This window comes from Cupressus sempervirens, chromosome 6 (assembly GCF_028749045.1).
Source record: "Cupressus sempervirens isolate cs-2001-9-10 chromosome 6, ASM2874904v1, whole genome shotgun sequence".
In the NCBI taxonomy this organism is placed as follows: Eukaryota; Viridiplantae; Streptophyta; class Pinopsida; order Cupressales; family Cupressaceae; genus Cupressus; species Cupressus sempervirens.
This window is the reverse complement of record NC_143123.1, coordinates 15,398,632-15,465,000: the sequence shown is the minus strand read 5'-3', so window position 1 is coordinate 15,465,000 and position 66,369 is coordinate 15,398,632. Positions and strand designations below refer to the sequence as shown.

Genomic DNA, 66,369 nt, shown 5'->3' with positions numbered 1-66,369 from the left:
TGCAACAATGAACTAATGAGTTTTTTGATTCTATAGTCTAACATTCTCTTATATAGGTGTTGGAAAACACTATTACATTTTACACTAATCAAATATGACTTTGGTATATATTATCTCATATTACACTAGTTATTATTTTTTTTCTATTTTGGTTTCATAGTGAGATTTTCATTTACATGTGAATGGTAGAAATGTTTTTCCATCATGAATTTCTCACTTGAAATTTTTGATGATATGTGTGTAGTTAAAGCATTGTCATGCCTTTGTTTCACTACTCCAGTTGTACAAATAATAGATGTATAGGAAATGGAAGAAAAAGTCCCAAATATGAAAATATTATGACCATTGATATTTTTTAATTAGCTAGATTTTCATACTTCCATTCAATTTGGGCATATTGTATTCTTTTTAATTGATCTCTTAGAAAAGGGTTCTTGTCTTATTTTAAAAAAATTTTATTGATTGATTTTTATAAGAGTCATCATCTGTACAGAATTCCATTATAATATATAGTTCCAATTAATTGTAATGTATTAGTGAAAGGATTTAAAAGTGAAAGAAGAAAAATAGACGCAAAACAAATAGACAAAATACTCAACACCAAATTTATCCTCATTCACCACAATAGTGGCTACATCTAGACTACAAAGAATTAGATTAATGTATAAAAAATATTTACAAATGAGTAGGAGCAACATATAAATAGGCTTCAATTGCATTACATATGAAAGGTCTCATGAAACCAAGAGAAACACTTATTGGAGGGAAATATAATAATGACTGTTGGCCTTCAACATGTCAACAAACTCCCACCTGAAGGACAACCAATGCTACAACTGATCACCCAATATCCTTCTCAAAAGATGATTTATCTTTTCTTCACAAGCCCAAGAGAAGTTCTAGCACATTCAAACTTCTCTTTGGTGACAACCTTCATGAATATATCAGCCAGATTAATCTTGGTGTCAATCTTGACAACTTTTAGCTTGCCCTCTTCAACTACATGATGAAAAAAGTGAGCACATGCATCAAGATTCTTGGAGCGATGTTGTGATGAGTGATTATGTTCCATGAAAATCACACTGCAACTGTTAAAAAATAGATTATATTCACTTTGATGAAATTTCAAGTCACATACAAATGTTGAAGCCAAATCATTTCCCTTGCACCTTTCTAAAGAGCTAAGTATTCAACCTCAGCTGAAGAAAGAGTAATGTAATGTTGCAACTGTGAAGCTCAATTGATTGTAGCTCTAGCAAGCATGAAGGTATAACCAATGGTAGACCTTCATTTGTCCAAGTCTCGAGTAAGATCAGAATCAGTGTAACCTTATAGCTGAACCTAATTTCCTCCAAAATACAAGGCATAATATGAAGTGCCTTTTAGAAACCTTAGTATCCATTTGATGGCTTCCCAATGAGCTTTTCTGGGATTACTCATAAACCTTCTCACAACTCCCACCGCATTAGCAATGTTAGGGTGAGTAGAAACCATAGCATACATAATGCTACCAACTGCTGATTTGTATGAAATTTTCTCCATGAATTCTTTTTCTTCTTGTGTTTTTGGGCACAATTTAGAACTTAATTGGAAATGACCAGCAAAAGGAATAGAGCTACTTTTGCATCAACCATGCCAAATCTTTCAACACCTTTGTCAATGTATTATTTTTGAGACAAAGTGATTTCCCTCTTTTTCTTATCCCTTATGATTGTCTGCCAAGAATCTTTTTGGCTGCCCCTAATTCTTTCATTGCGAATTCACTTGCCAATTTCTCCTTCAACTCATTAACTATTCTTTCATTTGTGCCAACTACTAACATGTCATCAACATAAAGAAGAAGAATGGAAAACTCACTACTAGGAAGTTTCTTGAAGTAGACACATGGGTTTGATTCACATCTTGTGAAATTGTGTTTGACCATGAAGCGATCAAATTTTATATACTACTATCTTGGTGCTTTTTTGAGGCCATAAAAGCTTTGATTCAATTCGAAGTAAAGGTGCTTTTGTCCCTTCTTCATGAATCCTTGAGGCTACTCCACATATAACTCTTCATTTACATCACCATGTGAATGCGGTCTTGATATCAAGTTGTTCCAACTCAAGATCCCACATTGCTTCTAATCCCAAAATAGTTCGGATAGTTGTCATCTTGACAACTGGTGAGAAGATTTCATTGAAATCTATCCCCTTTTCTTGATATTTCCCTTTGCCACCAATCTAGCCTTGAAGTATTTTTTTCCTTCCACTTCCTCTTTCATTTGGTATACCCACTTGTTCCTGAGTGGTCTTTGATTTGGTAGAAGAGAAACCAAATCCAAAGTTCTATTCTTGAGTAAAGAATCAATCTCTTCATGCATTGCAGCTTCCCATTTGTCACTGTTTGAATATTTGGTGGCAGCTTTGTATGCAGTTGGTTCTGGGAATTCTGAAACCAAAATTGATGGCTCTACCTCTTCAGCAAAGAGAAGCTCATAATCTAAAAATTTAGCTGGCATTCTCCTTTCTCTATTGGATCTTCTTAATTGAGTTTCAAAATTATCTATTTGAGCTTGAATTAATTTGAATGGAGAACTAGGGATAGTGGTTTCCCATTCAAATTTTTAACTCCCTCTTTACTGATATGACTAGATTTCATAGTTCCCTATCTCTTTGTTTTAGCACACCCATGATTCTGAAGTGATATGCCCAAATTGTTTTGTGAATTTTTCCTGGCATATTTTTCTATTGACATTTTGCCCATTAAAGAATTTATGTGAGTTTACAGTGAAAGACCATGATTTGGTAGTTCTCCATACATTTCCAACTGCCGTGAATGTAATGGAAAGTCATAGTGTGAGGTAAAAGAACCTCTTGTTCTGCTAAGCATATAGCCTTAATGGTCATTGTGCATGGATGGAGGGCCATCCATGTAGAACAATCACATATTCTATATCCTATGTGATCTTACGATGTCATGGAGGCTAGTAGTATTTGGTAGCCACTGGCTCAAAGACTCATCGTTGAGTGTCTGCAGTCCATCGTATTGAATGTACACATTGTCAAAGGAAGTTCACACATTAGGTTTTCAATGCTATTGTGAGGTGTAATTTTCATGTGATTATAATTGCATTGTATTCCATGGTATTGCCACTTATTAGCCATGTGGTCATGGCTCTTTTTTTCCATTAAATTTGTGGTAGCATAGGGCCCACCCATGTAATTTTGGGAATTTGTTGGTCATGGTTTACTAAGTGTAAAGATATTTTCCCCATTGTGAGATGGTGATCCTCATTTGCTCCACCATGGCATTCATTCATTGTAGAATTGGGACTATCAAGACTTCTATAGTCACGAGGAGAGAAACACTTGTGCAGTGGGTAAGAAATTTCATCCACATTGTCAGTTTGTGTCAAATTATTTTGTCTTGGTACCTACCATTGGTTGCTCATATAAGAGTGAGACGAGTTTCAAGAATGTGATGTCTATGTCAAAATAATAGAGTGCCCATGCTGTAACTTTGTACCATTGTTCATCATCTCAAATATAGGGATGTATTCTTTGGTAGGAATCTCACCCTTGGAATGAGGAAATACTTTCTCATTAAAAACAACATCTCTGCTTCTGATAATTTTCTTATCAGCTAAACTCTAAAGTCTGAAGCCAAACTAATCCTCTCCATATCCAAAAATTATGAAAGGCTCATATTTAGGATCCAACTTGCTTCTTTTTTCTTTGGGCACATGTACGAAATCTCGACAACCAAATACTTTAAGATGAATGTTTGAAACTCTTCTACCTTGCAATTCCTCTTATGCAATTCTGAAGTTCAACCTTGAAGAAGGACTCTGATTAATTAGATATATGGCTGTATTACATGCCTTAGCCTAGAATTATATTCCTAAACTTGTATTTAGGTATGTGTAGGATCATAATGTGCCAAAAAGTGGCAATTTGAAAAATCTATTGTTCTGAAATATCTCAAACCTTTCAAAATCTATTCCAACTTTTTTCCCACCCACCCTGATACTAAATGAAAAAAAATTATATCTTTATAAGGTCTACTATATTTTTTGATACCAAACCTATATGATCAACTTTATAAACATCCTAAAAATGTGCATTTGGCCTATTTTATGTGATTTTTACTTCAAACATGTAGCTGACGACTTTTTTATCACCAAAATTTGATGAAATGAAAAGGGCTTCTTAAGAATGTTCTTATCTTTCCACAAATGTAAGGTTTGTCAAATAATGAGTTTAGTAAGTAATTATTACTTATTTTCTAATGGAGTTACATATAAAGTGTTGACTGACACACTACTTGAAAAATAACTATAACTTTCAAATGGTACAACATGTTTTAAATCCAAAAGATGCATCACATTCTATGTTTCTTCTACTATAAGGAAAAGAAATGAAAAATTGAATTTTTCAGAGTTTTGAATTAGTTAAGGTGGTCAGACATGAGATTTTTTTATTCCAAAAATATTAAAGTAAAAAATTAATTATTAATTATTTATTTAGAATACAAATACCCAAAAATATGTGTCACATCCAGGTATAGGTCTACCACTTATATCTAGAATATTATGAAAAAATATTATCATTTGATTTTGATTAAGGTGGTCAGACATACATATACTTCTTATTTTTGTTCTAAATTTTTTGTAATATTGCATTAAAATTCAAAATTTTGACCAATCAATTTTTATTTTTTTGAGATAAGTCCTTGTAGTTTAGAAACTAGATTCAATCTTCTAGAGATTCTTTTCTCTCAACTTTTTGATATAAAGTTAATAACAATTAGAAAATTGCATGTCAAGTTGACATAACCCTGATTTTCTAATTTTTTATTGCCACTTAAGAGCATAGTTTGGTTGACAATGATCCTGCACATACCCATTTGAAAGCATACACCGAGCTTTCTCCAATATAGTCCTGTTGAGTCTTTTTGCTGCCCCATTTTCTTGAGGGGTGTAGGGGAGAAATTTCACCCTATGAATACCACTATCTTCATAATAATTGTCAAACTCCAAAAAATAAAACATACCTCCATTATCCATTTTAAAGCATATAATCTTGTGACCTCTTTGGTTTTGAACAAGAGCTTTGAAAAATTTGAACTTAGAAATTACTTCAGATTTATTGGCAATCATATATATCCATACTTTCCTAGCACAATCATCAAGGAAAGTAACAAAAAACTTTGCACCTCCTAAGGAACTTACCTCAATAGGACCAAAGACATTTGAATGTACAAGTTCCAATGGTTTTTCCTTCAAGTCATATCCATCTTTCAAGAAGTTGACCCACTTTTGTTTTTCAATAAAGGAAATGTTCACAAAATCCTAAGTTTTTTGATTGGAGACCCAGTAGTTGATCCCTTTTGAGCATCAGTTCAAGGCCCTTTTTGCTCATGTGGCCTAGTCTTTGATGCCAAAGTGCCACATTTCTACCCATGACTGCCATAACAACCCCTACTTTGGTAGGCTTTTCTAAAAGATAAATATTACCAACTTTATTGCCCTTGTAAATGATCCTCAAACATTTGGTGACTTTCCAAGTATCTAGATGTAAGGATGGATGATATCCTTTTGCAAAAAGCTAACTAACAAAAAACAGATTTTTCCTTAACTTGGGAACATGGAACACATCTTTTAACAACCATTGTCCTCCATCTTCCAGCTATAACAAAATGTCACCTTTGCCAACAATTTCGTAAGATTTTTTGTCTCCAAGAAATACCTCTCCTAATTGTCCTTCATCGTAACTTGTGAAACAATCCATACATGAAGTGGCTTAGAAGGAGGCTTCGAAATCTATCACCCAAGAATATGATTTTGAGGAGTCACTTGTAGAAAGAATTAAAATAGTTTTGCCTTTCTCATAGGATATATTTGCTTCAATATTTATCTCTTTTTCTTGTGCTTTCTTGTAAGCCCAACAATTTCTCTTTGTGTGGCTAGGCTTACCACAAAATCAACACTCTCCATTCCTATCTCTTGACCTTGATCGATAGGGTGATCTAGATTTCCTTTGATTGTAATGGTTGTTACCTTTATGATGGTTTCTTCCCCTTTGCTCAGTGCTAACCATGGTGAGAGCATCATCGGAGTGTTTGTTACTTCTTCTCATGCCTTCACTTAGTAAGGTGGAAACAATTTCATCAGAGGTCAGCTTTGTCTTTTTAGAGTTTGAAGTGCTTTCTGCTATAACTACGAGATCCCAATTGTCAGGTAAGGAGCATAACAAGATGATGGTTTTGGCTTTGTCATCTTGAGTCATAGCAACCAAGGTTTCTTGACATAGTAAAGTGTTCAAATCATTTATCTAATTTGACATCACAGTCCCTTGCTTCATTTTTAATTTGTAAAGCTTCTTCATGATGAAGATTTTTTTTGCACTTGACGCCATTTGATACATACTTTAAAGTTTGTACCAAAATTCTTTTGTTGTCTTTTTGTTTGAGATATTGAACAAGACATTTTGTGATAGCGAGAGAAAAATTGATACCATCGCCTTCTCATTAGTCTTTTCCCAATCTTAATTTGACATTGTAGCTGGTTTCTTAGACTTTCTTTTGATTGCCACTGATAAGTCTTTCTTAACCAAAAAGAGTGCATCTGCATTTTCTATAGGCTGAAGTTCTTGCTTGTGAATTTCTCCAATTTTGCATCCTCCATCTTTTTAGAAATTCAACACCAATTTCTAGTCTACACACCTTGGGCTTTGATACCAATTGAAATGATTTCAAAGTGAAAGAAAGAACAACAAACACAAAACAAATAGACAAAATACTCAACACCAGATTTATCCTTGTTCAATGCAATAGTGGCTATGTCCAGACTACAGAGTATTAGATTAATGTATAAAAGATATTTACAAATTAGTAGGATCAACATATAAATAGGCTCCAATTACATTACATATGAAAGGTCTCATGAAACCAAGAGACACACGTATTGGAGGGAAAGATAATAATGACTGTTGGCTTCAACATATCAACAGTTAGCAGTTCAAGCTTTTTTTTTTTTGATTATTTACAAATGTGCTATTATTTTATACTTTTTTTTTAATAGCTATACATACCAAAAACAAGCTATGGTGTGCAGTTAATTTTAAAATGTTTAAACAGAATGACAAGTGATATTCTAAAAACCCTACAAAAAATCATTTTAAACGTAAGATTCAAGATTTCAAGCTGGTTGCGAGTAAAAAATATAGCCTTTATAGTTATTAGTGACACACATTTATTAGATTTAAGAAAATGAACACATTTTTCACATTAGGATGAAGCTTTTCTACTAGGGAGGGTTTTAATTTGTTCACAATCTTATAATTTGGAATGAGGTCAATGTCATGCTTTTTGTCTTTTTATTTTTTATTTTGAGTGGAACCATTTTTTTAGCTTGTAGTACTATAGTATTTAGTAGACAACAAACATTTGAAATTGCATTGGTACAACTTTTTTTCGATTGTAACATACATCTTCTTTTTTCTTGCATTGATATGGTCTTTTACATTATTTAACAATAGAAAAAATAATTAATCCTTGTAAAGTAAAAAGACACTAAAATTAATCATAAAGAAATATATTTATAAGTTATTACCTTTTCATAATATCATCTAAACTAATGATTAAAAATATGAATTATGTGATTATTTTTCTAGTTTCATGAATATACATACACTTGGCAGCAATGAATAGTTCCTTAAACTATCCAGAATGGAAGGGATGATTGAAGTTTCACAAATGAATTTTGTAACAATAACCTTCAGGTACCCATTATGTTCATCATAGATGCAATCAAACTCACTACTTTAAAGAGGCTTTTAGTAGGATCATTTTATCACTAGGATAACATATAATGTAGCCAAAAGAGTCGATTCATCTTCACTACTTTTTTTTCGTGATCACACCTTCTAATTTTTGATATATTTATGTGCAACAAAAGAATGAGATACCCTTCAAATTTTGGAAGAGAACCATCCATGTAATTTCATGTCATATTTTTTTTGAGCTAGACAACATTTTTTTCTCTCAAGGGTTAGTCAATTCCAATTCTTATTGATATGAATACCAAGCTCGCACATGAAAGTGACAACATGTATTTCTCTTCATTCATACTAACCCCATTGAATGGTTGAAAATAGGGTCTACATGTCCATGTCTCACCAATTAAATCCAATAAGAGGAAAAACTTTCTTGTATCAAATCAAAAATTCTATTCAGGATGGAATCAACATCAAGTGTGAAAATTAACTATTGCAATCACTGATTATTAATCTCCTATCATAAATGATTATTAAACTTGTTGAAAATAAATTCCCAACTAATATCAAAAAATAACACAAATGCAACTTCACTTATAAAATATGAAAAGAAAAGCGCAACACAATGAACACAATATTTTCAGACAAATTGTCCCTGGAAATACCTCTAAGGGAAAACCAGTTCTATAGATGAGGAATTATATTAAACTTTAGCAAATAAAGAGATACAAAATTCTTTGCCTATCATTGGTAGAACTCCAAATACCTCCTAATTTCTCCTGCTGATATTCCCCACTGCTATTCCCACGCTAACATTGCAAGACTGTTTGCTTACACTGCAAACTTAAAAACTCATTTGCTAGCATTGCAAATGTTTCTCCAAACTTCTTCTTCTCCAAATGTCCCCTAGACCCCCTTTTATACTACTTTAATTGGTAAACCAATGACCAAGATCGATTTATAATTGACGAATGAGATATAAAACAACTTACCAACCCTAACAAAATTGGTTTCTAGTTGCTTCTAAAAGAAGTCAATTATTTAATAAATAATTGTCCTTACTCTAACCAATTTGTTAGAAAAAAAAATTATATACTAAATAATAGCATATGGATGACAACTATCCAAGCTACCAAAACTAACACTCCCTCTTAGTGAGGAAGCTGTTTTGCATGACACCCAACTTACCTCTAAAGAAGATGAATTTTGTCTTCCCCAATGCCTTAGTTAGAATGTCTACTATTTGCTCCTTTGTAGATATGCACTATAGCTGAACAACTCCCCGTTGTACACAATCTCTAATGAAGTGATATTTGATGTCTATATGTTTTGACCTATCATGAAACACTGGATTCTTAGACAACTCGATGCAACTTTGATTATCACAATGTATCACAATAGTCTCAACCTTCTGACCAAACAAAGCTACTAACGACTTCCTAAGCCATATAGCTTTGCATGTTGCCATGCTAGCTGCTATGTATTCTGCTTCTTCTGAACTTAGAGCCACATGCTTTTACTTCCTGCTAAACCAAGAAACAACTCCTAATCCCAAGCTAAAACAACACCCTGAAGTGCTCCTTTTGTTCGTTGTACTTCCTACCCAATCTGCATCTATATAGCTTATCAACCTGATACCTTCACCTTGAACATATCTGACTCCATACTCAACTATACCATGGAAGTAACACAATACATGCTTGGCCACTATCCAATGCATTCTCTTTGGTTCAACCATGAACTGACTAAGAGCGTTAACTGAAAATGCTATATCTAGCCTAGTGTTGACCAAATACATAAGCAAACCAATCAATTGTCTGTATATAGTGGGATCTACATCCTTCTCCTTGGATGTATCTACCTTCCTTCAATTTGTGATCATGGGTGTAGACATGGCTTTGCAATCCTCCATTCCAACTTTCTTCAAGATTTCAATGTAATATTTCCTTTGACTAAGAAAAATCTCTCCATCTATTTGCCACACTTCCATGCCTAGAAAGTAGTGCATAAGTCCCAAATCCTTCATCTCAAACTCTTCTGCAAGGTTCCTCTTGTAGTCCACTATGAGTCCTAGTAAACCTGTAAGAAACAAGTCATCCACATAAAGAAAAAGAATGAGAATCTCACACCCAACCACCAAGTAGTAGAGGTTAGCATCCACTTCACTTTTCAAAAAGCCCATTTTTTGCAAGTAGGTATCAATGCACTCATACCACACTCTAGGAGCCTACTTGAGTCCATACAATGCTTTCTTCAATCTGCACACATGGGTCTCTTTTTTTTGTGTTACAAAGCCTTCTAGTTGTTCTATGTATACCTCCTCTTTCAACACACCATTAAGGAATGTTGTCTTGACATCCATTTGATGGATCTGCCATCCCGTCTATGCTGCAAGTGAGATTATAGCTCATAGAAGTATGCCTGGAAACTAGAGAAAATGTCTCCTCATAGTCTATTCCCTCCTTTTGAGAGGAGCCCTTTTCCATGAACCTAACCTTGTATTTCTTGATGCTACCATCTGCATTGTGCTTTATCTTATAGATCCAACATGATCCAACTACTACCCTATCTATTGGTCTAGGCGCTACCTTCCACACATCATTTTGCATTATTGAGGAATATTCTTCAACCATAACATCTTGCCATACTTCATGTTCTATAGCTTCTTGATAGCTAGAAGGCTCACTATATACCAACTGACTAACTAATGCCACATAGTCATTGAACTTGGCTAGTTGTCTCTGCTGTCTAGTACTCTTCCTAGGAGCTCCCACAAACTCTTGAGTATCCCTTTGTGTATCTGGAACCTCATGGTTCCTGCTGCCAATTGTAGAGGATGAAATGTCAATCTCTAAGTCCTCTAGATGCATTTCATGTTGCACCTATTGCTCCATACTTTTTGAATCTTCACTACCTGAGTCTACACTCATATTGGTAACTGTACTTGATCTTTTTTGCCCTTGACTCGATCTTGGAGCTTTTGTTGGCTGCTCACTCTGATAATCTACTAGAAAATCTCTAGATCTCCTAAGTGCCTTGTCCTCCATGAAATTTACATCACGTCTGACAATAATTCTTTTAGTCCCTAGAATGAAAATCCAAATGCCTTTGAGGTCTCACTGTACCCAACAAAGTAACCCCTCTCCGCAGTCTGATCTAACTTTGTACATGTATCTCTAGGAATATGACAATATGCCAAACTATCAAACATCCTAAAGTGACCAACATCTAGATTCTTCCTTGTGAAAGCCTCCTCTAGTGTCATCTTCCCTAGAACCTTGTGTGGAACTCTATTCTAGATGTAGACTACTCTATTACATGCATCTGCCCATAAGTAACAGGGCATGTCCTGGTCATGTAGCATAACTCTTGGAATCAACTGAAAACTTCATCGTTAGTCTTCAAGAAGTATATCTAGGTCTTTCAAGAGAAATCATCAATAAAAGTAACATAGTACTCATATCCTCTGAGAGATTTCATCAATATCAATCCACAAACATCTAAATGTACTAGATCAAGAACACCCACAGATCTAGTGTCACTTCTTGGAAAGATGCTTTTACAAACTTTCCCAACACACATCCCTTACATACATCATCATGCTCTATGCTCACCTTTGAAACACTTGTCACCATCTCACAAAGAAATCTAAGAGCTTGATGATGAATAGGGACCATCCTCCTATGCCATAGCTCTCCAAGATCTCTAGGATCACTACTACTCATGAGCTCCTTAGGAATATCAAACTGAAATCTATAAAGGCGACCACTTCTAACTCCAATAGTTATGGGTGAATTACAATCCTTCTGCTTAATCAACACATTTTTCCCTCTAAAGAGTACATTATACTCCCTTTCTTGAAGAAAAAATACAGAAATCAAATTCATACCTAAGCCTGGCACATACAACACATCATGAAGTCTAATTATCTTTCCATTCTCCCTCTAAAATTGAACAGTCCCTTTCCCAATTGGGTTGAGTTTGGACAAGTTTCCCATAGAAATCTGGATGTTGGTGTTTTCCTCCTTGTAACTAGAGAAGTACTCTCTAACTTTTGTCATATGAAATGATGCCCCACTATCTATATACCAAACACACTATGAGGTTGAGCTAACCATACAAGCTATGAGTTCAAATTCATCTTCCATTCTACTAGAGAGTTCTTCTGCACTTGCTAAAGTTTCTACCTACTTCTTACCCTTCTTCCTCTCTCAAAAATCACTGACATAGTGGCCAAACTCATGAGATCCAAAGCACTTGACCTTAGAAAGGTTCTTCTTCTTCTTGTCACTTTGTGAATTCGACCCTTTACTAGATCCCTTCTTTGCTTTCCCTTTCCTTGCTAGGGAAATGTTCTCTTGTTCCACCTCATTTTTTTGACTTTTTTTGACCCCACTAACAAGACTTAGTCCAAACTCCTCCTAAGTGAAATCAGTCCATAGTCGATCCCAACTTGGTAAAGTATCTTGTCCACTAAAAAATTGAACAAAGACAATCCATTGTTTAGTAAACCCATTTAGGGCTATCTCCAACAACTGCTAACTCATCCTTGACAAGTTTGAGCCTGGTGAGGTAACTTGTGACATTTTCTCCCTAGTTCATTGGGGTATTCTTTAGCTTCTCTTTGAGAATCAACTTCTTGTTGGTGGTAGCATTCTAGTATAGATTCAGAATGGAGTCCCACATCTTCTTCATCACATTTAGCTCTATGATATGTGGAACGATATGATCGTTGAGACCATCAAGGATAATCCTCCTCACCTTGGCATCATCCTTATTATATGTTGCAAGCTATGTTGCATACATTGGTATAGGTACATCACTAGTAGCATAATTCTTGATACCATTCTCTTCCAATAATAAAGAAACTCTTGCCTTCTAGAAACCAAAATTTGAGGCACCATCCAATCTATCCAGATTCTCAAACTATCTGAAGCCATCTCAAGGGATTAAAGCAATAATAAATCTAAAGAGATCAAAACTTCTTTCCTAGGGAAAAACTCTTCTACCCTTAACAATGCTCTGATACCATGAGAAAATTAACTATTACAGTCAGTGATTATTAATCTCCTATTGTAAATGATTATTAAACTTGTTGAAAACAAATTCCCAACTAATATCAAAACATAACACAACTGAAACTTCACTTATAAAATATAGAAAGAAAAGCACAACACAATGAACACAATATTTTTGGACAAATTGTCCCTAGAAAAACTCCTAAGGGAAAACTAGTTCTATAGATGAATAATTATATTCAACTTTAGCAAATCAAGAGATACAAAATTCCTTGCCTCTCACCGGAAGAACTCCAAAAACCTCCTAATTTCTCCTGCTGATATTCCCCACACTATTCACACGCTAACACTGTGCCATTGCTAATATTACAAGACTGTTTGCTAACATTGCAAACTTACAAACTCATTTGCTAGCACTGCAAATGTTTCTCCAAACTTCTTGGTCTTCAAATTCCCCCTAGACCACCTTTTATACTACTCTCATTGGTAAACCAACAACCAAGATCGATTTACAATCAATGACTGAGATATAAAACAACTTACCAACCCTAACAAAGTTGGTTTCTAGTTGCTTTTAAAAGAAGTCAATTATTTAATAAATAATTCTCCTTACTCTAACCAATTTGTTAGAAAAAATAATTATATACTAAATAATAACATATGGACGAAAAATTGTCCAAGCTACCAAAACTAACATCAAGCCCAACCAATTAGGCATTAATTTTTTTGAAGCCTTACTATTCAAACAAGATTTTTCCAATTGTATTGAACATGTTCATGGGGATCCATGTTTAAAGTCCACCCAAAGATCATGTTACTTATAATTCATGTTGTCAGTTGGCTACCTTCAAAATGCCACCATAGAATGTTCAAAGAATGACCTTGCACCATCACCAACAACTATACAATATGAACCCTATTCTGCAATGCTACCACGCTGTCAAGTCTCCAAATATATTGGAACATTAATTTTCTAAAATAAAATGAAGTTCTATATAATAAGAAATGTCATACCTATGGCCTTTGGTGCTTAAACTTCAATCATGAATTGTTATTGAGTTTTTGTGGCCCTTTCATTTCTCCTTCCATAATGAACTCCACTAGTTATCTCCACATTCCAAAGATGGAGTATCATTGAAGGAGATAGTTGAAAAGAATTACAAGATCTATCTTGATGTAATTGCTCATGCAAGCTTGCTATCATTATGAGGATCGAACTAGGCTTTGATACTACTGATCTGAACTATATTATATTAGTAATTTAAAGGACAATATCGAAAGAAGGAACAATGGTATTATAAACACATAATAAAAAATATGCAAATTTTCTTTTTTATTCATAATATTAAAAATTCCATACAAATTTGGAAAATCTCCTAGATGAGATGTATGCTTGCAAATCAATCAACTTCGGGTTGTATGCTTGAGTTCATAAAATTTGGGCAATCTTGACAATGAGATGTATGCCCATGAACTCCATATGCAAGAGCAAATGATATGTATGTCCATCTCCTTGTACTACTAAGTTTGAATTGAACTTCTATAAAAATCTTCAAGGAAGCTGAAATTTCATTGGGTCTACATCATCATATGATATGTATGTTTATCTCCTTCTACTATTGAGTTTGAATTGAGCTTCTTTATACATCTTCAAGGAATCTGAAATGTCACTGAATCTAGATCTTCATTAGAATTTGAATAGACAATTCATAATTGAAAAGTCATTACAATTGACTAGAGACAAAAATTAATATATAATTTAATATACTCTTTTAATTTTGATCACATTAGGTACTAGAATATATCTGTCAATTCCCTGATATTGTAATTTTTTACTTATAAGTTAAATTCTTTCAAGAGATGTTAGATTTCACTCGTAGATTCTATATATTGTAAATGTGTGTAAAAACTAAATCAAGATTTTGCATTTATCTAGTGTCTAGAAGTGATAGTATTACTTTCAAAGGTAGTGGAATGACAAAGTAGTAGGTAATGGGAGTAGTACATGGATATCACTAATATATAATGTGATAGGTCTAATTTGATAATTTCTATTATTTTAACAATAATGTAATGGTGAAGGTATACAAAAAATTATTCAAAAGCTAACATTGTAATATGGGACATTAGATAACACTTAACAATGTTATAGTGATAATTGAGACATTCAAATAGATAGAATTGTTAAATGAGAAATAATATGCCTATGTAAAAATACCATTTCAACACATGCAGTATGCTTATGTAGAAAATTTTGAGCCTTAATGCAAGCATAATTTTATTTGATTATTTGTATTATTTTAACAATGATGTAATGGTGAAGGTCTATAAGCAATCATTAGAAACTAAAACTGTAATAGGACTCTAAATACTCCAAAAGCTAGCATGCTTGAGTTTCACTCTAAATACTCCAATGCCAACATGATTTAGTTTGAAGCCTTACTCTAGAGAATATTTCTGAACACTCCAATATCTAGCATGCTTTATCTTTCTAAGACTTACTGTAGAGATTATTCTGGTTCTGAGTAGGAGTGGTGAGGTTAATAATTTTGTTGAGAGATATTGGGTGGTTGTGGTTGTACCGAGGATGGCACTGAGCAAGGCAGCATAGTAAATTAATAGACATAAACTGAATTAACTACATTAAAGAACGATTTCTTGCTTGTGTTGTTGGGATGCTTTGACGAGGAGCAGAAGAATCCATTTATATTATTTCAGTTACCAATTTTAATTTGGATAACTAATGCAATACGGTTATTTCATAGGCTTATAATAGCGTTTGAGATTTTTAAGCACAAATCTGATCAGCTTTTTCAAATTTGGATAACTATTGCGGACTATCTATCCAAATACATTAATTGGACTCTGGTCTTTATCCAGCGCAACCAAGTACATTTTGATAAAAGTTCTAACCCCCCTTTCCCGCATTCATTATGTTTAAGATGATTTAATCTGTGCTTTTCTCCTTGGAAACAAAATGTGAGTGAGTTAACCACAATCAGAGTTATCTGTGAGAGGTCAGCCATGAAAACCCTTTGTTATGGGGTGGCCCGACAGGTATCGATACATAAATAATGAAAATGTTGATGTTTATTAAATTTTCATTTTAAAATTATTTCTATCTAGTTACGAATACCATCTTGGCAGAACATATAATTGTTAATTTTTAAAAAAAGAACGAACTTCAATCATGTTCCAGTTTTAAGGAAGAAATAATCAAAATTTAAGCCGGGTACTGGCTAGTCTCTATACAGAATGTACTGAAAGTTTTCAGAAAATTAATTAACAAAGGGTGAAAACGTTGTTTTTTATTTTTATTTGTTGTGAATTTACAGCACAGGGTAACTTTTTGCGAAATTTCATAGTATTTCCTGAATTTTCCAAAATATATAGGAACAAACATTCGGTCAGATGTACAAATACAGAAATAAGCATTCCGTCAGTTCTTTGTCTTTGTGAAAATAAGTTGCAGAACAAATTTCATTGAACAAATATCAATAAATGGAGAATATGATGGCTTACATTCAAAACTCTATTAGATGGAAAGATAAGAATGTACACATAAATTATCTTTATATTTTACTTACTCTGCATTCTTTTTTTTTATGAAACTTATGATTGAAGTGGACATATTTTAGAGTAGGATAAAGTGGAGATGAAGATGGAGCAAGAGGGAAGAAGGAGCAATTTAATAAATAGTGGTTAAGACAGAGGATAAAGATACATACAGTGAAGAAAATGTAGATAGAAAATGAATGGAATACTTGCATAAAATCATTGCATCAACATGATCAGGAAGTTTGTCTGCTAGTTGGTGACCGTAAACCTTTACCAAATGTGTTCTCTATTAAAACAATGGGATATTCATGGAAACAAGAAGTTGTAATTCAGGATCAGGTGATCATTGAGGAGCTTGCTGATAAATTGGGACAGTTCAATCAACAATGTCAATACAATCTCAGTTAGGATAAGAGTATTTGTAAGGATACTGCAGCAAACCCATTTTAATGTGCTGTTTACACTAATCATCTTCAGCCCGTATCGCCTTCAAAGCTACAACACATCAGAGTGACATCACAAAGAGACTTGCATTCGAGTTGTGAACTGGAGGGTTCTCTAAATAATGTGGACCATCAAGAAGATATAATCGGGCTGGAAGATACAAACCAGATTGAGGATTCTCCGAGATGCCAAATAAATGATTTTTTCAATGAAGATATTATGAATCATTATGAGGATACAGAGGGGTTGGAACAACTAAACGAGGTTGAGGTTATATGAGGTTGAGGGAACTGAGGTAAATCTTGGCACAGATAGATGGTTTGACAGCTGTAGTTATTTTGACACCAAAAAAGATGCATTCAATCCACTCTTGAAAGCTAGAGAAGAGGTGGAAGTAGGCATTCAATCCATTCTTGATGGATTGAATACATTTGATAATGATAGAAAAAGGTTCTTTTCTCCTTGTCAGTCGTGAAGGTTATTTTGTGGAATGTTAGAGCAATCAATACCTCTAACAAGATACACATAATCAAGCAACAACTTGATTCTTCGAAGGTAGATATTATTTTGTTACAAGAAACCAAGTTATGTCAAGGAAATTATGAAAATACAATTTTAAAATTGAAGGGTTTGTGCTCTGTTCATGAGCAGGTAATGGGTGCTTTAGGGGGACTAGGCATTTTGTGGAATCCCAATTGATTACACAAAAAGGAAATTTGCATGTTTATGGCTCATCTGCTACAAATAATAAGAAAAGGTTGTGGGAAAATTTAGCGGGAAGAGAATCTAGGACCTCAATGTTATCATGGGTGTTGCTTTTAATTCTATTCTAAATGCGGATGAAAAGATTGGGGCTATTTTTCCTCTCACTTGAACCATGAAAGATATCTCAAGATTTCTCTTCATTCCTAGTGGATAATAATTTACTAGACGTGATTCCTAATCTAGGTGACTATTCCTGGACTAATAAAAGCATGGGTTTCTTTCAAATAGCTGAGAGACTAGATAAAACTTAGATATCCTAGTTATGGAGAATACAAAACTATGTTATTTCATCAGAAATTATGGCCTTCTCGGGCTCTGATAATTTTCCAATTGATTTGATACTAAATTTATCTCCTTCTTTGACTACCCATAAACATAGGTCATCTTTTAAGTTTGAAAAGATGTGGTTTAGACATAAATTTGGTTTCTTTTTTATTGAGGTAGTGGTGGTTTAATGCACCACCTATTAGGGGCACCAAGATGTATTAGTTTTGGTCAAAATTCAAACATATGAAGACTCAAATTAACAATCATGTTATTCATCATGACTTGGATAGTGACACTTTTTTGAAACATAAACAACTATAGGAAGACTGGGAGGAAATGTGTTCATGGGACACATGGTTACATGAGGGGACAAAAATATCAAAAAAATTCATGCTTTTGCAAAATAGAATTGTGTTGACGAGTGCTATTCTTTCTACCAAAGATTCACACTCAAGGACTTCTACTTTTGATTTTGAAGGTATTTAGCGGGAAGGTGTAAACTTCTTTAAGACTTTTATTTTTTATTTTGAAGGTATTTAGGGGGAAGGTGTAAACTTCTTTAAGAAAATTCTATATCCTTAGGAGGTAAATATACCCTCACAACAAAAACAAGATGATATATTAAATAATATTCCAACTTTAGTTTCAGCTTAGGATAATATCGTGTTGATGACACCATTCACTATAGCGGAACTTTATAAAGTTGTGTTTTCTATATCTTGGAATAAATCCCCCAGGCCTAATGGGTTCACAATGCTCTTTTTTAAAAAAATGTTGGAATTTTATTTGTTGGGACCTATTGGAAACATTGGAGGAATTGAGGAAAAGAAAGGTCATATTTCCAAAATTTAATACTACTAATATTGTTCTTTTTCCTAGGTCAAAGACCCTAAGGTGTTTGTAGATTTTAGACCCGTTTCATTGTGCAATATGATTTATAAAATCTTTACTAAAGCAATATACCTCAAAATGAACAGATTAGTACCAAGTATAATTTCATCGGAACAAGGGGATTTTGTGCTAGGAAGGGAAACAATGGAAGATACCTTGGTAGCACATGAAGCTTTACATTCCATTAATTCACATCAAACTTCAATTTTTTTTATTAAGTTAGATATGATGAAAGCTTATGATAGGCTTTACTATGATTTTTTATTCAAAGTGTCAGATAATTTTGGCTTATCTGCTGCACAGTGTAAATATGTAAAAGCATGTATATCTGGTGCATTGTTCTCAATCATTATAAAAGGTACTCCAGCTAGTGTTTTCTCATCTTTAGAAGGGATCAGACGAGGTGATCCACTACCTTGATTCTTTTTATCTTGATGGAAAAAGCATTGAGTAGATCAATAAAGTCCCGATAGGTGCAAGGGTTATGGAAGGGTACGTCAATTATAAGGCAATTCTAGTGCATAGGAGTAGGCCTTGTAGACCTGCATTTTAGTTACTTCTAAGGAACTTGCACTTGAAAAACATGCTTTTTGTGAGAAAATGCTACCACTACTTGATATTTAAGAGGAAGTCTTCTATATGGTGAATGAAAAAGCTCCTGGGTGTGATGGCTTTCCCTCTAAATTCTGTAAGACTTTTTTGGATGCCCTTGGCCCTGACCTCTACAAAGTCTATCTTGAAGCCTTTCAATCACAATCTTTAGGGAGCATAATAAACAAGGGCAATATTGAATTCATATCTAAATCTAGATATCTACAATTAGCAGCCTAACATGAATTAGACTTATGCATTATGGGGGTTTGAGAATTCACATTAATCAAGATTATAAGGATGTATTGTTGGGGTATTGAGAGAGAACATGTTCTATGTAGTAGGAAAAACTTTGACTTAGGGAAATGATCCAAACACTATAGGATCATACATATCCTATTGGAGTACTCAAATAGAAGACGTTATGTGTGAAAGGATGGTCTTTGCCTCAAGGGAAGGATTCCAACACTATAGGAATGTATGATGACACTCACCTAGATGTAGTCGCATGCCTCACTCTACATTTTCCTTTAGTTGTCCATTTACTTTGTGGTTTCACTTTGGGCATTATGCTTTTGTGTGGCCTTATGTTACCTTTTTACTTGATTTTGGATATAAGTGGGTTAGACTACCTAGGTGGATCATATTTTTGTCTTGTAGCTCGAGGGAGTGGTTTCTTATGGTTCCACACATGGTTATGAAGATTCTTATGAAGATGTTTATTTAGATTCTTATGATGATAGTTTGAAGATGTCTCCAAATTGTGATGTATTCAGTGTATTTGAATTAATGTAAAATACAAATCCTAAAAGCGAACTTGTTGTTGTATCTTAAAGAAAGCAACCTGCAAGGGTTGGGTAGATAGGAAAGACAGTTTTAATGAGAACTATTGATTGTAAAGATATGGTTGTTATCTCCCTCTTTTAGAAGCTTATTAATGACAAATATCGCAGTTATTCTTTTGGAAAATTTGGAAAGTGTCCAATATCAAGAATTTATTAAGAAATATGTTCCACTTTTGTTTTATGATCTTTTTGTTAATTCTATAACTTGTAACCATACTGATTTGATAATAGATTGATTTGATTTGATATTTCATGAATAAATATTGATTTAAGTCCTTGCCTTGTTCTCCTTAAGACATTGACATCTATCCTTGTGTAATAGTTTAAAACTCATTTAAACTCCTTAGTTTATGTTTGTGTTAAACTCATTTAATCCTTGGAAAGTCACTAAATCCTAGAGGTTAGGCATAAATGGACTTTGGAAGAGACATTTCATTTCTAAGAACATGTCCCTTGATTTCTTTATTTATAGAGGGTAAGGTTGAAGTCTAAGAGCACACAAGAATAAAGACAAGTCTGCTCCTTAGTCAATACTGCCTACCTTTGAATTGTAAAATTAAAAGACATAATTCTAATTTATATTTTTAATTCAATTGAAGGAAATAATTTGAAGTTATTCTTAGCAAAACAAAGGAAAGGAAGAAGATCAAATCTAGTCTATATTTAGTCATAGAACTCATAGAAATTTTACATGCTATCAGAGCTCTAGTAGTCAAACCTAGGTTCTGCAAAATTTAGTAATCAAAATTTATATATATCTAGCAAGTATCTCCTATCTTCAATGGCATACACAATTAGACCTGAGGACAAGTTTGATGGGAAAGAACACTTTGATGCCTGGAAATTCAGAATCATGATGATTCTTGAAGAAGATGAAGTAAAACAATTTGTTGATAAAGCATCCAAAAAACCTCCAGTTGAACCTCATAAATCCATCTGATGCAAAGGAAATAGGAAAATGATTCAAATCATAGTAGATGGAGTAAAAAAATGATATCGTACCCATGCTTACAAAACATCAAACAACATTTGATATGATGAATGCATTACTAAATGCATATGAGGTCAACAATGCAACTAGAGTTCTCGCACTGAAAAGGTAATTAAATCACATACAAATAAAGAAAGAAGAATCAATAAATTCTTACTTTCTAAGAGTTGCTGGCATTAGAGATGAACTGTCAAGTATAGGACCCATTATTAGTGACACAAAATTAACACTAATGACTATAGATGGATTACCAAATTCATGGGAAACTTTTGCATAAGGAATAAGTGCCAGAGATAAACTTCTTGACTTCAAAAGACTTAAGGGGGATTGTCTTCAATAAGAATCTAGAAGATTAAAGGAGGAAAACTGAAAAATAGAAGATGAAGAACTTCATGTTCTTAATACGAACTCGTATAAAGGCAAGAAGAAGCATTTCAAGAAGAAAAAGGGAAATCAAAAGAATGGAAAACCCAAGAAAGATCTATCTAAAATAAAGTTTCAAATGTGAAAAGTTTGGACACTATAGATCTAATTGTCTTGAGAATTCTAAACAACAAGAAAACTGTACAAATGTTACTGGGGAAGAAGATACCTATGATTTTGAGAATCATGTATTGTATTCATCATTGTCAAATAAAATCTCAAGTAAAGCATGGGTAATTGATAATGGGTCTTCTAGACATATAATAGGTTACAAAGAAACACTAGACTCTATTTTAGAAAAGGTTAATGATGAAGTTATTGGTGATAATTCAACACATTTCGTTGAAGGAATTGGAAATTGCACCTTGAAACTAAAACCAAGAAATTATCTTCTTCTCAAAAGTGTACTCTACTTACCAGGAATAAAAAGATATCTAATCTCAATTACAACTCTTGAAAATGATGGACATAATGTTGCATTCATGAATGGTAAAGTAATAACCTAGGCAAAGAACTCCTCAATCAAGAAAGCGAAGTTGATTGGTTAGAGAAAATGATATTTATATGAATTGAATTTAGAATTAACCTGACGTATTCAAGCCTTAATTCATGAAGTTGCAGACATAAATAAAATATGGCACAAAAGATTAGGGCATCTAAATTTCAAAACCTTATCAACTATGGAGAAGATGGTTATTGGTCTACCTAAACTAAATAAAGACCACTCAAGCATATGGAAAGGGTGTGCACTGGGTAAGAACATTAGAATCCATTTCATCATAGCACTAGAAAAAAAGATAATATTTTGAAATTAATTAATTCAGATTTATGTGGATCTATGTCTATTCCTTCTCTTGGAGGATTCTAGTACTATATTTTGTTCATAGATAACTTCTCTAGGAAAACATGGATTTACTTCTTAAAGTGCAAAGAATTAGAAGAAATCCTAAAGAGATTTAAAGAATTCAAAACATTAACTGAAAACTTATCAGGACATAAAATTAAAACTCCTAGAACTGATAATGGAGGAGAAGACACCTTAGAGTTGTTTAAAAGGTTTTGTAAAGAAATAGGAATTAAGAAGGAGTACACCATTCCTTATAATCTAGAACAAAATTGGGTAGTAGAAAGAAAGAATAGAATAATTATAGAAGCTGCTAGAGCTATGCTATTTGATCAAAACCTAGAATATTATCTTTGGGAAGAAGCCTCTTGTACTATTGTTTATATTCAAAATCAAAGTCCTCATTCTTACCTTAGAGATAAAACTCCTGAAGAAGTCTTTACTAAGTTTAAAACAAATATAAGTCATCTTAGGATTTTTGGGTGCCCTGTATATATCCATATTCCAAAAGAAAAGAGAACCAAGTTAGAACCCTTTGGGAGGAAATGTATTCTTGTAGTGTATAGTGAAACATCTAAGGCATATAGGATTTTCATACCTGGATAGAAAAGTATTGAACTTAGTAGGGATGTAATTTTTGAAGATCTAGCATTAAAAAGAGCCCTAAGTTCTAAAGAACCTTCTTCTTTACCTTGTTCTGAAAGAAATAGTGAGTCTCAGTCCCATAGGGAGAACATAGAAGAAATTAAAGATGAAATTCAAAATCTAAATCTTGGAGAAAATCAAAATTCAATGAAAAGACCACTTTGGGCCATTAAAATAGTTAAGAAAGCACAAGACTTTGTTGCACCTTCTAGAATAGTTAGAGAAAGCAAAATTCCTAAAATATTCTCTAGTTATACAACAAACATGAATGACTTATCCAAAACAAAACCAACCAATCCTTCTGATGCTATTAAACATAAATCTTGGAAAGAAGCTATGAAAAAAGAATACCAATCTATTATGAAAAATGATGTTTGAAATTTTTTTCCAAGACCTAAAGGAAAATTTGTTGTTTTTTTTAAGCGGATATTTAAAATAAAGCTTGCTGCTGATGGTAGCATTGAGAAATATAAAGCTAGATTTGTAGCTAGAAGATTCTCTCAGAAAGAAGGGATTGATTATGAAGAAACTTTTGCTCTTGTCGCCAGATATACCTCTATGAGAGTAGTCTTAGCAATTGCAGCATCAAAGGGATGGAAATTACATCAGATGGATGTAAAAACAACATTCCTAAATGGAAAGATTGCAGAAGAAGTATATTTTGAGCAACTTGAAGAATTTGAAACTCATGATCCTAACATTTTTGTTTACACACTCAAGAAAGCTCTCTACGGGTTTAAAGAGATTCCAAGAGCTTGGTATGAAAGAATTGATAAGTATCTCATTGGCTTAGGATTCTCCAAGAATGAAGCTGATCCAAATTTATATTATAAAAGAGATAAAGATGATATGGTAATTCTGATACTATATGTTGATGATTTACTAATAACAAGTGATGATCATCTTATAGAATAATGCAAGAGAAAGATCTAATTAGAGAATTTGAGATGAAAGACTTGGGACTCCTTCATGACTTCCTAGGACTGGAAGTATGGTAGAATTCTTAAAATATCATACTTAATCAAGGGAAGTATACATCAGATATTTTGAAGAGATTTGGAATGTGGAATTGCAAGTCTACGTCTTCTCCAATGGAGACTAATCTACATAAATTGTAAGAAGCAGTAGCAGAATCACCTTTCATAGATTCTACTCTCTACAGATAGATGATTGGGTCCCTTATGTACTTAGTAAATACAAGACCTGAATTTGCTATGTTGTTAATGCCTTAAACTAGTTTATGTGTGAGCTAAAGGAGATTCACCTAGTAGTAGTTAAACACATTATGAGATACTTACAAGACACTCTTAATTTTGGACTCAAATATGAGAAAGTTGATTTAGATTTGCATGGATTCACTGACTTAGATTGGGGTGGAAGTGTTGAAGAAAAAAAAAGTACTTCAGGATGTTATTTTAGTTTAGGATCAACGATGATATCTTGGATATGTAGAAATTAGTCTCCAATAGCTCAGAGCTCCATAGAAACCAAATACATTGCAACAATGATGGCTTCTCGAGAAGTAGTTTGGCTAAGGAATTTACTTGTGGGATTATTTAGGCAAGCTATGAATCCTACAATTATTCATTTTGATAATCAGAGTTCCATCAAGCTTTTGGTGAATCCAATTTTTCATAACAAGTCTAAGCATATTGAAATTCCTTACCATTATGTAAGAGACATGGTAGATAGGAATTCTATAAAGTTAGAATATATTTGCATTGCAGATCAAACAGTAGACATATTCACCAAACCTCTATCTAGAGTGAAGATAGACCACTTTAGAAGAAGACTTGGCATGGTTGAATTGTAATCCATTTGTATTCTTTAAATTATTAATAAAATAATTTTTTTATCAGGCTATTGACTGTTATGGGCTCCACCATTCATGTTCATTATTTAAGAGGTGACGATCTCTGAGATAATGAACACTTGTATAAAAGACATTATGAGAGATGACGATCTCTTAGATAATGTGCTGAATAGTAGAGTTCTACTGTAAGATCTAGGCAAGTTCAAGATCATATTGTGATGTAGACATTGTTATGTCTATAGGTCACAATTGGATAAAGGAAGAATTTTATTATTCTCTGGGGTTTATCCTCTATTCTAGTAGATCTTAAACTCAGGATCATGTTGTGATATAGGAATACTAGTATCTATGAGTCACAACTTGGATAAATGAAGAAATTAAATAACTCTTTAGATTTATCCTATACATTATATTCTTTGGAATACTGTTATCACTAGTAAGAATGATTTTTCATATTACAGATTTAGTAATATGACATTATATCATGTGTTTTATGATACCTCATGCTAAAAGGATTCAGATAGATATAGAGTATCAATTCTTGCTTGTTCATCTTTATTGATGTTGCTAGATATGATATCTCTCAGTATGATTATCAAGTTGTGTTAATTCTGTAACTTTTAACCATACAAATCTGATAACAGATATGTTTGATATGATATTTCATGAATAAATATTGATTATAGTCCTTGCCTTGTTCTCCTTAAGACATCGGCATCTGTCCTTGTGCAATAATTTAAAACTCATTTAAACTCCTTAGTTTATGTTTGTGTTAAACTCATTTAATCCTTGGAAAGTCGCCAACTCCTAAAGGTTAGGCATAAATGGACTTTGGAAGAGACATGTCCTTTGTAAGAACATGTCCCTTGATTTCTTTATTTATAGAGGGTATGGTTGAAGTCTAAGAGCACACAAGAACAAAGACAAGTCTACTGCTTAGTCAATACTGCACGCATTTGAATTGCAAAATTAAAAGACATAATTCTAAATTATATTTCTGATTCAATTGAAGGCAATACTTTGAAGTTATTCTTAACAAAACAAAGGAGAGGAAGAAGATCAAACTTAGTCTATATTCAGTCATAGAATTTGCAAAAATTTTACACTTTTCTTTTCAAGTTCAATTTGTTATGTCATTATGTCTTAGAGGTAGGACATGCTTAGATTAATCAAACATAAATACTTTAAGGAAATGAATCTAGGAACTTATTTTCTAGGGAACTTGTTAGGACAATTAGAAACAAAATTACCAAAAAAAAGAAGGTAAATTATTCACCAAACTTAGTAACATTTTAGACTTATCATTTTGGGTTCCCTGGTGGAGCATTACACCTTTCCTTGGACACTGCACAACTCTCCAAAATGAAAAATTTGTTAATAAATTTGTAATAGGGTAATTGTACTATTAAGTAACTTTTTAAAATTGTATCTTCTGCCCACCCGAAAGGTTGCCAACCTAATGAGACCGATAAAAAGATGTCAGATATGCATTAGCTATAACATTTCCATGGCATTAAATTTGATATTTATTCAGAAAGGTTTGAATAGAAATCATAGGGCCATCTACATTTTTCAAGTGCTTAAGACCAAAAATATCATTGCCTGTACGTAGCTAGGACATCCACCACCTAATTCCCTTCACACTAAATATGTTGAATGGTAACACTAGTATCCAATTTATCAATCAAAACCTTTGTCATTGATGATTTGGGTGATCTTCCAATTCATCTAACTTCCACCTCTTGTCACCTCAATAATAAGTTGAGAGTCACCTTCCACCACCAAGTGCAACAACCCCATAGATATAGTAGTTATAACCTCCCAAAGTAGACCCATGGCTTTTAACTTCATTATTGGTTCTCCCTCTACAATTCCCCACATAAGCCACCACCAATCTACCTTTCTCATCATAGATAATTGCTCCCACAAAAAAAAAACACTTTCAAGCATAACCATCAATGTTAAGTTTATATAGGTGGTGGGAGGGGGTTTCCATTTGATGTTGTGCCTAGCAATAACTTTAGAATTATCAAATGTAAAGATCAAATGTAGGAGGCCCCATTGTTTTCCACCTCCAATTGGGACTACACTCCTTGAGGAGATTCATTGTGACATGCAAAATTGTCAAAGGGAGAGATCATTTATCTCTAAAGGTATGATTATTATGCTCCTATCATAAGAGAAAACATATATACATGGGTATGGCTTTCCACATGGTCCTTATAAGAGGGTGACTTGTTAGGCAACTCCAATTAAAAATAAATTGTTGGAGGTCATAGTTGAAGACCTAGGTGACTATCAATCTGCTCAAATATTGGACCAAACAACATTTGTGTACCAGCAATGAATGAGAAGGTCACAGATAGTTTTCTCCTCATTATTACATAATCCCCTCCTTTTAAAGTTATTAATTGTGAGTATACTGCTATGGAGAGCCAACCAACAAAAGAAATTAATCTTTGGAAGAATATTGGGATCCCAAACATATTTCCAACAATCAACATTATTCCCTGGACCAATGATGGTATATAATAAGCTAGTTTAACACTAAACTCACTAGAAGAGTTCAAATCCCAGATAGTACCATTCTCTTTAGGGAAGCTAGAATACAAATACCCTTAATAATTCTTTGAACGTCCTACATCAATTTAGTGGCATTCTGGTTTTGACCATCAATAGTTAACATAGGCCATTTTCCATTGTTATTAGTATAGTTGCTCCCTCTCCAACCAAAATGGGTAGTACATATATATTTTACCAAACTAAATCATAGTCAATTGTTCTCCCAAAACCTAGTTGCATTCCCATCTCCCATAATCCATCTCTCCCCCTTCTTTAACAAATTCTGACAGCTGACATTATTGATCCAGATCCTTGAACCAGTGAGAAGGTCATTATTATAAAGTTCATGAAAGAAGGAAACTTCATAATTAACCCTCATGATTTTGCATCATCTAAATTTTGAATCAATATCTAGCCAAACTTAGCATGAGGGCCCTATTAAAGTCTCCCATTTTCTTCAAATTTAATCCCTCTCTAGATTTTGGTCTACAAACCTTATAATTTAATCTTTGAAAAATTAACATAACATTAGAAGAGTACGTACCCAACACTTTTCTCGTGCTCAAATAGTTTACTCACACTTTCCTCTCGCCCGAGGTTGAGTACTTGATGGTTACTTCAGATTTCTTTCCTTTGCTTCTTACTTTGAAAGCAGCAGTTCAGTCCAATATGGTTCTTAAAAAGTCGCTCAAACATATAAATCTTTAGCTTTGTGGTTTTGAAGAAAAGTTTAAAATTCGAGCTAATCATGCTGTCAGCATTTAGTCTTGTGCAATATGGTATGCTTTCAGCTTGGAATATGTACATCTTGGTTGCAACTTCAGTCTTGGTTGCTGATACTTTGACGGAATTGCCGAGTGTGTTGCTAGAGTTTTGGAAACAGTTGCATTATTCATTTTTAATTGTCTCAATACCGATGTTACCTTGGATGATCGTTGTAATGTAACTAATGCTGTTATAGTAGTTAGCATTGTATCTGTTGTTATTTATTTGTAAATGTTTATTTTTATTAATAAAATGCTTATTTCAATAAAAAAAAACAAAAAAAAAAGTTGGACTACTCATTTCCTTGTCATTTTCACGGGTATTTTATTTGATAACTACCATTTAACTTACGTCTCCTCGCTAAGGAAAACGAAAAGCCTATAAAATGACATCATTTATACATTTTATTTTTTTCTCTTCCATGAAATAGAAATTTTATCCATTCCAATAAAATTTAAAATTGGTTTGGGTTTATTGTAGAAGTATTATAAGATAAATAAATAATTTTAAATTGGTATATTCTTTAAAAGAATTTTTTCAATTTACAATCTTTGTTACCTTTTGAAATATGATATTATAGTATTTTTGGGTTGATTGAATTTATTCCTTTTTATCCTTATAATATGTAGAAATATTTTTTAAAAAGTTAAAAAAATGTAAAATAATAGTTTTGCACTACATTCACATAAAGTATATATGAAAAATGGGAAAATGATGTTAATTATGATATAAAATTTCCATTAGATTGTAGTGGCTAAATAGCAAACTAAAACTTAAAATTCATAAAGGACAACTAGGAAAAAAACAAGTCCTATTATTTAAACGTTGCCAAAATTGACTATGTATTCTCTATACATCCTGATTAGTACTTTCGTATTTTGTAACTTGTTATCTAAAAAGAGTTTATTTAAATTTTTAACATGAAGTATTGTTGAGGTCAATATCATTGAATTGAAACATTCTTTTCTTTAATAGCTATCAATTGTAACTTTATAAATGAAAGTATTATTAGTTCCTATCTATGCAGGATACTATAACATTCATGTAATGCAATTTTTTAATTCGACTATCCAATCCAATCAATTTGTTTTACAACATTTGTTAGCAAATATATGGTTTTGATATATATTATTTTTTCATAGTTCAAAATAAATTATTTCTCCTAAATTTTATTGGCTAATGTCTTCTACAGTAGTATGTGGGCTTTAACTTTTAATTCAAAAAAACAAAAGTGACTTTTCAAGCATTCTACTATTTTGCAAATTAATATATACCAACTAATTTGACACTTCATAAATATCTTGTACAAAAATTGATTTTCAATTAAATGTATAGAACTCCCTCGAATTGTTTTGTTTAATTCACTAAGAACTTTGTAGTTCCTCAAACTTAAATGGAGTTTGCTAGAACCATCTAATCACATTAAATGACACTATAATGTTATGTTAAAAACATTGTTCTTCACACATTTATTGGTATACATTTTTGTTCACGCATTTATTGGTATGTTCTTTCACTATCTACTTCTATTATACCTACATTTACTATAGAAAATACAATACACATTCATGTATCACCCTTTTCATTATACCAACAGTAATTATGTAAATTTAAATTAATAAATTTAACATATGATAATTAATTTATTGGCAAAACTTTTAAATATATATAATATACAATGAGAAAATGCATAATAATAATGACTGTGAATGCAAATAAAATTCAAACACTTTTTCAAAAATGAAAAATGCGAAGTGACAATTTTGACTACAAGTTTAACTCAATTTCTACATTGGCAAGATATTAGTCATAATACATTATTAACATGCCAATTACAATTAGAAATGTCAACCAAATAACTAAACTTTAAATTATAAATAATAATAATAATTTTATTTTAAAACTACATAAAAACATTTTCAATATACATTTGATCATGATTATTATTTAAACTCAATACATAACATAAATTTAAACTTTAAATAACTAGTAATAAATACAGTCAGATACAGTAAGCGCTGGATACACAACACTCATAAGAGATATGAACAAATAAATTCAAACCTAATAATACAATTGACTAATTCAGACTACAATGGCATGTTTCATGTGCCCTGTTGAGTATACATGCATGAACTTGTAGGCATTGGTAACTCATTTCTCTTCTTCTTCTAAGGCGTAAGAGAAAATAATGAAAATGGTGGCAAATAATTTGATGGTTTATTTGTTAAAGTCAGTAATGGTTATGAGTCTAACGATGTTTCATGGATTAAGATCTCACTTTGCTAAATTTGTAGAGCCAGTCATATTATTTAATTACTTTATCTAAATTAAGTCCAGCATTTCAGATTATATAATCACAATATCTAATACTGGTCAGTGCAAAATGTACATTAAATTGTGCTTGTGTTTATTTAAAATGAATGTTTTTAAAATGTTGAGGTCGAGGTACTCTAAAATTTTAACAATAAGAACAAATGAAGCCATGATCGTAATAAGAACAAACTTAAAAGAGAGCAACAAAATAAATCAATTTATTCAAACTTTGGGCTGGTGCAACTGTGGGATTGAATCAATTTATTTTTGGTAATAATTGGATTCAAATGCGTCAATATGGTGAGGCTCGGGAGATGTTAATGGAAGGAAAGAGGGGACAAGTGAATCCAGTTGAGCTTGGAATAGAGCAGGGAATACTCGGCTGCTTGAATTCCTCACCATTGCTAACAAGGGAGAATCTGAGGGGCTAAGATCCAGACGAGCCACGTGGCCTGAGCAGGTCACCTGGATCATCCAACTCTTGCTTGAAGTGGAGGAGGGCACTTCTTTCTTTAGTGGCGCATCCTCCCTAATTAGATGAATAAGAGAAGCAACAACAGTAGAAACATGCAGTATTTGCCCATCTTCTATTCGAGACACAAACACTATGAATTGAGGCTTCCTTTTCTGTCAACTCTTGCTTGAAGTGCAGGAGGGCACTTCTTTCTTTAGTGGTGCATCCTCCCCAATTAAATGAATAGGAGAAGCAACAACAGTAGAAACATGCAGTATTTGCCCATCTTCTATTCGAGACACAAACACTATGAATTGAGGCTTCCTTTTCTGTCTATGAAATTGACTGCAAATTAAGATTATACAGCACCATTTTAGCACAATTTCGTAACTGTCAAATGAAGTGATTTCTTTATTCCTGTGAACGAACAATTTTTGTTAAGTCAGATTTGTAACTGTAGAGATATATAATAAGTTTTTTAACAATAATGTTAATTTGAATAGCCAGCTATATGTCAATTTTTTTAAAAAGTTATAAAAATTTACATTGATGAATGCTTCAGTGTAGAATGCCTCTCAGCTTAATAAATTATTTCCTTTTCATAATATCATCTAAATTAATTATTAGAAATATGAATTGTGTGATTATTTTTTTTTGTATCGATTGTATGATAGTTTGGTCAATATACATACCCTTGGCAGCAATGAATAGTTCCTTCAACTGTCCGCAATGGAAGAGATGACTGAAGTTTCACGAATGAATTTTGTAACGATAACCTTCACGTATCCATTATGTTTATCATAGATGCAATCGAACTCACTACTTTAGAAAGGCTTTCAGTAGGTTTCGAAAAGAAAGAGACCATGTGTAGCATATAACATATTGTAGCCAAAAGAGTCGATTCATCTTCACCACTTTTGTTTCGTGATCACACCACCTAATGTTTGATATATTTATGTGCAACAAAAGACAGAGATACCCTTCAAATTTTTGAAGAGAATCATCCATGTAATTTCATAATGTCATATTTTTTTGAGCTAGATAACATTTTTTTCTCTCAAGGGTTAGTCTATTCCGATTCTTATTGATATGAATACCAAGCTTGCACATGAAAGTGACAACATGTATTTCTTTTCATTCTGACAAACCCCATTGAAAGGTTGAAAATAGGGTCTACATGTCCATGTCTCACCAATTAAATCCAATAAGAGGAAAAGCTTACTGGTATCAAATCAAAAATTCTGTTCAGGATGGAATCAACATCAAGCCCAACCAATTGGGCATAAAATTGGTTGAAAGCCTTACCATTCAAACAAGTTTGTACCAATTGTATTGAACATGTTCATGGGGATCCATGTTTAAAGTCCACCCAAAGATCATGTTACTTATAATTCATGTTGGCGGTTGGCTGCCTCAAAACGCCCCCATAGAATGTTCAAAGAATGACCTTGCACCACCACCAAGAACTGCACAATATGAACCCTCTTCTGCAATACTACCACGCTGTTGAGTCTCTAAATATATTGGAACATTCATTTTCTAAAATAGAATGAAGTTCTGTATGGTAAGAAATGTCATACCTATGGCCCTTGGTGCTTAAACTTCAATCATGAACTTGTTATTGAGTTTTTGTGGCCCTTTCGCTTCTCTTTCCATAATGACCTCCACTGGTTATCTCCACATTTAAAAGGAGTATCATTGAAGGAGACAGTTGAAAAGAATTACAAGATCTATCTTTATATAATCACTCGTGCAGGCTTGTTATCATTTTGAGGATCGAACCAGGCTCTGATACTACTGATCTGAATTATATTATATTAGTAATTTAAAGGATAATATCAAAAGAAGGAAGAATGGTATTATAGACACATAATAAAAAATATGAAATTTTTATTTTTTATTCATAATATTGCAAATTTCATATAAATTTGGAAAATTTCATTGGTGAGATGTATGTCTACAAATCAATCAAATTTGGGCAAACTCTTGGAGGAGTTGTATGCCCGAGTTCATAGAATTTGGACAATCTTGACGATGAGATGTATGCTTATGAACTCAATATGCAAGAGAAAATGATATGTATGTCCATCTCCTTCTACTACTGAGTTTGAATTGAGCTTCTTTTCTTCAAGGAAGCTTAAAGGTCACTGGGTCTACATCTTCATTAGAATTTGAATAGACAATTCATAATTGAAAAGTCATTACAATTGACTAGAGAAAAAAATTAATATATAATTTAATATACTCTTTTAATTATGAGCAAGAGGAAAGAATTGGAGCAATTTAATAAATAGTGGTTAAGAGAGAGGATAAAGAATATTGAGATAAAAGATAAATATAGTGAAGAAAATGAATGGAATACTTAACAATCATTGCATCAACTTGATGTTCAGAAAAGTGAAACTCCATGATAGACAAAGAATATTGCAGATCAGGAAGTTAGGGCTTCCTTGCACCCTTTTTTGAGCTCATCATCATACTCTTTCTACTTTGGAATTCTTTGGGATAAAAAATGCAATTCAATAGCAAAGTTAAAAGAAATACCTGTATGTAGATGTTAACTATCTCAAGACTCTTATTTAGACTGTAATAGTAATGTCGAGGAACCATGTCATTAACAATGGACTGTGCAGAGATAGTAAAGGTGATGCTGAGCAACCATGTTGTTAACAATGGTTAACAAGTTGTCAGCCAGCCAACCTCAAAATTGAGATCTTTCCACAGCATTATTGGGAGCATAAACATTAACAACCCTGAAAGAATGATTGTTAATGGAAAGAAAAAGCCAAATGATTCTATGCATGGGGTCATAACTATGTGAAATAATAGTAGAATGAAGACAAGGTGACAAGAGAGTAACTACACCACCCTTGCCACAATCGTGTTGAGAGGAGGACATAATACCATCTGGCCAAATGACGCAACATGCAGAAGAAAGCATAAAACCAAAGATCGTAACTTCTTGCACATAGAGAAAATCTAAATTTCCAAGTCTATGATGGGTATCCCTAGCATAGTACTTTCTAGATAGTTCTGTAAGACCTGACACATTCCATGATAAAGAAATTCATGAAAATTCTTCCATATCTTCCTCCTCCTTGAGAGAGGAGTAACTATTCTACAAGAAAGTTAAGACTGGGTTAAAGCCAAAAGGAAAATCCTTTGGATGAATGGCCCGATGTTTCTCCTCTAGTTTCTTAGCAGTCTGGGAGGATTGTGAGAATGCCACCCATTTTGAGTTGCTATGGAAGAAGTAGCAAGAGGGGTGCGAATCACAACAGAGATGTTAGCCCTAGCGGCCCCCTTAATCCCATGTGAACCAGGGTTTGAAACCTGTGAAACACCAAGGTTTGGTTCCAAAAAAACTGCTTGCATCCCTACACTGGCTAGGGTTTGTGCTCCTATTGAGATAGGACAAACCAAAACTATAGCTGCATATAACTGTTTAGGAGCCAAGGGAGCCTTGCCCTTGCACCCAACAATAATCCATTCTTCTTTTTTCCCTTTTGCTAGTTTTGGAAAGAGCCTCTTTAGGTGGGGGTTTAACCCTAGGCACAACAAAAGGGCAATCCCTAATATTGTGTTCTACTAGTTGGCACTTATAGCAGGGGTTAGGAAGGTTCAAATAAAACACCTTCTAAGAGAAGGTTTGGGAACCAATCTATATTTCCATAGAATCCTTAAGATCCTTGGAAAGATCAACCTCAACACAAACGCTTTTCTAAGGATGAGCATTGAAATTTTTTATCATGTTCTTTTGTAATAACTTTGCTAAGAGTATTGGCAATGGACTCAATAGAAGGCCAACATGGCAAGGATAAGCCTAGGAACTCTACCCACATAGGAACCCTAAGCTTTTTGTCATCAGAGATAGTGAAACCTCTTGACCATCTTTGAAAAACAAGTAGGAAAGAACCCATAGACCACAAGGACCATTATTAAAAATTGTGCTTGCCTGCGATTGGCAAAGTGAAATAAAAAAAACCTTTGGTAAATTTTGCACAGTTCAAGGTAGGCTCCATGAGGAGTCCAACTCTTGTTAACCCATTCTTAGGGCATAGCTTCAGAAGGAGTCCTACCCACAAAATACCCTATTAAGGTATGTTGTTCTAACCATTCACAAGTAGCATCAAATTCTTGCAAAGAAAAGACAATATCATGATTAACTTGTGAAAAACCTTTGAGATGAACTTGTGAGGAGGTTTGTTTAATGGATGCACCATAGCTTTCTGAAGTAGTAGCGTGAACACCAGTATCAACAACTGGGTAACCACTGGCCGAGGCCATTATAAACTAGAGTAAAAACTCCCATAGGAAATGTGGTTTGACAAGTGGAGGACACAAAAGGATAGCTCAGATAGAGAGTTGTACACAAGGATCGCATGAAACCCTAGTAGCGCGAAAAACCCCTAAAAAAATTTACAAGCTTTGTTACTTTTTGAAATATGATATTATAGTATTTTTTGGTTGATTGAATTTATTTCTTTTTAATCTTCATAATATGTAGATATATTTTTTAAAAAGTGGAATATTTTTGTAAAAACAAAATGTAAAATAATAGTTTTGCACTTCATTCACATAAAGTACATATGAAAAATGGGAAAATGATGTCAGTTACAATATAAATTTTCCATTAGATTGTAGTGGCTAAATACTAAACTAAAACTTAAAATACATAAAGAACAACTAGGAAGAAAATAAAATCCTACTATTTAAATGTTGTCGAATTTGACTATGTATTCTCTGTACATCCAGATCAGTACATTTGTATTTTGTAACTTGTTATTTAGAAAGAGTTTATTTAAATTTTTTACATGAAGTATTGTTGAGGTCAATATCATTGAATTGAAACATTGTTTTCTTTAATAGCTAATTAGTCAATTGTTACTTTATAAATGAAAGTATCATTAGTTCCTGCCTATGCAGGATAGGATACTATAGCATTCATGTAATGCAACTTTCTAATTTGATTATCCAATCAAATCAATTTATTTTACAACAATTTTTTGCAAGTATATAGTTTTGATATATATTATTTTTTCATAGTTTAAAATAAATTATTTCTCCTAAATTTTATTGGTCAATGTCTAGTGTGTGGACTTAACTTTTATTTTTTTTATTAAAAAAAGTGACTTTTGAAACATTCTACTATTTTATAAATTAATATATACCAACTAATTTGACACTTCATAAATATCTTGTACAAAATTGATTTCCAATTAAATGTATAGAACTCCCAAGAATTGTTCTATTTAATTCTCTAAGAGCTTTCTCCCTCAAACTTAAATGCAGTTCGCTAGAACCATCTAATCACATTAAATGACACTACAATATTATGTTTACAACATTGTTCTTCATGCATTTATTGGTATGTTCTTTCACTATCTACTTCTATTATACCTACATTTACCATGGAAAGTGCAATATTCATGTATCAGCATTTTAATTATACCAATAGTACTTATGATTTATGTAAATCAAATTAATAAATCTAACATATGACAATTCATTTATTGCAAAAACTTTTAAATATATACAATATACAATGACAAAATGTATAATAATAATTATTGTGAATGCAAATAAAATTCAAACACTTTTTTCAAAAATGAAATATGCCTGGTGACACTTTTGACAAGTTTAACTCAATTTCTACATTGGCATGATACTAGTCATAATACCTTATCAACATGTCAATTACAATTAGAAATGTCAACCAAATAACTAAACTTTAAATTACAAAAAATAATAATAATTTTATTTTAAAACTACAGAAAAACATTTTCAATACACATTTAGTCATGATTATTATTTAAACTCAATACATAACATAAATTTAAACTTTAATTAACTAATAATAAATACAGTCAAATACAGTAAGCGCTGGATACACAACACTCATAAAAGATATGAACAAATAAATTCAAACCTAATAATACAAATGACATTCAAAATGGCATGTTTCATGTGTCCTGTTGAGTATAAATGCATGAACTTGTAGGCATTGGTAACTCATTTCTCTTCTTCTTCTAAGGCGTAAGAGGAAATTTGTGAAAATGGTGGCAAATATTTTGATGGTTTATTTGTTGAAGTCAGTAATGGTTATGACTCTAATGATGTTTCATGGATTAAGATCTCACCTCACTAAATTTGTAGAGCCAGTCATATTACAGCAGAATCAGAAGTGGAAGAAAAATCTCTCACTTACATTAATGAAAATTGTGAAGAATGTTGCAGCACCATTGAAGGCATTGGGTATCTTGATAGAATTTCTCCTCAACCTGCTTTCTCAAAATGGGGGTTGTCAAAAACCCTATTCAGCTTATTAAACGGTAATTATGCTTTGACACGATCTCACTAAAATAAATGTTAAAGTATTTTTAAATCAAAAATTTCAATATTATGGATCATTCCTTTCCGTATATTTTTTATTTTTATATCTTTCTGGTTGATTTTTTTTGGAGAGATTTTGGCAAGCTTTACCTCAGTGTAAGAGAGCAAAACACATAAGATTCTATTAAAAGATTCTTGTTTTTTCTTTTCTCTTTCAAATTTATACAGCTTATTATATGTACTTTTAAGATCATTACTCTTTTCTATTTCAAATTTATACTGCTATGTACTTTTAAGATCATTACTCCTTTCTATTTCAAATTTATACAGCTATGTAATTTTAAGATCATTATGAAGCATGTTATGAATTTGGTGGAATTTACGAATCAGATCTTTTTATTATTTCTTTGGTTTCAAATTAAGTCCGGGACTCATATTTGTTAGGTGGTTCTATTTGACATTTCCAACACCTCTATTTTATGAGCCTTCAGCTAAGCCAACTACAGGTTTCAATATTACATGTTGAGCCAACTCTAACTCATAATTATTTTAGCATTCAAAATTAAGATTTATTTGCTGTTAGAGTGTTATATCAATTGAACTATTGATCCTTCTTGATTATATGTATTAGGGGAAGGTTCTCTGAGCAAGCGATTTAGGAAAATCACAGATCTTTAAAAGGAGTATGGGTTTAGACTATTATATTTTAGGTTTTTATATATATGATTTAATTGTTTGTATTTAATGCTTTGATTTCGGAATGGTCTATTTAACAAAGATTTTATTTATAATTCTAAAATTGTGAGTACTTATACAAAAATTTTGAATACTTATTATCAAAAGTACCAACTAAAAATAAACTTTTAGTTATCATTTTTCTCTTTCCTCAATACTCATAATAAAAATGTATCCTAGAATAACTCGTTCTTGTCCCCCCACCAACCCCTTTGGTTGCAGGAATAGGAATATAAAATTTGTAATGCTATTCTATTTTTCGTTTGGTTTATCAATTGAAATAGGGAATAGAAATACATATTCCCATTTTACCTCTAAAATGAGCTTATACCCATTCCAAAAAAAAGTTGTTATTGGAATAGTCATTTCTATTCTCTATTCCTGTACCTACTTGTTAGATTGACTATTTTGTATAGGTAGCATGATCATTTTTCTCTTCTTTTTTTTTTTTTGAAAAACGAGGGGTAACAATTTATTAAGACATAAAGAAATACAACAAGGAGAGCTCAACAAGGAGCTCGATCCTGAGCAACAAGTTCATCAAATTCTTGCACCATCTCAAAGAAAAGTTGCCCCCTATCCATAATATTCCAACCCGGAGCATGATTAGAAGCCCATTTGGGTAAACAATCAGTAGCTCTGTTCCATTCATGAGGAATATAAGTGAACCTAATAAACTGAAAAGAGGTAGAAAAGACAATAATCTGATTAAAAATAGTGGCCAAACATCCTCAAACTCATATGAGGAAAGCAAGTTCACCACCACTTGGGAATCAGACTCACAAATAATCTTACTCCATCCCCACAAGCAACATTGTTCCACAACATATAAACTAGCCCGAGCTTTTAGGAGATTGTTAGTGTAATCACCCTTATGAACTAAGAAAAATAATTTCACATCACCAAAACTATAATAAGCCACTCTCCCAATACTAGCAGGGCTTGGATTCCCTCGGGAAGAACCATCAGCGTTAATTTTCAGAACTCCATAGGGAGGAGGAGTCCAATGCCCATCCCAATTCACTCGACTTTTCCTATAAAGCTGAGGTTGCCTGAACACAGAAGGAAACCTTTGAGCTGCAGCCCCATCCTGAAGATAAAAATTGAGGCAATTGCATATAGCAAGATCAACCAGATCCATACCCCCATCTAACTCACACTTCACTTGAATAGTTTCCTGAAGAGAATGTGAGATCTTCCACCAAAGATGCAAAACACCAAGCCAAACATCTTGGAAGATGTGATGATTCCTCTCCAGCCAGATATGCCAAAGCATGAATGATGGGCCAGCAATCCAAGTAGCATGGAGAGGAGAAGACTTGGAGGGAGCATTGCCCAAGCAGGTCCAAAACTTAGGCAAAGAGGAAGCATGCCTATAAGAGCAATCCCAAGCACTCCACCAAAGATGCCATAGTTGAATAGAACAGGAACAATGGAAGAACAAATGGGAGACAAACTCCTCCCTATTACCACACAAAACCCAATAAGAGGGGCCCTAAAAGCCACGTTTACAAAGATTATCCCACATAAGACAGTAGTTGTGAGCCACCAGCCACATGAAAAAATTGCATTTGGACCAAAAAACTTTATTCCAAACTTGCTTCCACCAAGGGACCTTAGCATCCCCAAATAATTGTCTAGTTATTTCCTGATATCCAGCAGAAACATGATATTTACCAAACAAGGTACCTCTCCAAGCCAAAACATTTGAACCTAGCAAAGAAGAACACTCTCTAGAGGTCAGAATCTGAAAAGCTTCTGACGAACAATACATATTAATAGACTTTTAGTTATTATTTTTCACTTTCTTCCCTCCACCCCGTAAAAGCTTGACAAATTGTTGGACGGATTGTTTTGTACAGGAAGCATAATCATACGCAAGAGAAGATAGAGGAATTTTTTAGTGTGATTGGGCATTTAGAGCGGCACAAAGATTTGTATAACAATGTAAGCTCTCAAGATTTGTCAGTCATGGAGGCTGGCGATAGATTCTTTGCAGATATCTCAGCCATGGCTTCAACCTTAGCTTATGAAAACAAGCTGGTTATCAAGAATAGAGTCAATCAGCACTGGAAGGTATTTTATTTTATTTTACTTGTTCTAGTATCAGACCAACACACTAAAATTATTCTAAGTTTACAATCTGGTTATCAAGAATAGAGTCAATCAGCACTGGAATGTATTTTATTTTATTTTACTGGTTCTAGTATCAGACCAACACACTAAAATTATTCTAAGTTTTCTCTTACTGAAAAAAAATCATACCTAATCTTGCAGATGCATTTTGTGGAGTTCTTCGAATTCTGGAACGGTATGAAATCTGTGGAAATCTTAATGACACGTTTTCTAAGCTGATTGATCAGATAAATTGATATAACTATATTATGATTTAGAATCCAAAATAGATTCAATTTATAAAACTTATATGTTTTAATTTTACAATTTTAAATATTTGTTTTATAGGCATTTTTCTTTTAAAGAAGTTAAAGTTTTTAAATGATATAAGTTGAAATTGTAGGTAAGTCTTTTGACTATTTAAGTTTAATTTCTAATTATCTTCTTTTAATTGAAAATAAAATAATTAATAATTTTTAGATAAATTAGGAAATTTGAGTATTTGATCATTGAATGATATTATCTTTAAATGTAGGATAAATTAATTGTCTATTTAAAAGTAAAATTTTTCTACATGCATATTTTTTTATCTATTTATTTTTATTTTTAATGTATTTGATTAGTAAAAATAAATAAATGACAAATTATATTTTAACATTTTAACATTATTGATTCTATTAATGTTTGAAATTTAATTTAATACTTTTGATCAAATATTAGAAGATGATAAACTTTAAGTCCTTTCTCAAATATGTTTGAATATAATTTTAGCTTAGTGTGTATTGTCATGTCTTTTATTTTTTGTTAAATTAGAAACAAATTTGTGTCAATCTTGAGTCTCTTTAAAAGAACCTCACTATGAACCAATTCTTTGAATACAATAGATTTATATTACTTCCATATCGTGAATAGTAATGTGATGATATGGGTAATTTACAGATCACTTGTAGTAGACATCAACACAAGCTTTTGTGCTATGTGACAAAGAAATCGATGCCAAGTTAATAGTGGTGGCTTTTAGAGGAACACAACCATTTGAAGTAGATGATTACATAACATATTTGGATTTCTCTTGGTATGAGTATCCCCAAATAGGAGAGGTCCATTTAGGATTTTTAGAAGCTTTAGGACTAGAAAACCATTCAATTGAAAAGAGATCCTCTCATCCTATTGAAACACAAGACATCAACAAACCTCTAGCTTATCCTGTGCTATGTCAAAAGCTAAAAAATCTTTTACACCTCCACAAAAATGCAAAGTTCATTGTTACAAGACATGGTCTAGGAGGGGCCTTAGCTATATTATTTTTAGCAATGCTATTTTTGAACAAGGAGGATGAGTTGTTAGATAAACTATTGGCTATCTATACATTTGGACAACCTAGAGTTGGTGATAAAACATTTGGATATTTCATGAATAGTAAAGTAAATCAACCCAAACCTAAATATTTTACAGTTGTTTATTCCAATGACCTTATTCCAAGTTTTCCTTTCAACGATGACATATTTATGTATAAGCACTTTGGAGTGTGTCTTTACTACAACTACTTTTACTATCAAAAGGTATTGATTACTATTTAGTTTTGTGATATTCATTATTACTTTTACAATTAGTGATATTTACAAAATTTTAGTAACATTTTTTTTATGGATTTAATATATCTTTTGGTTCAAAATTGTTGTTGCAGAATCTATTGGAAGCCCCTAATAGAGATCTTCAACTGGTGTTTTTCATACCCATACGAATAACTGTGATATGGGAGGTGTTACAATGCTTAATATTACACTACATAAAGGGAGAAAACCAAAGTTTCTATTATATCCAAAATATTCAGAGTTTTGGTTCTAGGAATTTCAACACATAGCCGAGTAAATTACATTAATGCAATTAGATTGGGTCCTCCTAGACTCAATCCAACTTTGAGTATTACAAAATGATAATATATCTCTTTCAAGGGATAAAGTCTTGAGTATTACAAAATGATAATATATCTCCTTCAAGGAATAAAGTCTTACTAATATAAATGGTTGAATACAAATATTTATTTTCATATTAAAACAAGTGCCACATATTGACTTCTATTTGTGGTAATGTATAGTTTAATTTTTTTTTATAGTTATAAGAGAATAAGTCAAGTTAGTGAATTTGATAGAAAGTTTAGAAGAATTATCATTCTAGTTCTTTGAAAATGACATAAATATTAAAATATTAAAAAAAATATTTTTTAATAGAAAATATTTATAACTAAAACTAATTTATAATCTATGATTTAAATAAAAAGTTAGCAATAGAAATTAGTTCTAATATTAAATTTTCTTAAAATGATTTGTAGACACATTTTATTAATAAATTATTTAAATTTGAAAAATTATTAAATTAATTTTATACATTTGATAATATTTAAACATTCTAAAAATTAAACATTTGAAAAATTAAAAGCTAAAATTAGAAACAAAAAATATTCAAATTCAAATTCATGGGTTAATTATTTTTATTAATGAGAGATTTATATTTTATTAATGAAGTTTTTAATTTTGAAAACATAAACATTTCAAAAATTAAAAGTTAAAATTAGAAATAGAAATGCTTGCATCTAAGTGAAACATAAAAGACTAATCACTACATAAGATGAACTAATTACAATAGTATGTGCCTACCAAAAATACAAAAATACATTCACTTTGATCCTTTTATTTCAATGCAGTTCTAATTATTTAAAAGATATTATAATAGAATTAGTATAAATTCAACTAGTTGCATTAGTTTAGGAAAATATATGTTACTAATCTATCTATAGATTCAAGCATTGCATAATGAAAATAATTTGAATAAGACACGACAAAATTTTAAAACTTATCAATTATTTTATTTTTATATTGATTATTTTATAACTGATTATGTAATTGAATGTTTATCAATTGTTGGCTGTAACTAATTAAAATAAATAGAACGTATATTATTGGTAATGTGCCATATATCTAAATGGTACAATTGTGTTCTAATAATAAATAAATAAACATAATTGATGTAGCCCAAAACTCGTTCAAAACAATACTTAGAAAATAATAACACAACACAGATTTTCAAAACACTAGATTCTTCATTCAACTTCTCCAACTCTATTCTACCTTACGATGAAAGAAAACGCCTACTTATTACAATTCTAAAAATTATCATATTTGGCAAATTTTTGGAAAAAAATAGATTTTTCCATTTTTGGTAATTTCTTAAATTCATCATATGAGTCCCAATTTTTCCCAAGAAAAGCCCCAACTAAGGCAAGATGAATTGCTAAGTAATCTACAAAATCAAGAGTATGATTTTGGATTTATTTAAAAAACAACTTTCTAAAAAATTGGAAAAAACACAAAAACTCAATTTTGGAGGTCAAGATGAAATTTTAGGCTTCCAAAAAAATGTCAAAACAACCACCTATCAAGCTGAGCTCCATTGGCAATTCAAATAATTCCTTATGTGACTACTTATAACATTTTAGCCAAAACCCATATCCAAGTCAAAAGTTATGACTCCCAGAAGTTGATACATCATTCTCCCCTTCTTGAAAGAAACGTAGCTCCTGCAAGTGATTGTCTTTGAATTGTTGCAATTTTACTGGATCCAACTGCATTATTGCCCACTCAAATAATTATTTACTCTCTATTTCAGGTAACCCATCCCACTGTATGAGATATCTGTTATGATGACCATGCATTGTGGAGGTAGTCTGCTTGTCAAGAATTTTGGCAATATTTTCCTTCTTCTTATTGGGGAGGCGATGTTGTCAATCCACTCCCTAGTCTTCATCTATATAAGGAACATCTCCATGGAATATGTATAAATCAAAAACATTAAAAATAGGGGAAATTTTCTAGATTTGTTTGGTAAGCTGACCTCATAAGCATTATCATTAATCTTTTTGATGATTTTGCAAGGCCCAATCTTTTTATACTTCAATTTTTGATTAGTGCTTGTAGGAAACCGTTCATGCCTCAAGTAAACCATCACCAAGTCACCAACATAAAATATTTGTTGTCTCCAAGTAGCATCTACAAAAAATCTTGTAATTCACATTACTATCCTATAACTTTTGTTTGACATCTTTTTGGAACTAGTGAAGGTGTTCAACAAAAGCAACTCCATCATCACTAATTTTGTCTCCCAAGGGAAGAGACACAGGATCCAAAAAACCTTGAGGGTTTTGACCATAGACAACTTGAAATGGAGATTTTCCAGTGGATCTATTAACAAAATTGTTTTAGGAAAATTCTACCTAGGGTAACGCCAAGTCCCACTATTTAGGCTTCTCCTGCACAATGCAGTGTAACATATTTCCCAAACTTCGATTGACTACCTCTATTTGTCCATCCATTTGAGGATGATAAGCACTACTAAACTATAACTATGTTCATAATTTTCTCTAGAGAGTCTTCCAAAAATGGCTCAATAACTTAGTAGCTTTATCAGAGGTAATGGTCTTTGGGAGGCCATGAAAACGAACAACTTATGAGAAGAAAAGTTTTGCTACTCTAGTTGCGTCGTTGGTCTTTTTACAAGCAATAAAGTGGACCATTTTTGAAAATTGATCAACAACCACAAAAATATAATCATTACCTTGCTGAGTGTGTGGGAGACCCAATGCAAAATCCATACTCACATTAGTCCATGGTTCAGTGGGTACTAGTAGCTCGGCATGTATAATCTTGTATTTTATGAATTTCCTTTAGCCACTTGATAGATTCTACACCTTGCCACATATTTTGTGATGTCCCTTTTTATCTTGGGCCAATAATAATTATCTTCAACCAAGTGTATTGTTTTGCCCTTACTAAAGTGTCCAACTAGTCCACCACTGCGAAATTCCCTAATAATGTTTTCCTACATGGATCCGCCTGGTATACATAGTTGTTTACCCTTAAAGAGGTAGCCATCCTACATAAAATAGTCACCTTTCACGTGATCCAACTTACTAGAAGATGAAGCCTTTAGCTGTTCCACAATTTCCTAGAAATCATCATTAGTTTCATACAAGGTCTTAATAGCATCAAAACCAGTGACCTCAGTTTCTATTATGATTAATAGTGTAGCGCACCTACTCAAGACATCAGTAACCTGATTCTATTTTCCAAATTTATGCTTCAAGACAAAAGTGTATCCCTATAAGAAAGATACCCATTTGGCATGTTGACTATTCAACTTCTTTTGTGTGTTGAGATATTTTAGAGCAATATGATTAGTAAAGAACATAAACTCATGTGTGATCAGATAGTGCCCCCAATGTCTTAATGCTTGAAAAATTGCATAAAACTCTAGATCATAGGTAGAATAATTCTTTCTTACTTCATTTAATTTCTTGCTAAAGAAGGCTAGGGCTTATCTACTTGGCTAAGAACAACACCTATCCCAACATGTGAAGCATCACACTCTACTTCAAAAACTTTGTCAAAGTTTGGAAGTGTCAATATAGGAGCCTTAGTTACCTTTTTTTTCAAGAATTTAAAACTCTCTTTAGCATCTGGTGTCCATGTGAAGTCCCTTCCTCTAGTATAGTCTGTTATGGGTGCTACAATACTGCTAAAAATTTGAATAAAATTTTGATAGAAAGTTGCCAATCCATGAAAACTTTGTACTCTTGTTATACTAGAAGGACTAGGCCATTCTAGGATTGCTCTTACCTTTTCTGGATCCATTTGAATACCAGCTTGAGAAATGAGAAAGCATAGAAAGCTCAAACTAGTTTGCATGAACCTAAACTTCTTCAAGTTCGCAAAGAGCTTCTCCTTCATTAACACACTCAATATGACCCTCATATGTTGCATTTTTTCTTCCATGCTTCTACTATAGATTTGAATATCATCAAAGTAAACTACAACAAACTTACCAATGTAAGATCACAACATTGTATTCATCAACCGCATGAATGTGTTGGGTGTGTCAGAAAGCCCAAAAGTCATAACCATCCACTTGTACAAACCATATCTTTTCTTAAATGCTATCTTGCATTCAACTCCTTCTCAAATGTGGATCTAGTGGTAGCCACTTCAAAGATCAATCTTTCTAAAGTACGTAGCCCCCACTAATTCATCCATCATGTCCTCTATTTGAGGAATAGGAAACTGGTACTTAATGGTAATCTTATTGATTGCTCTGCTATCATTGCCCATCCTCCATGTGCCATCCTTCTTTGGAGTCAACAATGTAGGTACTGCACATGGACTCATGCTTTCCCTAACCCAACCCTTCTGCATTAGTTCTGTCACTTGTTTGTTCAACTCTGCATGTTGTGTTGGATTCAACTAATAGGCTGTTTGATTAGGCAAAGTTTCTCCAAGAATAAGATCAACATGATATTGAATATATCTTTTGGGTGGGAGACCATTAGGTAGTTCTTAAGGAGTAATAAAAAAACTCCTCACATTCCTTCACTGAACCACATTTTCTTGTTCTTCTCCTCTTTTTAGTACTAGTGCAAAACAAAAACCTGTTACTTTCATTTCTTTGACAACTCCTCTTGCAGACAAATGGTTTCATTCTTGTTTTCATCCTTAAGAGGCAACAAAACCACTTTAGAGGCATCCTTCCAAAATGTGTAAGTATTTTTCTCCCCGTCATGCATGACCTTCCTATCATATTGCCATGGTCTTCCCAACAACATATGGCAAGAATCCATAGGGATAACATCACACCATATCTCATCCTTATAAAATTTTCCTATGGTAAATCTAACTAAATATTTTTTTATCAACTGTTACTTCATTTCATTTCTTAAACCATGCAAAATGGTAAGGGTGAGGGTGCTTCTCACATTGTAAATTTGAGTTCTATACCATTTCTTTAGATACCATATTCTCACAACTACCCTTATCAATAATAACTTGACATATCTTTCCACCAAAAGTGCATCTAGTTCTGAAAATGTTGGTCAAGCCACAAATCATTAGATTTCTTTGCAAAAACTTCATATTTTTTTGGGATGATCATTGATCTCCTCATCATGAGGGTTTCTCCCATATCTGATGAAACTTCTTGCTCCTCCTCTTCTGGGTGAGCCAAGTTCACTCTAGGTTATCTTCATTGATTTATTTTTGGCATGTTATAGTTTGAGCATTCAAAGGCTCTATGTCCTTCTTCTCCAAATCTAAAAAAATTAAAGGGCCTCCATTGGGTTTCCATCCTCTTCCACTACCATAACCTCGTCCTTGCTGAAATCCCCTTCCTCTTTCCTATTTTGTGGGATCTTGTCTAGAGTCTATACTTCTTTCAAAGCCTTGGGAGGATTCTCCTCGACCATAGTTAGAACCTCCTCAAAATGGTGTTGAGGGACCCCTTCTTTCTCCTCTATTCCTTTGATTGTACTATTGATTCTATTTTTCTTCAACCTTTAGAGCTAATTGGTAGGCTTCCTCCATATTATTAACATGATGCATGCTCAATTCATCTTGGATAGAGAATTTAAGGCCATTCATATATCTAGTAGCCACCTATTCATCGTCTTCTTGATGCTCTATTCTCAGGGATAACTTATAGAATTCATTTGTGTATTCTTGTACAAAAGATATATTTTGCTTCAAATTATGGAACTTACAGAAGAGTGTTTTGAGTAGTCTAACAATAAGAACTTTTCTCAAAGATTTTTCTCCATCTTACTCCACGTTTTGATCTTTTCCTTTTGTTTTCTAGTTCATTCCTTCTGGAGGTGATCCCACTTTATGATTGCATGTCCCTTTAATTTTGTGCAATCAAACTTTATCTTCTTTCCCTCTACCACAGGCTTCCATTCAAAAAATTTACCCATCTCATTTAGCCAATCTATCAAGTCTTCTGGCTTAAGATTACCAGCATAGTCCAAGACTTCGATCTTGATCCCTTCATTTTTCCCTACTAAAGCCTGAAGCACTCTATCTTTGTAGCGCAACTCTTCCAAGGGTTCTTCTTCATTTTTTTTCATTTTGATTAACACCTCTTCGATTTCCTTCTTCATTTGATTCATTCTCTCCTTGTACTATTGGTATTCCTTGATTATCCATTCTCTCATTCAGCTGTTCAATCTGCCGCTACATATCCAACATAAATCTTTGCATTGGAGTGACACCTCCTCTTCCTCTTCCTCTTCCTCTCCCAGCCATCTTCCTGCTTTGATACTAAATGATGTAGCCCAAAACCTGTTCAAAATAATACTCAGAAAATAATAACATAACACAAATTTTCAAAACACCATATTCTTCATTCATCTTCTCAAACTCTATTCTACCTTACAATGAAAGAAAACACCTACATATTACAATTCTAAAAATTACCATATTTGGAATTTTTTTAGAAAAAATATAATTTTCCATTTTTGGTAATTTCTAAATTCCATCCTATGAATCTCATTTTTTCCCACAAAAAGCCCCCAACTAAGGTAGGATGAATTGCCAACTAATCTACAAAATCAAGAGTATGATTTCAGATTTACTAATAAAACAACTCTCTAAAAATCTGGAAAAAAAACAAAAACTAAATTTTGGAGGTCAAGATGAAATTTTAGGCTCCCAAAAAAATGTCACAATGGCCACCTATCAAGATGAGCTCCATTGAAAATCCAAATAACTCCTCCTAATGCGACTGCTTATAAAATTTCAGCCAAAACCCATATATGAGTCAAAAGTTATGACTCCCAGAAGTTGATACATCAATAAATCATAATGTTTTGAACCCTTTCTAAATGATTGATTTGTGGTTTTTATAATTTGAATAAATTTAGTAATAGAAGCCATACTTTCCACTTTTTCCTTTTGAAAAGGGAGTAAAATTCTATTCAAAACAAAGAAAGATTACAAAGAAAAAGGCTATCATCCCACCAAAAAGAACCAACCAAAAAAAATAAGTGATCATGAGAGGATCTGCAAAGAAGAAACTAATTACATACACTTTTCCTCTAGAACTAAGTTTTCAAAGCTTGCGAACACTTTGTCTAAATTCCCCATCATTCCACCCTTATAAATTCTTAGAGACCCATTTAGTGAGACAGTTAACCATTATATTCAGGGGAAAACTTTATAGGTGTATATTAACCAATTTGTGAATAGTCACTATCACAATTTTTTAAAAAGATTTCACCAATATAAGCTACATTTTCACAAACATGTCTTAATTCACTTCTTATTGGCCAATACCATTAAGAGTTCAATTTGCACGAGGATCCAATATTATTACAATTCAGTAAGAATATCTTTATTTAAAGCCATATTGCCAATGCTATAATTAGTTCAATACTATTAACATGATTGATTTCTCCCATACTATTAATAAGTCCATTCCAATGCTAGGCTCATAATTGCCTAGAAAAACTTACAATGCATATGTTTCATCGGTGTTTGATTTTTCAAACATATACCTAAATTTTTTTAGAGCTAGTTGGAATTTAATAAATATTTTTATACCATATAAAATTCTCATTGATTTCACCAAATATAGATTGGTATAATTATAATCAAAGATCAATTTTATTTTTACATGGTTTGGTCAATTTTGAACTCTCAATTCAAATCAATAGACAACTTATAGATCATGAACAATCATTGCTAAATTTCTAGTCCTAGGGCCAATGGTCTTGTACCATAGTATATAACTACATCTAATTAAACAAGTAGATAGTTTTCTTACATGCTTTATTTAATTGGAGATTTCAAATAGGAAGAAGAGTAAGACTCCAAAAAGTGGTTAAGGCCAAGAGATACCAACAAAATGTAGAACCTTAATTTAATGCTTTGGCAATATTTCACTCAAATAGATGAAGTTTCATTATGACGACTGTAAGATTCAAAAATCACACCAAATATTTAAAAAGGTGTCTAATGTGATATTCCAAATGATAATGAAGAAGATGTTATAGTAGATACTAGTGGGAATGAGATAATTGGCATGAATGACATTGTCATAGATGATGATGACCCACAATAGGAGAAAATAAAATCCAAATAAAGAGTGGTTAGAAGTGGGGAATAGGGAGATATTTTAAATTTTTTTGGATAATAAAAAGGAGAAGATGTTGCAACTAAAACTTGACATCGTAGAGAAACACACCAATAAAGTTTACCAAAAAATCATAGATTAAATTGAATAATCAATGATAATATTAAAAGGAGCAGTAACTTCATGTTAAGTATGCCTCAAATAAAGATGCACATTTGCAAATATAATTATATGTTCTTGAATTTAGGGGTTCTACTAGATCTCATTTAGTAAAGGTAATGACAATAGCATAATTGACAAAAAAAATGTTAAGTGTTGTTTCTTGCATATTTTGACTAGAGGGAATCCTATGAGAAGTTTCCTAGAACATAGTACTTTATTACCCTTTTTTTAGGAGCTACTAGCTTTCCTAATAGTCTCTGGTCAATAAACACTAGATGGGAATGGGAAAGTTGTCTCATTAAGGTTGAATAACAAGATTAAAGGAAAAGTTGAGGGTCAAACCTTATTGTATTTTCCTTATGAAGTTACAAAAAAGGATAATATGTCCTAGGTATGTGTGCATGTCTATAGATAACACAAAATATGTTCCCCAACCTCTACTATGTGTTTCAAAAATAAAGGATAGCACAATATTAACAACTCTATTACATCTACTTAAGATATATTTATGTGACTATGGAAGTATGGATAAATTGAGAATTATTAAAAAGTTAGTATATGTAGGAGTGAGTGGATCTTCAATAATATAAGGTCATATAGGAAAATCTTTTAAAAATGAAGACTGGGTATAATAAATTCAACCAATATTAAAATAGAATTGAACATCAATATCCAAATGAATAGGTTTATTCACCTTGATCAACATGACAAAATATAAAATTCAAGATTATAAGATAGATCATGGAAATGATTGTTTCCCCTCTAATTCTAATTTCTACTACTAGCCTCATTCTTCTTCTTTTGATCACCATTTTGGCTTCCATAAGGCCATTCACAAGATTTTCCACCACAACCTCTACCACTATTTTTACTATCAAACTTTTGTTTAGCTTTTCCTCAACTCTTAGGGAATACAGGTATACCTCCTCAATATTGTTCATTCAAACTAGACTCAGGTTCCTGAATGATTGGCTCCAACCCATTAAGATAACAAGTGAATTTTCCCTTGTTAGTTTCCACATGACGAGTTCTAATGAGAACTCGGTAGAACTCTTCTGTATACTCTTGAAAAAATCTCCTTGCTTGCTTCAACCCTTGCGATCCCATCTAGAATGAATTGTTTCTTTAATTTATCTATCATGCGATCCCATCTAGTGATTTTATCTTTCCCTCTTTGGTTTGGCTCCAATTGAATCTACTGCCATGAGATCTTTGTGTGACCCTTCAGTTTAGCTTTTGTGAACTTGACCTTGTCTAGAACTTCAATATCCTCATACTCAAAGTATTATTTTAATTCGTTGATCCAATCAAACAATTCCTCCAGGTTAAGATTTTTCGAGAAATGTGGGAAACTTAAATTTAGGTCTATTTCCAAGCTTGGAAATGACCCTAATTTTCTTCTTCTTCAAGGTTCAAAACTTCCTCTTCTCCTTGATCAATCTATTCTTCTTCTTCTCTTTCATCCTCACTCTCATCTATTATGATGATATTCATTGCTCTAGGCATACATTCTTGCAATTCTTGCATTTTCCAAAGGAGGGATTGAACCTTATGTGTAACACCTCTAACAACATTCTCTCTTTGCGGAGGCATTTTTTTGCTTCCAATAAAACCCTAGTACAAACTACCTCATAATTGGTGATTTTTCCACAAGCTTAGCTGAAACTATGGCCTTGGTGAAAGTTGCTTCTCAATCAGAGATATGTTTACATACTCAAGAATTGCTGCTCTAATACCATTTGATGAAGGGTGATCCACTTAATACCACAAAATACAATAGAAATAGAGAAACAAAAAAATTTGAGAGAACAAAATGTGGGCTTCTTATTATCATCGTAAATATGGAATTAAAAAATTACAACATGCAAACCCACATGGGTGGCTTCCTTACAATAGTCGGTAAGCTAGAGCTACGAGTATCACCCAAAATTGGCATAGATAACCTATGCACCTTCCTTATATAAGAATTTTTCACCACCCTGGAAGGTTCTAGATACTAATCCCTAACCCTTGAGGCTGACCAACCTCATCTTATATAATTTTATTACACTTTATTACATAGGATCACTCAAGACAAATTACAAACTATATTTCAAATGGGTCCACTTAAGGAGACTATAACTAGCAGACTGTTGACTCGATGGGCTATTATACCTCATTTTGGGATCCTGGACTAAATATCCAATGGAAAATCGTGCAAGAATCCATTAGTTAAAGTTTTAGCTCATTTTGGAGCTATTTAGGCCTTTATCGCTAGACCTGACATTTGGATAGACAAAATTTCATACCAAAATCTGCAACAAAAAATCATTTGGCAGGCTGATATGTCCAAGATGAATCCCTATATATGAGATTAGAACAATCTAAGAGAATAATACCAACTTACTAAAATTAGCAAGCTCCCACAAATAATAACTCTATATAGGAATAACCCTTAATGGAAAAGTGGAAGTAGAAATATTTTTGGGTGATGCGAGATGTCCCTTACACCTTGGATGCTCCTGCATCACAATTCTAAATTTTCAAAAAGGTACAATGAAGAGGATATTTAACTAATTTGACAAAAGATTACAAGCATTTTTAAGTTTTATTGGCCATGTAGTCAGTGGTCATATTTCTATGGTTTAAAAATTCATGAATCTTTGAGATAGACACTTTGTTGATATTATAGGGATGGCTTCAACCATAGCGTATGAAAATGAGTTGGTCAATTCACTCAAAAGACAAAGTATTATTCAATACATGCAAAATGTGAATACTATTGTAACTACTTTGGATAACATTATAGAACTTGATCTATGTCATTATGAGGCACATTACCATGGAAGATAGAGTTAAGGTGTATTACTATTACCATTTTCCCATCCTCAACCACTTTAGGAATATGGAATGCATCTCCTTTCCTTACCTATTATTGCATTGTATGGAAGACTATGTGTGGAATATACACAAGAAGAGAGAAGAGCATAAAAGTTACACTGTTTACCACCAAGCCTTGATGTTTCACCTATTTAAGTTCTATAAAGACCTACATGATAGATTCCTATCCCTTTCTATTCCCCTCTCAAAATCATTAAGATTTCCCAGACATCATCCCCTTCTACTAAAACCTAGGTTGATAAGGAGCCCTCTACTACTACTAGAAAGGTCAAAATAGAGAAAATTGAGATCTTAGATGCAGAAAGCATTGAAACCACTACTAAAAAGGGCACCAATAGGTCAAGTGAGAGACTAAGGGAGAAAAAGATCTTGGTCACCCCTGGTAAGGAGAATCCTATTAATTTTGAGTCCACTAATAACTCAGGAAAGAAAGGTGGCCCTAGATCCAAAATGAAAGCCACTAGGAGAAAGTATGGTGAACATGAGGAGGAAGAGATGGGTAATGAAGGGAAGAATGCAAAATACATTGGTGGGGATCACGATAGTCCTATGCCTTCCTGTGGTGTCTGATACTTTTAAAACTGAGGCCAATACCCTAGAGTCTATAAAAGAAGGGGATATGGGTGAGTAGGGAACAACTGGTTCCCTTGTTAGAGTCCTTAATATGGGTAGTTAGAAGAAAAGGGTGGAACCTGTGGTGTGTTGTGTCATAAATAGAAACAAGGGAACACTGTGGGGGGTGACATTCAGAAGGAAGAGAGAACAATGTGGAAGGCTACTACTGTCAAACAACCCACAACTAGTATGGATTTTACCAAACTGGTGGAATCCATCTTCCTTTGTAAAAATCAAACACCACCTATGGGGTGCATATTTTCATCCAAGCCAGTCTATCTCTCCTCAAATTTTTTATTTAGTCCACAAGGAGATCTATCAATCATCTCAACGCAAGATTGCTCCCCCTACACCTCAAGCTAGCTTCTTCCCTTAGTCTGGACCTTTGGACATGTCTTGACATATTCTCATATACCAGAGCCCTAGGGCATCAAAATGAATGTATCAATAGGAAAAAGAAGAAATTTGAGGCTCATGCTCACAAGTATTAGCATTGTTAAGCGTGGTTCAGTGATTTTTTTTGGGTCTCACTCCATTGTTCCCCATTCTCAGTAATGCCCCCCTACACATCGTCATCCGTGGGATAGGCACACTGCTTATATTGATTCCAAGTCGAGCCATTCTTCTTGTTCTCCTTGTCATGTGGCCTCCACTTTGTAGACCTTGCCCAGAGAGTCATCTGTTACTAATAGTTCAACTCGGGTGCTTGACAACACCTGCTTGTTACAGCCTCAGCACAACGTGACTGTGCAACATATTTCATCTTCCACCAACCCTTTGGCAAAGTAGCCACACAACTCTAAAAAATGGTTTGGAATAGAGGCCCTCTTCTGCTAGCTGAAGTTGCTCAACAGTCTATTTCTAGCATCAATAGTTCCTTTTTTGCACCCTCAATTTCCAATGCCAACATCTCTCTACTCATTATCTTAGGTATGTCTTCTTTTGATGGTGTATCTTCTACATCTTGCAGTCTTAGCTATCTTGCTATCTCTCAAGTGGATGGTATGCCTAGAGCCCCTAAACCTCAAGGTGATGTTATGAGCCTTGCATCTTGTCAACCTACCATTAGTTTGGTCTCTCTTGGGATCACTTCAAGCCAAAATTATGGAGACCACCTAACCCCTTCCAGGCTTTGTCCCCGTGAGCCATCTGTATCCTCACCCGTTGATTGAGATCATGGAGGGGGATGAGATATCCTCTCAAATGTCACCCTCCCATGCCTTGGGTTCTTTGGAATGCCCCCTTCGCAGCCCTTCCTCCCACTCTTCCAATTTTGTGCACCATTGTTACAAAAAATTGGTCATCAACCTTTCTGATGTCCCCCTCAACCCACATTCTTTTAATTTCTTAAAATGGGGCCTTAATTTTTTCGTAGCACCTCATACCATTCTGCAGGTTGACTTCTTGGTAGAGATTGAGAATGCTATTCCTTCTCTACCTAATGATACCACCGAAAAAATTAGACAAGATTGTGTAGTCGCTTTGAGGCAGGCCAAACATCCTAGGTGCAACATTCCTAAAGTTGAGTTTCTTTCCTTCAAAAGGTTGTTGCATCACAATGACTTGGTAATCACCAAAGCTGACAAAGGAAATGCCACAGTCATTATGAACAAACAAGACTATGTAGCTAAGATGCTTGACCTTCTCGCTGATTCTCATAGCTACAAAACCTTGACTCACAATCCTTGTGCCAGAATCCTAAAGTATGTCAAATCTAGGGTCTTGGGATCTTCCTTTGATGATGACATCAAGAAAAGGTTAGTCCCTTCGAAGGAAGTCACTCCTTGCATTTATGGTGTAACAAAAATCCATAAGGAGGGTATTCCTCTAAGACCTATTGTTGACACTATTGGCTCCCCTACCTACCTGCTTGCTTCCCATCTTGCTAAACTTATCTCACCCTTGGTGGAAAAATTTGATTCCTTTTTAAAGGACTCGACCCACTTTGTCCAATTCATCAAGGGCGCTCATCTAGATAGTAATGATCTCTTGGTGAGTTTTGACATTGTCTCTCTCTTCAAAAAGGTTCCTATTCCCGATTCAGTTGAAATTGTGAAGCTTAAGACCAATGTGGAGATTGCTAGTTTGGTTGAGTTATGCCTCAGGTCCACTTTTTTCTCTTTCCAAGGGGTAATCTATGAGCAAGTTGATGGTGTATCCATGGGATCCCCCCTCTCCCCGGTCATTGCCAACCTTTATATGGAACATTTTGAAGAGGTGGCCCTTCGATCTTTCCTTCTTAAGCCTAAGTGGTGGAAGCGATATGTTGATGATACTAACATTTGTTGGCCTCATGGGATGGAAAAATTAGAGGAGTTCCACCAACACATCGACAACATAGCGCCTTGCATTTCCTTTACCAAAGAGCTTGAGTCTAACAATCACTTACCTTTCCTTGATGTCCTTCTCATCAAGAAACCAGATGATACTCTTGGTCATCAAGTTTTCAAAAAGGCTACACATACAGACTGTTATATCCGCTCATCCTCCCACCACCCCCCTTGCAAAAAATTTGGCATTATTAAGACGCTTATCCTAAGAGCCTATAGAATCTCTGATGATGATCATTTAAGCCTTGAATTGAACCACCTGTGACACATTTTTAGGCTTAATGGATACTCTACCAAACAAATTTCTAGAGCTCTCAACCAAGCCAAGTCCCTCCACCTTTCCCTTTGTGATCCCAAACCTTCCCCACCCCCTCTTGGTTTGTTTTCCTCTCTCCCCTTTGTCGAAGGTATTTCATAAAAAAATTCTAAGATCTTGACCAAAAAGGGTTTGAGAGTAGCTTTCAAACCCCTATCCAAGATTAGAAACCATGTCCCACCTTTGAAAGACTTAAGAGATGCGTATTCTAACTCAGGGGTCTACAAAGTTGCTTGCTCTTGTGGGACTCCTTATATTGGCAAAATTGGTCGATCTTTCCATACTTGGATCAAAGAGCACATTGCAAATATTAGACATGACAGGGTTTGCAAATCAGCCCTAGTTGAGCATTCTTTCTCTACCAAAAACTACGTCTATTTGGAAAACATGTAGATCCTAGCCAATGAGGACTATTTCAAACGGAAGCTTAAAGAAGCCGTTGAGATCTATAACCACCCCATCAACCTTAATCATGATGATGGTTGGATCCTCAATCCCTTGTGGCAACCAATGTTAACCTTGAGGTGCAATGACCATTGTCATGAGGGGTAATCCCTCTCTCCCCCCGCCCCTTTCCTCATCCTACTTGGTCGATTCCCCCTCTCCACCAGTGGGGTTTCCCTCTTTCCCTTTATTTTCTCCTTATTTTCCTTTTTGCGATCTGCTTGTTGTTTTCGTGCTTCTTCTTTGTCTTGTTTTTTTAATTCCTTGTTGCTTTGATTTCTCTCCTCATTTTCTTTTTGTGTTTTTCATACATATGCATAATTTTATATTTTTTCTCTTATATATATATATATATATATATAATTAGATATATGATACATATATATTACATCATTCTCTCTCACACACACACACACTCTCTCTCTCTATATAAAACAAGTTAAATAAAACACATACACACACCTTATCTCGTGTGCATAGGTTTTATCCAACAGGTTATATAGATATATAGATATTACTTATATATTATATAATTTCATATATATATATATATTGGTATGTACATTATTTTTGGGTTTTTTTTTGGTTGTTTAGTTTGTTTCTCTTTATTTGTTATCTATTTACAATTGTGTTAAACAAAAATACATGCACACACATACACTAGTTAAATTATGTGTACATGTGTCTTATTTAACTATATATATATATATATATATATATATATATATATATATATAGTGATTGCTTTTATATTTGGCTATATGGATTAATTAGCAATTCTTTTTATTTTTTATTTTTATGGAGTTTTTTGGTTGTTTAGTTTGTTTCTTTCATTGTTATCGATTAACAATCGTGTTAAATAAAATACATGCACACACATACACTGGTTATATTATGTGTGCATGTGTCTTATTTAACTATATTATATATATATATATATATATATATATATATATATATATATATATAGTGATTGTTTTTTATTTGGATATATGTATTAATGAACATTCTTTTTATTTATTTTATTATTATTATTATTATTTGTATCTTATTGTGATTTTTATCTTATTCTTATTTATTATTATTATTTTTTGTTTGTTAGTGGTGGATGCACATTTTTTACCACTCTCTTTCATACACTCATTCTTACACAGTCTCCTTATATGATTATACATCTCGATAATATTACACGCTTGCTTCATTCACTTATATTAATTGTTATTTTCCATAGATTTTCTTGTAACTTTTTATTATTTATTTGTTTGTCCATGCATAGTTTTTATGTTCTAAGGATTGGTTAGTTGTGTCATTGGATTGGTCTTTCACTTTTCCTACATTTGTTTGATTTTTTGTCTTTTTCCTCTTTTTTCACTTTTTTGTTCTTTCTTTCTTGTGTTTGTGGAGTGTGCCCTTGTTGGCTCCTTGTCCAACCTTCTTTCCTCCTTTGGTTAGCATGCAATCTATCTTGCTCTTGGTACCAATATCTTTTGGGTTAGTCAACTTCTGCAACTCATTTTGTTTTGCATCTCTTGCTCTCTTTTCATCCTCACGATGAATCATGTAGTATGGTTCGAAACGTTGATGGTGAAAATATCTACACAATCAAATCCAAAAATAAATGTATTATGAAATGGATTGTGGAAATCTGATCTCTTTAATTGAAACCCTTCATGGGAGGGAACTCTGTTTCAAATCCAAATAGCTAGAGGTGTTAAGGATGAAGCTAATGAAAAAGGTTGCAGATTTGGCTTTTCTTAAGGGATGTCATGACTCCCACTTGATCCCCTCCTTTGAAAAAATGAAACACCACCTATGGGGTGCGTACACCAATTAAATTTTTTTTCGGGCTTTTCTATCTCTCATCAGATCTGTTATTCAATCCACAAGGAGATCTATCAATAATCTCAACGCAAGATTGCTCCCCCTACACCTTGAGCTAGCTTCTGTAGCCACCCTTAAACATCACACACTAAGAAAGAAATTAAGCTTGAAAAAAATAAGTCAACTTTGACTATTTAGCACTTTTAGCCTAGGAATTAAGCCTAGTGTGTTATGTTTAAGCCATCCTAGCTTCTTCCCTCCATTCGGACCTTTGGACATGTCTTGACATATCCTCATATGCCAGAGCCCTAGGGCATCAAAAGGAATGTATCAGTAGGCAAAAGAAGAAATTTGAGGCTCTTGCTCACAAGTATCAGCATTTTCAAGCATGGTCTAGTGATTTTTTGGGTCTCACTCCATTGTTCCCCATTCTTAGTAGTGCCTCCCTACACATCATCATTCATGGGACTAGCACGTTGCTTATATTGATTCTAGGTTGAGCGATTCTTCTTGTTCTCCTTGTCGTGTGGCCTCCACTTTACAGACCTTGCCCAGAGAGTCATCTGTTGCTGTTAGTTCAACTCGAGTGCTTGATGTCACCTGCTTGTTACACCCTCAACACCACGTGACTATGCAACACTTTTAATCTTCCACCAACCCTTTGGAAACACAGCCACACAACTCTGAACAAGGGTCTAGCCATAGAGGCTCTCCTCTGTGGGATGAAGCTTCTCAACAGTCTATTTCTAGTGTCAACAACTCCTCTTTCGTAGCCTTAGTTTCCAACACCAACATCTCTCCTCTCATTATCTTAGGTACATCTTCTTCTGATGGTGTGTCTTCTACATCCTGCAATCTTAGCTGTCTTGCTGTCTCTCTAGTGGATGGTATGCTTGGAGCCCCTAAACCTCAAGGTGATGTTATGACCCTTGCATCTTGTCAACCTACCATTAGTCTAGTCTCTCATGGGGTCGCTTCAAGCCGCACTTATGGAGACCAGCTAACCCATTCCAAGCTTTTTCCTTCACCCATCGTGAGCTATTTGTATCCTTGCCCATTGATTGAGATCATGGAGGGGGATCATATATCCTCTCATCTATCACCCTCCCATGCCTCGGCTTCTTTGGTGTGCCCCCTTCGCAGCCCTTTCTCCCACTCTTCCAATTTTTTTGCGCCATTGGGACAAAAAATTGGTCATCAACCTTTCTGATGTCCCCCTCGACCCACATTCTTTTAATTTCTTAAAATGGGGCCTTAATTTTGTAGTGGTACCTCATACCATTATGCAGGTTGACTTCTTAGTAGAGATTGAGAATGCTATTCATTCTCTACCTAATGATGTCGTCGAAGAAATTAGACAAGATTGTGTAGTCACTTTGAGGTGGGCCAAACCTCCTAGGCGCAACATCCCCAAAGTTGAGTTTCTTTCCTTCAAAAGGTTGTTGCATCAAAATGACTTGGTAATCACCAAAGCTAACAAATGCAATGCCATGGTCATTATGAACAAATAAGACTATGTAGCTAAGATGCGCTACCTTCTCGTTGATTCTCGTAGCTACAAAACCTTGACTCACAATCCTTGTGCCAAAATCCTTAAGTATGTCAAATCTAGGATCTTGGAATCTTCCTTTGATGATAACATTAAGAAAAGTTTAGTCCCTTCGAAGGAAGTCACTCCTCGCATTTACAGTGTCCCAAAAATTCATGAGGGCATTCCTATAAGACCTATTGTTGACACCATTGGCTCCCCTACTTACCTGCTTGCTTCCCATCTTGCCAAACTTTTCTCACCCTTGGTGGGAAAATCTAATCCGTTTCTCAAGGACTCAACCCACTTCATCCAATTCTTCAAGGGCATTCATCTAGACAGTAATGACATCTTGGTGAGTTTTGACGTTGTCTCTCTCTTCACAAAGGTTCCTATTCCTGATTTAGTTGAAATTGTGAAGCTTAAGACCAATGTGGATATTGCTAGTTTGGTTGAGTTATGCCTCAGGTCCACTTTTTTCTCTTTCCAAGGGGTAATCTATGAGCAAGTTGATGGTGTAGCCATGGGATCCCCCAACTCCCCAGTCATTGCCAACCTTTATATGGAACATTTTGTAGAGGTGTCCGTTCGATCTTTCCCTTTGAAGCCTAAGTGGTGGAAGTGATATGTTGATGATACTAACATTTTTTGGCCTCATTGGATGGAAAAATTAGAGGAGTTCCACCAACACATCAACAACATAGTGCCTTGCATTTCCTTTACCAAAGAGCTGGAGTCTAACAATCGTTTGCCTTTCGTTGATGTCCCTCTCATTAAGAAGCTATACGGTACTCTTGGTTGTTAGGTGTTCAAAAAGGCTACACATACAGACTATTATATCTGCTCATCCTCTCACCACCCCCCTTGAAAAAGATTTGGCATTCTTAAGACCCTTGCCCTGAGAGCCTATAGAATCTGTGATGATGATCATTTAAGCCTTGAATTGAACCACCTACGACACATTTTTACCCTTAATGGATACTCTACCAAACAAATTTCCAGAGCTCTCAACCATGCCAAGTCCCTCCAAATTTCCCTTTGTGATCCCAAACCTTCCCCACCCCCTCTTGGTTTGTTTTCCTCTCTCCCCTTTGTCGAAGTTATTTTGCAAAAAAAATTCCAAGATCTTGACCAAAAAGGGTCTGAGAGTAGCTTTCAAACCCCTATTCAAGATTAGAAACCATGTCCCACCTATGAAAGACTTAAGAGATGTGTATTCTAACTCAGGGGTCTACAAAGTTGCTTGCTCTTGTGGGACTCCTTATATTGGCAAAATTGGTTGATCTTTCCATACTCAGATCAAAGAGCACATTGAAGACATTACACATGATAGGGTTTGCAAATCAGCCCTAGCTGAGCATTCTTTCTGTACCAAACACCACATCTATTTGGAAAACATGCAGATCCTAGCCAATGAGGATGACTATTTCAAATGGAAGCTTAAAGAAGCCATTGAGATCTATAACCACCCCATCAACCTTAATCGTAATGATGGTTGGATCCTCAATCCCTTGTGGCAACCAATGTTAACCTTGAGGTGAACTGACCATTGTCATGAGGGGTAATCCCTCTCTCTGCCCCCCCCCCCCCCCCCCCCACCCCTTTCCCCATCTTGCTTGGTCGCTTCCCCCTCTCCACCAGTGGGGTTTCCCTCTTTCCCTTTATTTTCTCCTTATTTTCCTTTTTGCGGTCTACTTGTTGTTTTTGTGCTCTCTTTTCATCTTGACGATGAATTGCATAGTGTGATTCGAAACATTGATAGTAAAAATCTCTACACAATCAAATCTAGAAACAAATATATTATGCAATGGATTGTGGAAATATGATCTCTTTAATTGAAACCCTTCATGGAAGGGAACTCTATTTAAAATCCAAATAGCTAGAGGTGTTAAGGATGAAGCTAATGAAAAAGGTTGCAGATTTGGCTTTTCTTAAGAGATGTCATGGCTCCCAATTGATCCCCTCCTTTGTAAAAATCAAACACCTCATATGGGGTGCATACACCAAATAGATTTTCATCTAGGCTAGTCTATCTCTCCTCAAATTTGTTATTCAGTCCACAAGGAGATCTATCAATCATCTCAACGCAAGATTGCTCCCCCTACACTTCAAGGTAGCTTCTTTCCTCCGTCCGGACCTTTGGACACATCTTGACATATCCTCATATGCCAGAGCCCTAGGGTGTTAAAAGGAATGTATCAGCAAGCAAAAGAAGAAATTTGAGGCTCTTTCTCACAAGTATCAACGTTGTCAAGCGTGGTCTAGTGATTTTTTTTGGGTCTCACTCTGTTGTTCCCCATTCTTAGTAGTGCCTCCCTACACATCATAGTCCGTGGGACCAGCACACTGCTTATATTGATTCAAGGTCGAGCCATTCTTCTTGTTCTCCTTGTCATGTGGCCTCCACTTTGTAGACCTTGTCCAGAGAGTCATCTGTTGCTGTTAGTTCAACTTGGGTGCTTGATGTCATCTGCTTATTACACCCTCAGCACCACGTGACTGTGCAACATTTTTTGTCTTCCACCAACCCTTTCGCAATGTAGCCACACAAATCTAAACAAGGGTATAGCCATAGAGGCTCTCCTCCATGGGCTGAAGCTGCTCAATGGTCTATTTCTAGTGTCAACAACTCCTCTTTTGCAGCCTTAGTTTCCAACACCAACATCTCTCTGCTCATTATCTCAGTTATGTCTTCTTTTGATGGTGTGTCTTCTACATCTTGCAGTCTTAGGTTGTGTGAATGGTATGCCTCGAGGTGCAATGACCATTTTCATGAGGGGTGATCCCTCTCTCACTCCCACCCCTTTCCCCATCCTTCTTGGTCACTTCCCCTCTCCACCAGTGGGGTTTCTCTCTTTCCCTTTATTTTCCTTTTTGTGGTCTGCTTGTTGTTTTCGTGCTTCTTCTTTTTCTTGAGTTTTTAATTTCTTGTTGCTTTGATTACTCTCCTAGTTTTCCTTTTGTGTTTTTCATACATATGCATAATTTTATATTTTTTCTCTTATATATATATCACATGTTAAAAAACACATACACACACCTTATCTCATGTGCATACGTCTTATTCAACATGTCATATAGATTTATATATCATATATATATTATGTTTATATATATATATAACAAGTTAAATTAAACACATACACACACCTTATCTCGTGTGCATAGGTTTTATCCAACATGTTATATAGATATATAGATATTACTTATATATTATATACTTTCACACACACACACACACACACACACACACACACAGATATATATATTGGTATGTACATTATTTCTGGGATTTTTTTGGTTGTTTAGTTTGTTTCTTTTTCTTTTTTATCTATTTACTATCATGTTAAATAAAAATATGTATACACAGATACACTAGTTATATTATGTGTACATGTTTCTTATTTAACTATATATATATATATATATATATATATATATATATATATATATATATATATGTATGTATGTATGTATGTATACGTATACGTATACGTATACATACATACATATATATATATATACATATATATATATACATATATATATATATACATATATATATACATACATATATATACATACATATATATACATACATACATACAGTGATTGTTTTTATATTTGGCTGTATGGATTAATTAACAATTCTTTTTATTTTTTATTTTTATGGAATTTTTGGGTTGTTTAGTTTGGTTCTTTCATTGTTATCTATTAACAATCGTGTTAAATAAAATACATGCACACACGTACACTGGTTATATTATGTGTGCATGTGTCTTATTTAACTATATATATATATATATATATATATATATATATATATATATATATATATATATATATATATATATATATAGTGATTATTTTTCATTTGGATATATGTATTAATGAACATTTTTTTTTTTTTTTACTTGTATCTTATTGTGATTTTTATCTTATTCTTATTTATTATTATTATTTTTTGTTTCTTAGTGGTGGATGCACGTTTTTTACCACTCTCTTTCACACACTCATTCTTACACAATCTCCTTTTATGATTATACATCTTGATAATATTACACGCTTAATTCATTCACTTATATTAATTGTTATTTTCCATAGGTTTTCTTGCAACTTTTGATTATTTATTTGTTTGTCCATGCATAGTTTTTATGTTCTAAGGATTGGTTTGTTGTGTCATTGGATTGGTCTTTCACTTTTCCTACATTTGTTTGATTTTTTGTCTTTTTCCTCTTTTTTGACTTTTTTGTTCTTTCTTTCTTGTGATTGTGGAGTGTGCCCTTGTTGGCTCCTTGTGCAACCTTCTTTCATCCTTTGGTTAGCATGCAATCTCTCTCTCTCTCTCTCTTGGTACCTATATCTTTTGTGTTAGTCAACTTCTACAACTCATTTTGTTTTGCATCTCTTGCTCTCTTTCCATCTTGTTGATGGATCACATAGTGTGATTCGAAACGTTGATGGTAAAAATCTCTACATAATAAAATCCAGAAACAAATATATTATAATCAATCACTAGCCTGATCAAGAGAAATGAGGACCTTGTAAGAATTTGTCTGAGGGAAAATTCACCTAAGATCAAAGTCCTCAAACACAAGGACAACTGTAGACCAAAAAGAGTATGATCAATATATCATAGCATGTCCTGATACATCACTATATGTTTAGATGATTGTACACACTAGGAATGCCTATATATAAAGGCTTCTAAGATGCATCTAGAATGTCTCTAGAAGGTTCTATGAGATAAGATTAACAACTAAGCACACACCCTCCATTGTGCATGAATGTATGTGCAAAAATGAGAGGATAAGCATGATGAGGGGTCCCATGTGTGGAGATGTTATAAACACCATGTACTCAAATAATGTGCTAACTCCTATGTTGTAGACACCATGTGCGTAAGTGAGGTGTGAACTCTTCTGTTGTCAACACGACAACTCACAAGAGTGCACATACTCCTACGTGATTAATAAGTAAATATTAAAATAATACATTAACCTAAGTAAACTTAAGTAATTGTAAATAGTAAATACTTATTTATACCAACACCCCCCCTTAAGTGAAACTTAGGGAAATGCACTTAAGTTCACAAGAACTAGGATGAAGAATGCATAATGGTTCCTAGCTACTTGGCCATGTTAGGTACCCATGTACAAAATGCAATGCAATCTCTCATAAAGTGGAAAAAGAGGAAAAACCTCATGGGAAAAACCCTCCCATAAAAAGAGAGATGAAAAATCAAGATGCATGGATGGATGGAGTACTCAAGACCCTCCCATTATGGCACACATCAAGTATATACAAAGAAGAAGTAGAAGGACAAAACCCATAAGAGGAAAAAGTTCCCCCCCCCCCCCCCCCCCCGCCCCCCCCCCCCCCAAAAAAAAAAGAGAAGAAGAATGAGACATGTAATGCCCCCTCTATATGAGCAATGTTAGTATGCTAATAGAAACCAAATTTAAATAAAGCTTCTACAAACTAAACAAAATTAATAAACTTCAAGATAGACTAAGATGAGCTCTCAATTGAGAATATGAGCCATTAATGGGCTCTCTCAATAAGAAGCTCTCTTGTTGAGTGGATTTCTCTAAATAGATAGTATGTATGATCAAGCTTATGCTTCAAAAAGGGCTTCAAATGGAGTTGGAATTTGGCTGTGAGTATATGGTTTTGATGTAAAATGGCTTCTTAAAATGGCATTATGACTTTACTTCATGGATTGTGTTCTTTTGCAAAGGGGAAGGATCCAATTTATAGGCAAGAGGCTTGAGGGATTGAGGGCTAAGATGCAAGGATGGGGAAAAGCTCATGGAAGGTTTAGATTGAATGAGAGGAGAGCACATGGATTGTGCTTCCTTACAACCAATCAAGGAGTGACACATGTCACAGGGTGAGAGGATGGAGGAAAGGGGAAGGATGAGTCAACAAAGGAGGCTCAAGGGATAAAATCTTAATAAAGACCCTCATAATGGCTTGTAAGAGCAATGAAAGGGCTTGGAAGAGTCATTTATGGCCTAGTGGGCTTCATAAAGTTTTATGATTGAGATATTTTGAGGCAGATGAGAGGAATTTTGACTTGGGCTTGATTAGGAAGGTTTTAAGCTTGCTTAGGATTGTGCAAATGATTAGAGGATGGATTAGGATGGTTTAGGATTAGCTTAGGGATAGGAAACTGGATGGCATTTAA

General features: G+C 33.7%; 1 pseudogene; it reads left to right on the top strand.

The window, feature by feature from the left end:
• The first annotated feature begins 6,078 nt into the window (after positions 1-6,078).
• LOC149550809 (triacylglycerol lipase OBL1-like) lies at positions 6,079-42,069 on the top strand (annotated as a pseudogene).
• The last annotated feature ends 24,300 nt before the right edge of the window (positions 42,070-66,369 follow it).